This window comes from Protopterus annectens, chromosome 11.part0, assembly GCF_019279795.1.
Source record: "Protopterus annectens isolate FY-2018-M chromosome 11.part0, PAN1.0, whole genome shotgun sequence".
NCBI lineage: Eukaryota > Metazoa > Chordata > Ceratodontiformes > Protopteridae > Protopterus > Protopterus annectens.
The window spans coordinates 502,647,492-502,719,580 of record NC_056745.1 but is presented as its reverse complement, the minus strand read 5'-3'; positions in this window follow the sequence as shown (position 1 = coordinate 502,719,580).

Genomic DNA, 72,089 nt, shown 5'->3' with positions numbered 1-72,089 from the left:
TCAACTTGTGACTGGCCTCTTTGTAGAGGCAGAATCCCCAATTCTAACTTCCTGGGTCCTGTCTGTGAGCCAGTTGGCTGTCCATCAGGTGACATATGGGTTTGTACCTAACCTTTTGAGTTTGTCAACAGTGCCTGAGTGGGATATTGTGTCATATACCTTGGCCAAGTCAAGATAGGTAGTGTGAACCACTTTGCCCTCATCCATTGCTTTGGTGACCTTCTCAAAGAAGTCCACCAGGTTACGTAGGCATGGCCTGCCCTTGATGAAACCAAATTGGGTTTGCGTCCAGTATCTGAAGGTTTCCTATGTCATTACTGATCACCTCCATGATAATTCCTTCCATGGCTTTGCATATAAGACTAGTGAGACCTATGGGTCTGTAGTTTCCAGGGTCTGTAGATGGCTCTCCTTTGTGCAGAGGATGACTGTTTCCATTCTCCATTCATGAGGCATGAAGCCTGTTTTGGAGACTAGTCTTAACTAGCAATTCTAGAGGGTATGACAGGTCATGTTTCATGCCATTTAGAAAGTATCCTGGGATATTGTCTGGGGCCATTGATGTAGTGTTCTTGGTCTTAGAGAAAGCATTATGGACCTGTTCCCTAGTGATAGCAGAGGGAATTATATTTGATGGTATTTCCTGAGGGAGTTGAACTGGTTGGCCAGTAGGTTTGCTATATCTTCTGGCTCATTATAGGTGGCTCCATTTACAATGAGCTCTGCTCTCAATTGTGTATTGCCTTTGTAGTTGCGGACATAGCTAAAGAATGCCTTCTGGTTGTCCTTGGTCTGGGAGGCCAAATTTACCTCAAATTTGGCTTTGGTAAACTTTATATGTCCTCAAATTTGTCTGTTTAATTTGATGAGAGTGCTTTTATCCTGTTGGGTGCTGCATCTCCTAATTTTTGCCATGATTTTCTTCCTTCTGTTATACAGAATACTTATTTTGTGACTCCACCAGGGTGGTTTGTTGTTTGAGTTAGTTCTGTACTTCTTCCTGGCAGATACAACTGTATCTGTGCAGCTATTAACATCCTTATATAGGGTTACTGTGAACAGTTCTGCATAAGCAGCAATGTTCTCATGGTTTATGGGGACTTGAAATTTTGTCAGGTTATGATTTAATAGCAGGAAGTTAGCCTTAGAGTAGTTCCTGAATATTCCAGGGTTAATTGGGGTTCCAGCTTTATTTTTATTACAAAGAAGACCATTTTGTGGTCTGACATTAACAGGGAAGACATTACACTACAGGGGTGTGCAGCACTCTCCCATATTAGTGAGGACCAGGTTCAGTATGGTTGCACCCCCGGCTGATGTATTAACAATCTGGTCCAGGGAGTTTGTGTTTACAAAATCCAGGAATCTCTGTGCCTGTATGTTTGGTGTCACATAGGATTCCCAGTTAATAGTGGAATAACTAAAGTCACCCATGAAAATGGTATTGGGTTGGATGGTGAGTGTTTCCAATAAGTTTAAATCTATGGTATGGGTTTCCTGGGTCTCAGAGGGGGATCTATAGCTTGCAAGGAATTGGTATTGGATTTTGCCAATGATGATTTGAACATGGTATAGCTCAAGTGCATTGTCCTGTTTGACCAGCCTTGAGGTATATTTATTTTGAGGTGTGCCACGTAGAAGGATTTTCTGACCACTTTGGCGATGTGATTATCAAAGGAGAGACTACTGTCCACCTGTGTCCCAAGGTCTCTTATCACACTTTCGGTGTTAAGTAGACTATGGCCTACGTGGTAGTTCATGAGTACAGAATTTTTACCAAAGGGGATGATAATGCACTTTTTGGCATTGAGCTTGAGACCATGTCTTTGACACCAGACATCTGTCTCAGTGAGGCCCTTTTGTAGGATGTCCACATCGTTAGGAGTTTCAATTATGGCCCCTAGTTTGCAGTCATCTGTGAATTTAGTTAGCCAAAGACCTTCTGTGTTAGCCTGTACTTCAGAGAAGTAGATACCAAACAGGAGAGGACCAAGGACTGAAACCTGTGGTACTCCACTTGTCACTGGTCTGAAGTCTGATTTGGAGTCTGCTACTTTCACAGTGTGGGTTCTTTCAGTAAGCCAGTTGGCAACCCATCTTGTGACATACAGATTTATACCTAGTTTAGTGAGTTTATCTATAATTCCAGAGTGGGGAATGGTGTTGAACGCCTTGGCGAGATCTAAATAGGCTGTGTGAACCATCTTACCCTCATCTATGGCTTTGGTGACTACTTCAAAGAAGTCTATCAGGTTTAGGAGACATGATCTGCCTTTTACAAACCCAAACTGTGTGGGGTCCAGGGTTTGGAGAGCTCCAATGTCTTTGTTTATGAGTTCCATGATGATACGTTCCATGGCCTTGCAGACGAGGCTCATCAGACTAATGGGGCGGTAGTTCCCGGGGTCTGTTGTGGCCCCCCTTTGTGGAGTGGGATAACTGTCGCGGTGCACCATTCAATGGGCACAAAGCCTGAGGTGAGGCTATGATTGAACATGGTACTTAGGTGGGGTGCCAGTTCATTCTGTAGTTCATGTAGAAGGCAGCCTGGGATGTTGTCAGGTCCCATAGATGCTGTGTTCTTGGCTTTGGAGAGTGAAGTTTTTACCTGTGCAGCCGTGATTACAGGAACTTTGCATTCTTCCGGTATAAAGATGGGCCCTTTAGGGGGTGAGAGGGGGTAAAGTTAGCACTGAACCTATCTGCCAGGATGTTGGCAATATCAGTTGGTTCTGTATATTTAGTGTCATTGTGCTGTAACTCAGAGCAGATCTGAGTGTTGCCATTGAGATTTTTGACATAGCTATAGAATGATTTGTGGTTGTCTTTAGAATCAGTGGCAATTTTGTTTTCATAACTAGCTTTGGAGGATTTTATGAGGGGATCTCAGCTTCTTACTGAGGCTGACCATGGAGCTCCTCCTATCTTGGGATTTTACTCTTTTTCGCAACAGTTTCTTTCTTCTGTTGTAGAGTTTGTTTATGGCAGAAGACCACCAGATTGGCATCCTTTTTTTGGAGGATAGCATCTTGGTTCTGTTAGGGATAGCACGATCCATGCACTCATGTAAGTGCTTATAAAGTGCATTTGTGTAGGATTCAGCAGTCGTACCTCTATTGTCCATCTGCATGGGTGTCATAAAGTTTGCCACTTCTGTCTTAAGAAGCGTGAAGTTGGCTTTGGAGAAATTTTTTACGGTTGTTTTCCTATTGGGGGTGGGAGCGGGATGTGGATGTCTAGGGTGATTAGCTTGTGGTCAGATCTGACCAACAAGGAGCTGACCTCTGGTGTGGAACACCGGTCACCCATGTTGGTGATGACCAGGTCTAGGATATTGCTACCTCTGGTGGGGGTGTGGATAAGTTGATCCAAAGCATTGGAATTGATGATTTCCAGAAAACGTTGAGCAAAAGTGTTGGTACATGAGTAGTTTTCCCAGTTAATGGTAGGGTAGTTGAAATCACCCATTATTAGGGTGTTGGGTTGTACCTTAATATTTTCCAGTGTATCAAGAAAAGAGGAGTGGGAATCCTGGGGCATGGTGGGGGATCTGTAGCAAGCTACAATCTGGATTGTGGTTTTGCCCAGAGTTAGTTGAACTTGGATAATCTCGGATGCATTATGCTGAGCAACTAGCTTGGAGGTGTAGATATCCTTAATGAATATGGACACGCCTCCACCTTTAGTGTTTTGGTCCGGGTTTGGTGTCCAAAAGGTGTGGTATGAATTATAGCCTGGAGCTGTTGGACATGTTCCACTTAAAGAAATCCCAATCCCTCCGAGGTACACGCTCTAGAGACCTAAACCTTGTCACCACAATAAACAGAACATGCTGGAGGGATAGATTCCTATCCCAGAGACTTTCCATACTCTGGAACAGACTACCTATCTATGTCAAACAGAGCTCCTCATTAGCACTCTTCAAGAAAAATCTTGATGATTGGATGGGTAATAGGAAATTCACCCCTGGGATCACTTCTGTGGTTCTGCTTGACAGGGGCACAGGAAAATAATTTTCTTGGGTAGCGAAAGCCAGGGTACATTTTTGGCTAGGCTTGTATAGGCCCTAGGGCCAATTGCCTAGTACCTACCTATGAACCTATGAACCTATACCTCCACCTTTAGTCCCTGTCTGTAAAGTAGCTAATCTAAATGTGTTTAAGGCAATATAGCCTTGTACTGTGGTGTGCTCTCCATGGCTTTAAACCATGTCTCAGTGACCACACAGATGTCAGCATTCTCTAGGGTGAAGTGAACTTCTAAGGAGTGGAGTTTTTTGTTTAGACTCCTGCATTGAGCAGTAATATCTTTATATTTTCTTGGTTTTGATTTGCTGTGGCAGAAATACTTTTAGTTTGGCATTGCCTAAAAAAGGCACTGTGGGGGTAGGCAATGTTTTAGCTAATATTTGAAAGCTTAGAGTGAAGAGGTGCAGACCATCCCTGGCAAAGCAGTGTGGTCTGTTGACCATCTCCTTCCATGCTGACAAATATTGCACCCTTTTATAATGACACCAGAAACTAAGCCAATTGTTAAAGACATTCATCTTTTGTTCATACTTTGGCATCATCCTTGGAGAAAGTAAAATGCTGTTCAATGCTAGGCTCATACCAGCCTGGGACACATATTCCAAGAACTCCATGATGTCTAAATTCATATAGTCTAAGGAGGTACTGTATAAGTGTAGAGCCACTAATTTTAAAAGAGCAAGAGAGATTGAATGAGAGTGAGCACTTTGTATTCTGGTTCTATGGAATACAGTGGGATGGTCAATAAATTTAAATAGTTGAAGGGGACTGAATGATAATTTTGTGCTTACTCATAACAGCTAATGAAAGGGGAGAGGGAAGGAGATATGTGGTCAAATTAACATGAGGGGCAGGCAACTAGAAATTCAGCTGAGTTTAAGAAAACAACATCATCAGGGTGTGAGGGTGGGAAAAAAATTATGTGTGACTCATAAAAGACACAGCTGTGGTCTCTTTCCTTCTTTTAATATGCAATTAAAAACAGAATACAATTAAAACAACTAACAACTGACTCCCCATAACTCAGCATTAGCTTACATGGTTTCCACCAACTAGTCACATCACCTACACGCATTCATAAAACTTAAACCTACCTACCCAATCCACAATTGGATTCTCACTAACACCCCCACTCTCTACCACAACTCCCATACCTTACCTGATACCTTGAGTGACCATCTTCCTACCCACATCCAAAGGTACACTCTACAAGCACCTAAATCACACTGTTACAGAGACTGTTGTAAACTGTCCAATTTTAACCCTGAAATATTTATCTCCTTACTACCACACACCAACTGGTCAGACCTCTGACAGTTCCCTCTCAATGAAGCCGTGATAAAGTGTAATCAGATATTTCTAGTCATTCTCAACTCCCTTGCCCCTCCTAAGAGATTCAGAATTAAAGCAAACTATCACCCTCTGGTTATCTAAAGAAACCCGATCCCTTATGCATAAAAGAGATAGTGCTTGGAAAGCTTGGGTTAAAACCAAAACACCATCTCTGCTCTAAAACTCTAGACAACTTAGGAATCTCTCCAAAAAACTAATCAACAACGATAAGAAAATTTTCTACACCTCACCCCAGTTCAACAGAAAATCTAATCCACAAAAATTTTGGTCTACTGTAAAAAAAATTCTTCATCGTGGAAACCAATCCATACTATGCCCCTTCCCAAATAATACCCACTAGAAACTGCCACCCTTCTTAACAACTATTTCATAGATACTATTAAAAAATTAACAAATACCAATCGCAACCCTGACCCCTGTCTTACCTCTTCTAACCCACACAGCAAGAACCTTTTCTCCCTCAAACCAGTCTACACTGCCTATTTCAAATCACTACTTCTCAAACTTAAACCTCGTTCCCCCTCTGTGGAGAACCTTCCTCCCACCTTCCTCAAACTTGCCACCAAATCCATAGCCTATCCTATTACTCTGCTAATCAACAGATCAGTTCAAGAGGCCACAGTCCCAGACATTTGGAAATCCTTTTACACTGTCCCATTACACAAAGGTGGAAATTCTACTGACCCATCTAACTATAGGCCCATAGCTATACTTCCCCCTTTATCAAAAATACTTGAAAATGCATCCACACTCAGCTCATGAATTTTCTTCTCCAGGAAAACCTGATAACTCCCACACAGCATGGTTTCAGGCCATACCATAACACTGCCACTGCACTGTTATCTTTTACCCACACAGTAGCTGAGGCCAGAGACAACAACCAGCTAGTATCCTGCTTTTTCCTTGACCTCTCCAAGGCCTTTGATACTGTTTCTTGCCCTTTACTTCTGTTTAAATTATCCAGTCTCAATCTTTCTAGACCCTCTCTTGACTGGTTTGCAAGTTACCTCTCCTATCAGTCAGATGGCTCACTTCCTGCTCCTCCTTCCTACCCATCAAAACTGGTGTCCCCCAAGGCTCCATTCTTGGACCTCTACTTTTCAATATCTTCACCAATGACCTCCATACTGTCTGCAAACAATCCTCCCTTATTCAATATGCAGATGATTCGACACTCCTTACCATCTCAAACACTATCTCTGACCTCCACACACATACCCAAAATTCTTTCCTTTCTATTGAAAAATAGCTCTCTGACAATCAGCTTATCTTAAATCCAAAAAAACTAAACTTCTACTATTCCTGCTTCGACTTCTAGCTCATCATAAATCTGCCTTTGTTATTACACCCCTTGACTTGACCACCATTAAAGTAGAGCCCCACACTAAACCTTTACGAATCATTATTTTACAACAAACTGAAAATTATTTTTGAGAACCAGCAAAATAGTGTTACCAAGCCAGCTACCCAGAAAAGGGGAATGTACCCTTGTAACCATTGTAATTTTTGTCGTTTTATTTTTACTGGACCCTATATTTCTGTCAGTACCCTTAATAGAACCCTGGAGGTCCCAGATTTTGTAAATTGTGGAACCAGAGGAGTTGTTTACATCGCCCTGTGTTCAACCTGTGACGCCTTTTACATTGGGATGACCACCAGGGAATTTAGAATTCGTATAAGGGAGCACATTTATAGTATTAAGTCCAGGGATGAAAGGAATGCCCTGTTCAAGCATTCACAGAATTGTTCTTTTTTAAAAAATTTCTATTTTCTATATTAGAAGTGGGGAGGAAGGATATGAGAGAAGGGGATTTTAAGAATTTTCTCTTACAAAGAGAATCCTACTGGCAAATAAAATTAAAGTCAGATATCCCCCCTGGACTCAATGAGACTATTAATATTAAATGTTATTTGAACCAGCGTAGGTTAAATGTAAACAAAACAGGACATTCTATATTTTCTCATTTCTATTAGGTTCCTATGAATTGTTAAGATTATACAGGAGTTTTTAAAGTTTTATGTTTAATTTAGATTTGTACTAATTTTGGTCTTAATTGATTTATTAGTCACATGATTATTTTATGGTATTTAAGAGGTCAGTTGTTTTAATGTTATCATTCTGAAGAAGTTTTTGTACGAAAGCGGCTAATAAAATAGTATACGCTATTTTTTCTCAGTGGTATTGTTTTGTAGCAGTTTCTACCTGCCTTCCTGGACGTGCTTATTTTACTTGTTGGATTACTAATTTTTGTTTACTGGTTGTGTTTAACGTCTATGGCGGAGGCTAGTGAAGATCCCTTGCTTAATGTGAGCATTCACGCAACTCCTTCCATGGAAACTGGGAACTTTAATATGCTCCTGTTTGCGACCCTTGTTGAGATAAAAAACTCACTAAAGGTTTTATCTTCGCGAACTCACGACCCGGAAGCCACCATTAGGGCTTCTAGTCCAGTAGGACTTCATTTTGAACCAGAGGCAGCAGTTCATTCGGAACGAGCATTGTGTGACTCTAATTCAGCAGCTCCAGTTCGTCAACGCATTATTGGTCGGGTAACGTTTCAGGAGTTCATCGACCGTGCTGACAATCCATTCAAGGAGCTGGGTACAGCGGAAGAGACGCCAAATGTGTTTTTCAACAAGGACTTTAACTCTAAACGGGAGCAGTTACTAAGACTCCTCAAAAGGTATGATGCTATTCACATCGAAAACTGTTACTTTGCCCGTTGCTTGGAGCTCCAAATAGTTCCAAAGGGCTTAAGGTTCTTTAAGTGCCCCAATGGGGTTCAAACTGGTGACGCATTTTTTGGTGAACTTGTTTGTTTTTTTAACGAAGCGGGACTACGGTTCCTAAAGTTACTTTATGACAATAACTTGACGAAAAAAGAAGCACTTAGGAAGGAAATTATGGAGCTAGAGGCCTTCTTTATACAATTTCTAGGAAACGCTAAGTTTTGTGACTTCTTTGAAACCGTTTTTAAAGAAACGGAACAGTTTTCAATTGATAACACTAACAGAAAGCACTTAAAACTGTTGCGTGATGTGGAATCCTATAAAAACAACTCCGCTTATACTAACTTTGGGATTCCCAATAAATCAACTAGACTTGTTAACAACAAAGGACAAGGTCACAATAAAACTGACAACGGACTTTATTTTAAAGGTGTGGGACAAGGAAGTAGTGCCCGTGGGTCAAATAATAATTTTTCAAAAAGGCTTGAATCCTCTGACCGCTTTAAAACCAATTCAAGCGACCGGGTGGTTCTCAAGACACCTTTCAGTAACAATATTCCCCTGGATAAAGGGCAGGGTGAACATATCCTGTTGGCAGATGATGAGAATTTTCCACCGTTGCCTTCAATGGACATTTCTAATAAGAATAATGTCGCTAGTTCTACTGTAGCGACAGGGTCAGCACTTTCTGCCCCTTTGCCAACTTCTGGAACAGTATCCAATCGAAAAAATCAAGTAGCGACCAAAACTGTTTCAACAAGAAGCCGAACTTTTCTGAGTTCCCAGTCTTCAGGGGACGAGACATAGTAACTACCAATGAACATTTTAGTATTATAAACCTAACGGACCATATTTTTTGTAATGAGGAACTCGAAGTATTAAAATTAGGTTTAAATTTTATTCCAGACAATAGGGCTAACTATGTGAGAACTCTTGTGGATATTAAAAAATATTCTAGGAAGTTAAATTTACATTTTTTGTTACATGAGCTTCCCTCCACTCGAAACACTTTTGTTAAACCCTCCCTTTATTGTCCCAAGTTACATCATACCTTAAAGGTTTTTGAAGAAACATGCATTAAGGAAGTAGACAGTCTATTGTGTCATTATTCTAATTTTAATGATAATTTGTCAAGGGAGGAAAGGTTGGCTTTGAACAATTTAGAACATTTGACCGGTGAATTTCGTTTTATGAAAAGTGACAAGGGTAACAATATAGTTATTATGAAAAAAGAGATGTATGAAAAGGGCATGTTGGACCTTTTGGGCAACCAGGATGAATATGAAATTATTCCTCTTTTTGAAATCAAACGACGATACCGTTTAATTCAGACCTTCCTGTATGATGCCCTTATGAACGGGGAAATTTCCCTAGAACTATATGAATTTTGTGACATTGATTACCCTAGGATAGGTGTACTTTTTGGGATTCCCAAGGTACACAAGTCCGCTACTAAGCCACCTTTCAGACCAATTGTTTCGGCTCCCCATTCAGCCACTGAGGGAATTTCCTTGGTCCTTGATGCCATTCTTGGACCTGTGGTTTCAGAACAATCATCTTTTATTCTGGACTCTTGGCATTTCCTTAGGAGAATAAATCATTTTATTTGTACCCAAGGGTTTAATCCTGAATTACAGATTATGTTTACCCTGGATGTAGTTTCACTATTTACCTGTATCCCCCATTATGAGGGTGTTGAAGCCATTCGGGGTTTTTTGTCTACCAGTTGTTCCAATTTTAGTAACGACCTAATCTCTATTTTATGTCGGTTACTGGAGGTTACTTTAGAAAATAATTTTTTTCTTTTTGGAAATACCTACTATCGACAGAAAAGAGGGGTGGCCATGGGTTCTTCAGCAGCCCCAGCATTTGCTAACCTGGTAATGGCCTGGTGGGAAAAACAATTTTTATCCACCTTGACGGATAAATTCAACATTCGCCTTTTCTGTCGTTTTATGGATGATTTGTTTTTCATTATTGACGGGGATAGTACCACCATTGACCAATTTTTTATGGAAGTTAATACTATGTCTGATTATCTGAAATTTACCAAAGGATGTCAGGGGCTTGTGGTGAATTTTTTGGATGTGACTCTAAAATGGGATTTTTTAGAAAATAGAATGCATAGTTCTATTTTTCGTAAAAAAACTTTTAATAATGGTTACTTGCATTACAAAAGTGGTCATCCTAAATTTATTACCAATAACATCCCAAGGGGGCAATTCATACGGGCGAGCCGTATGACCTCCAAAGACTCCGATTTGGATGTCGAATTTACATTCATTTCATCCTTATTTATCAACAGAGGTTATGAAGTTAATTTTTTGGATCGAACTAAGAAGGAAGTCTGGTCCAAAAGGGAAAGTAAATATTTCCCATTGTTAAATCTTACAAATAACGATGTGGACATTGTTTGTAGTAAGGGGACAGCAAATAAATTGGATTCAAATTTGATTTGTTCATTGGAAATGAGTTCCGACTGCAGGGAGATTCAAAACATTATAAGGAGAAATTGGGGTATTATTAAAGGCAACAAAGACATTTTTCAGGTTTTGGGTGAGAAACCAGTCTTTGTTCAACAAAGAGTGGTTTAAATTTAAAAAGAATTTTTGAGAACCAGCAAAATAGTGTTACCAAGCCAGCTACCCAGAAAAGGGGAATGTACCCTTGTAACCATTGTAATTTTTGTCGTTTTATTTTTACTGGACCCTATATTTCTGTCAGTACCCTTAATAGAACCCTGGAGGTCCCAGATTTTGTAAATTGTGGAACCAGAGGAGTTGTTTACATCGCCCTGTGTTCAACCTGTGACGCCTTTTACATTGGGATGACCACCAGGGAATTTAGAATTCGTATAAGGGAGCACATTTATAGTATTAAGTCCAGGGATGAAAGGAATGCCCTGTTCAAGCATTCACAGAATTGTTCTTTTTTAAAAAATTTCTATTTTCTATATTAGAAGTGGGGAGGAAGGATATGAGAGAAGGGGATTTTAAGAATTTTCTCTTACAAAGAGAATCCTACTGGCAAATAAAATTAAAGTCAGACATCCCCCCTGGACTCAACGAGACCATTAATATCAAATGTTATTTGAATCAGCGTAGGTTAAATGTAAACAAATCAGGACATTCTATATTTTCTCATTTTTACTAGGTTTCCCATGAATTGTTAAGATTATGTAGGAGTTTTTAAAGTTTTATGTTAAATTTAGATTTGTATTAATTTTGGTCTCAATTGATTTATTAGTCACATGATTATTATATGGTATTTAAGAGGTCAGTTGTTTCAATGTTATCATTCTGAAGAAGTTTTTGTACGAAAGCGGCTAATAAAATAGTATACGCTATTTTTTCTCAGTGCTATTGTTTTGTAGCAGTTTCAACTTGCCTTCCTGGACGTGTTTATTTTATTCTCTGACAATCAGCTTATCTTAAATCCAAAAAAACTAAACTTCTACTATTCCTGCTTCGACTTCTAGCTCATCATAAATCTGCCTTTGTTATTACACCCCTTGACTTGACCACCATTAAAGTAGAGCCCCACACTAAACCTTTACGAATCATTATTTTACAACAAACTGAAAATTAACCTGTACATCCAACAAAGTATTAAAAAAACATCAACAACTAGGACTGTTATATAGAAATAGGAAATTCCTTACCTTTGACACCAAACTGTCCCTGACTCAAGCACTCCTACTCCCCTCCCTTCTCTATGCAGCTCCAATCTTTACTAATATCCAATCTACACTTTTATCTAAGTTAGAACAAACATACCACAAAATAGCTCAGTTTGCTACTAACGTACCACATAACTCACACCACTGCCTTGCTCTCAACACACTCCAATGGCTAGCATTTCCCCAACAACTCCAATTGACTCCTTTTCAAATTCTACACTCCATTCTATACAAACCCACATCATGCCCCTCCCTCTCCTCCCTCATCACTTATTACTCTCCCAGTCATTCTCTCTGTACATCCAGTCAACAACTCCTTGCAATCCATAAACCTAACAAAAACATAGCAAAAGTTCTCTACAAACACTCTGTAGTGCAGGCCTGGAATAAACTACCCTCATGCATAAGAACCACACCACCCCCTACACTTCAAAAAAGAGCTAAAACAATTCATACTTGAATCTAGGTCCTGACACTGTCATGACCCTACCTAATCTCTTCCACATCCTTTTTGCCAACAGTGCCCTGCACAGTACTCTTTGACTCCTATACTTTGTTTACTGCTATCTCTCTGTCTATTTTCTCTACTCCACATATCAGGTTACTACAACCCACGTAAATATGTATATACTATGCCTCACTTAACTATCTTCTCTTTACTATACTAAACCTCACTTTACTATCTTCTTGTTCTCATATGTCTCTACTAATGCTACTTTCATCTCTTTATTACCTCCCCTGTTTGAAGTAAAAAAAAAAACATAGCTAGGTTATACTTTTCTATTTATATCTTTAACAGTGTATTTGCCCCCATATATCATGTATGTTTTCTTACTGTATTTCTGAGTATATCAGTCTTATACATTTTTTATTTCTGCTTTATTTATTGTTATTTCAGAGTTTTATTTTCTGTTATTATAACTATGTCTATGTACTGGAGCTTTTCTCCTTGGGTCTCCACTGAAAAAGGGCTATTTTGTTTCAGCTGGAACAACCCAGTTCACAAATGTTAAATAAATAAATAAATAAAAACACAGAGTAAAGAAAACAAATCATAATATACAAAACAGAAGAAGGCAATAAAGTAATACAAAATACAAGAAAGCAAAAGCAAACTAACCTTTCAGTCAAAGCAAGTTGTGACAGAGTCTGGTTGAGCTTTTCCAGACTTTGTGCTGGCATCTGTTATGTCTTCAAAGAAGTTAACCTGATTAAAAAGACAGAGTCTATCATTCAAGCAGCCAGACTGTTTGTAGCTGGGGGTCTGTAGATCACAAATGTAATTGTTTATGAAGTTGACCAAGTTATGTTCCATGGGTATATCGAAGATTCTGCTGAGACTGATAGCTCCACCAGAGACCCGGACAACTATAGTCCTGTCTGTGTGGAATGACACCATAATGGACAATTTTCAGAGGTCAGGTACAGACTGTGGAGAGACTAAGGTTGAAAAGGTTTAGGAGGGTACAAAAATGTTGCACTTTGTACTTACTATGATACAGCCTCTTATATTGTTTGGTTCATGGAGCTATTGTGTTTGGTTTTCGGATAGAACTTTGAGGATTTAGCTCATAGTGATTTTGTGATTTAAAGGAGGGAACATGGAGGAAAGTGGGAAGGGTTGAAACTAGAACTGAATTTGTCAGATAGAACATTGGCTATGGTAGTATAGCTTGATATGAGCTAGGAGTAGTAATGGATCTTACTTCTAATATTCAGTATAGTTAAAAATGGTTTTATAGTTATCCTTAGGAGAGATGGCTGCTTACAGTTCATATCCTTGGTCCCCTACTCTTTTGCATCTAATTCTCAGAAGTCTGTACCTTGGTCTACCTAATGTTGTGCTTGAGTTTTTTGCCAATCTGCTTAAGTACCATTTTCTGCTGGAAGATAGATAATCTTTTATAAGAAGCAAGATGTTTTTCCTCTTTTTCTTCATTTGTATCAACCCGCCCTTTTCATATTTTGTGCACGGAGTTGGGGTGTCACATCAACAGCAATCTTCATTCAGAACCAATGTTCATACTGCAGTTTTTTTAACTCTTGTTACAGTTTGTTTATTTGCAAACTCTTTAAAAAACACCAAAGGAAAGGAGAAATCCACAAGTCACAAAATACCAAATCCACGAACGTTTATTGTGTTAGCGCTTTCATGCACGACAGATACGTGCACTTCTTCAGACACTTGAACCGACAAACACTGAAACTTTAAATACTAATGAATAATGACATCACAAAGGCATTAGGACCATTAAACAATTAATTAATTAATTAATTAATTAGACCTACTCCAATCAAATAAAAAATATATATAATGCCAAAAAATTCAACACCTTCAAATGCATGTGCCATAGTTGCCTAAAAAATTGACACTTTTAACATCTAAGTTAAAAATACACTCTCCAATCCATCAAATAAAACACATAATCAATGTGTGATATATAATGTAAAAACATATATATCATAAACAATATAACCACAATTTGTAATGCACATATATGAAAAATATAAATGCATATAAAATGTAACGATTAACGTTCCAAAGCTCTTAATCTGAGCAAACATTTGATGGAACAAATATCGTTAATTCCTGGATATACATGCGCATTAGTGCATAATTGCCATAACAATTCCTGTTCTTCTAATCTAAGATGCCAAGGACCACCCCTAGGATTCTTAGGGACACTTTGCACCACTACAAATAAAAAACTGTGTGTGTTGAACTCAGTAATATGCCTAGCCAATGCATTCGTCTGAACCCCCCTGGATATAGCATATAAATGTTCATATATGCGTTGTTTGAGCTGATGCTCAGTTTTACCCAAATAAAATACAGGGCACAGTTCACACTTAGCCAAGTAAACAATACCTTGACTTTCACAATTATATTTGTCGTCAATGGAATATTGAAAACCATTGATGTCAAAGGAAGGTCCTATTAATATATATTTACAATATTTACATCTGCCGCATTTAAACATTCCTTTTATGTTTTTATGTTTTTTATACGGGGCCTCGAATAATTTTTTCAAATTGGGTCCTTTTTTAAAAGTTATCAAAGGTTTGGGTCCAAGAACTTTATTAAAAGCCCTTTCCTGCTTAATAAGGCCCCAATTAGAATATAAAATATGTCGTACCTTGTGTGAAATGTCATTAAACTGTGTCAAAAAACTAGTGTATACCTACTATTGTCTGCTGGAACTGACAAACTACGTTGAGAGGTTGAAATAACATCTTCATCAACGTCATTGACCAAATCATATCCAGCAGTCAAAATAGGACCTAAAAGTCTCCGTATTCTCTTAGACATAACTTCATTGATTAAAGAATTAACCAAGAATACAGGATATCCACGATTAATAAACATATTGTATAAAAAATTACATTCTGTATTAAAATCATCATCGTGCGAGCAAATCCTCGAGGCTCTGACTAGCTGGCCTTTAACCACGCCCCTTTTCTGGAAAAATGGATGATTGCTTGCAAAATGTAAAAAGGAATTGCTATAGAATGGTTTTCGATATATGGCAGTTCTAAATCTATGGTTTAACACATCTTTAGTCAAAAGTATATCCAGAAAATTAATTGTATCCTTGTTAAAACAAAATGTAAATTCTAAAAAAGACGTAAAAGTGGACATAATTGTCACTAACTTTTGAGCCTCATCATAATTACCTTTAATAATAAAGAACATGTCGTCTTGGTAACGCGTGTACCAGACGACAATGTCCTTAAAAAATTGGTGTGGAAATAAGTAAGTACGTTCCCAAAACGCCATGACTGAATTGGCAAAACTGCCACCACATGGGGAGCCCATGGCAATACTTGATTTCTGTAAAAAAAGCTCTCCTTTGAACATAAAATAATTATTAGTAAGAACTATGTCCAATAGAGAAAGAATCAAATCAATGTCTTGTCCTGAGATTTGTTTTAAAAGTAATAGTTCTCTAACCCATTCCATACCTACACTTTGCGGAATGACAGTATATAAATCTTTTATGTCCACGGTGAGAAACGCATAAGATGCATCGAAAGGAATTTTATTTAAATATTCTAGCACATACCATGAAAAACGGCAGATCTGACTTTCAGTTTTTAATACCTCTTTCAACCTAGAGTCAACCCATTTTGCACAAGCATATGTAATAGACTTGCGGCCATCTATAATTGGTCGCAAGGGAGGATCCTGCATATGCTTGTGAAGTTTGGGAACTCCAAAAATAACAGGTGTTAGAGGAGCCTGCATTGTTAAATAATGATAAGTATCTATAGAGATGCTAGCATCAATGAATAAATCATTTAACTGTGATTTAATACCTTGATATGCTTGGTTAAACTCATTCAATGATACTTTAACATAGTTGGATGTTAATAACATCTTATACATCCTGTTTGTATAATCTGCCTCATCCATAAATACGGCCCCTCCTCCTTTATTGGGTTGCATAACTCTAATTTTATGAGTTTTAACATATTCAATAAACTCCCTCTGTTCTAAAGAGATATTATTCTGATCAATGCCTGATTTGCAATGGTAATTAGCTACCAAGGATCTAAAATTAATTTCTGTCATTTTTTCATATAAAACTAAATTGCTGTCTAACGGAGGATTGAAAGTACTTGTCACATATTTACTTGTGGAGGAATAATTACAATTACTAAACATGATGCTTAAATTCAACCTACGGACAAAATTTTCAAATCACACAACAAACGGCCCAAATTGGGCTTCATATTAGGAACAAAATTAAACCCTTTTGTCAGGAATTCAACCATATCTGGAGGAATACTCATGGAAGAAAAATTATAAACATTAAAATCACCATTAGAACTGTGAAGTATGGTTAAATTGTCCAACATGTCCATCTCGGTTACCTCCTGTGCCGGCTGTTCTTCTTGCGTTGTTGGCGCTGGGTTTTGTTCGAATAACCTGCATTGGATGTCGTTTTGGTATTCCCCTTGTGAAAACCCTGATTATTGTTGGTATTATTAACATTTGATTGATTGCAATTCCTATTCTTAATTCTGTCACTACACCGCACCTCATTGTTCATTGGAATATTACGCGCTTGTGGCGAAGATATGATGTCATCAGAAGGAGACAAGACTGTTGGACTAGTTTCCAAGGTAACTGAAGTTCCCATAGGGTCCTGATTATATGTTTGTGGTGGATCAGGATAAGCTCGATGTTGTTGATATGCGAGCTTATCCCTATTTAATTTACGAAGTTTTGTGTCCGTAATTTTAGATAGCAAGGACTCAATACTGGAAAAAATTCTCTTGTAATCGTATCGATAACGATCAAAATCAGGATCTACTATAATTGCGTTATCCAATAACTCCAGTTGCTGTTGTAATTCAAGCATCTGTTTATCATATTGTTGGACAAGTAATTCTAAAAAATCAGTCCCCTGCTTATCAAACAATTGTATAAGTTGGTGGTGGAACTCAGAATTTTTGACCACCCCTGATGGATATTTCCACTGTAGCAAACCTTTGGGAATTATACGGAGCCTAATACATTCCCTAAGGTACAAAATTTCAGTTTGTAACTTTTTATATTTTAATAATTTAAAATCAAATTCTTTCAAACGCAGGACAATGTCATTATTTGATACCTGTTGTATTCCATTTTGAGGACGATTCCCCATGTCCAAACCGTCAAAAATATTAGGCAATTTGATAAAATCCTGCAATACAGGCAAACCAATAGAACAACTTACAGGCTAACGCACTTTTTACAAATTTTGGAGGATACACAGCTAGAAGCAGACTGGTTAATGTGCACGTTGGATGTTAAATCTTTATACACAAGTATTCCACACTGGGCGGGATTACAATCCCTGCAATACTGGCTTGAGAGAACAAACTTATATCCTCCGGGCTTCAACACCTTACTTGTCTGCATGGCGGAACATGTATTAAACAAAAATGTCTTTTATTTCCATGGAGAATGCTTTTCGCAGCTACAAGGGACAGCAATGGGAGCTTCCTTTGCACCCATTTATGCTGACTTATTCATGGCCTATTTTGAAGAATGTATGATATATGACAAATCACACAATATTTACATGGTAGAAATCGATATCTGGCGACAATATTTGGATGATTGCTGGATGGTGTGGAAGACGGATGAAGCATATCTAAAGGAATTTACGGAGTACCTGAATGGTAACATTTGGGGTATTGAGTTTACGGTTACATGTAACAGGAGTACCATAGATTTTTTGGATGTTACTGTTTACCGTAACGCAGATGATACTTTAAGTACCAAAACATTTAGAAAATACCCTCAATACAATACCTTGTTACACGCCTCCAGTATGCACCCGAACCACACCATCCGCAACATCCCTAAGTCTCAATTTATGCGTATCAGACGCATTTGTTCATCTCATGATGAATTTGAACATGCCAGACTTGATTTATACCATAGATTTCAGGACAGAGGATATAGAGACATAGATATATATCAAGCTAGTTCATGGAGCAAAACCATAGACAGGAGAACATTGTTACAATACAAACAATCAGAGCATGCTCATCAGGATTCTATCTTGAGATTTGTCACCACATATGGCAGGAACCAACCTATTGTCAGGGATATACTTAATTGCAACTGGAAAATTCTTTTGGCTAATGACACTTTAAGGTCAATACTAGGCCCTCAATGTCAAATGTCATACAGAAGAGGCAGGAATTTGGGAGGGCTATTTTCACATTACAAAAACAGAGAAGGGGAGGTGCGATATATCATCAGACCACTATCAGTGGTGATAAACTAATTGGTACTTTTCCATGTGGTCACTGCTGCTCCTGTTTACAAGTTAGTACACTAAAAGAATTCACCAGTGCCAACACCAATCGGGTATTTAAAACCAGGGTGTTTGGTAATTGCAGCAGTACATGGATTATTTACTTAGCTACCTGCCAATGTAAAGCTTTTTATGTTGGTCAAACCTCTAAGTCTCTTAGAATAAGGATGACAGAACATCGTAGTGACATGAGGAACAAAAAAGAAACAAATGCTTTATACAGACACATGATACAACATCCCAATGCCCAGTTTATGTTCATGATCATTGACAAAATTCAGGGAGATAGGAACAACCAACAGGGTTGGCACACCATTTTAAACCACAAGGAACAATATTGGATAACCAACCTTGGATGTTTATTCCCCCCAGGTCTGAATGACCATCTGTGAGTTTCACTGAACACTGGAGGATTTCATAATCATGGTTACAACAACAAACATTCATATAGATCAAGAATTAGTACGAACCATTCAATGGTGGTTAGGCCTACCAACGCTCATATTATACTCTATAAAGCATGATAAAAAATTGTTCAGGATACGAATATGTATATGTATGGTTTGGTATTCGTATCTGGTATGTTGGCATTAAACATTGAGTATTGTACAATTACAATGTTGAACTTGTATTATCTACAAGCATATTATTTCAATTTATTATAATCTATAATATAGCTGAGAATGAGGCCACTATACTCTTTTGCCTTATTTTGTAATATATTATATGATCAGTACTTGGTTCATTATTATTCATTTCTTTTGAACTTGTGGTTATCACCCTTCAAAATATATATATACTAGTGGTATATATTTTCTGCTTTTTTACACTATGATATGCATTCACAAATAGTGACTATGGTATTGGTCTATTACCTTGTAATATGTATGTCATATAATGGCTTACTTCCAGAGCTTTGATTTTTATCTTTAAAAATATGACTTAATATCTACACCTCTGGCATTTTTATGTCACTGGTCATATGCTTTAATCAAGAATAGAACATGCACTTTGTTACTCCAGCCACTGGGTGGTGCTGTAATATTGCTTCCAGGTAATCAGGGACTAGTATAAATGCAGGCTGCTTCATTTCATTCAAAAAAACTTTATTGTATTCATTGATAAAGGCTGAATAGCCGAAACCGGTCTGGATTTGAAGGAATTATAAATAAATAATCATTATTTCTTCATTACTGCGTGTTCACTATCATTTTTTGCTGGTCGTTGGTGGTTTACATTGTTGGCTTGACCCTGCATGCCATCCTTGCGGAGCGTATGGTTGTTTGCTGATTCTGGTTGTTAGCAGGAGAGTTGCTAACTATACCAGGAGAGTTGCTAACTGTCCCAGGAGAATTTTGACTACTGTTATTATTAGTAGGTCCAACATTCTGCTGAGCCATTACCACACGTTGAGCTGGAGTAGGTAAAGAAGAACTAGTACTAGAAAAAGCTGGAACACCGATGTTGAAAACGACACCCGACCTGGGTCTAACAGCTGCCTGATTCACCTGTTCGGACATTCTCCTCGACAGGTCGTCAACCTTCTGGGTAAGCTGCTGAACCAAAACTGTAAGGGTACCAATGCTTCCCATTTCAACATGGGAAACCATAGTGCCATTGTCAGACCGTTGAGTAGGACTCAAAGTGAACAAGGATTGGGACTGTGGATTGCTGCTACCTTCTGCCATACCAATGAAAAACTACGACCAAAACAACTTAAAAAACACCAAAGGAAAGGAGAAATCCACAAGTCACAAAATACCAAATCCACGAACGTGCAAACTCTCTTATACGGGTTTATATTTTAATTTCCCATTATCTTTATACTGAATGGGGTTGGAGTTCTCCATGCATAAGTTTAGATGGCCATAGATGTTAGAGGTGTGTGTGCGTATATATATATATATATATATATATATATATATATATATATATAGATTCACTTTATAACCTAGAAATGCTGAAATATCGAATTTCAGTGTCTCGAGACTATAAAACCGAATCCACAAAACACCGACAAACAAAAACCGCGAAACCACATAACCGAAAACACCGCACACACTACACTAAACATACAACACAACACCCACATCACAACATAAACAAAAAAAAACACACATACACAACTCACACACACATAAGCAGGGGGGCAAGCCCCCCTGCACCCCATGTGGGGGGCTGCGCCCCCACACCCCCTACTTATATATACTAACTCCGAGATCGCACAAACACAACACAAAAGCTCACTCACACACGCACATTCTCCAATCCCTCACACGCACTCTAACTCCCACTCAAAACCCTTACAAAACACTCACTTACCTGACATAACACCTACATCCAAACACGGCACCACGCACCAACAAAACACAAAACCAGACATTATGTAGCGCAACTTCATAACCGCGAATTCGACATATTTTCGAGATATGTCAAATTTGCGATTATGAACGTTCGCTATTTGTAACATTCGACTTTATAGCTTCGAGATACTGAAATTCGACATTTCAGTATTTCGATGTTATAAAGTGAACCCATATATATACATATATATAGAGAGAGAGAGAGAGAGAGAGAGATAGTAGCCTTATTGACAGGGACAACAGGAGGAGTGCTTTTGAATTTCTTTACGTCCTCAGACAGGGGTACTAGGTCATCTCTGAAATAGTTTCTGAATATGGTAGACTAACTGGCAATATAATACTAGTTTTTAAGGAGAAGATGAAAGCTTTGCAGTCAGATTTGCTTAAAGAAAGAAAGATATTACATTGCATATTCAACATTTGTAAGAGCAAGGCCAAGAAGTTGACAGTTCTAGTGGAAGCTTGGACTATTTGATCTAAGGAGTTAGTACTGATATACCCAAAGAACATCTAAGCATTTGTTTTGTATACAATTTCCAGCTTCAGAAGAATGAAAAAGCAAAAATCGTGAAGAATACTAAATAACAAATGTTGATATTTAATGGAGATATGACATTTTTTATGTTGCAGAAAATACATGCTATTCAACCTTCGGTATATAGCACACAGATGAAGCCAAACTATTAATCAGGCAATGCCAATAACCAATGATCAAAATCTTTTAATAAAACTCATAGTAAGCACTATCACCTACAAAAATATCAAACTGTTAAGTCAATTCATCATCATCAGGTCATTTTATTTGTAATTAAAAATATTGTCCTTAGAGCTTATTGCTGTTGGTTTCCCTGTTTCCTGTATGGGCACACTTACATGGAAATTATTGGAATGAATGTATGGGAATGACTATGCCCATAGGGTAAATAATGATAATAATAATAATAATAATAATAATAATAATAACAATAATAACAATAATAATAATAATAATGCATTATTCAAGCACTCAGTTTGTGTGGATTTCTTATTTTTATGTTTTGAGATATGTTACTGTTTCTGTGCTTGGGCCACTGTTGTTTTTCGTCTTCATCAATGATGTAGTGTTTTACTATTGGTCAGTGGACTCATTTGAATATTTTACAATTTTCTGAGTTGTTATAAGCTGCCTGCATTTGCACAGGTCTGCTCAATGCATAGCTGGGTTCAATAGTGCACTGTATAGACACAGGCACTTAGAACTTTAACTTTCTATATATAATCTGATCCTCAGCTTTTTAGTGTATTTAATAGTCAGTAGGTGCCCAGACAGAACCTGATTTTTATGAAGAGGCATGTTGCTTTTCATGTGTTGACATAGATTGTTCATTTTAGACTACACCTAAATTGTTTTAGACAGATAGCACTTCAGCAAATCGACTCCTAACGTCTTAGGTGCTACACCCCCATCATCCCACATCAATAAACAACTGGAACCATAGATTTGCATTATCAAATTGCCTCTGTTACCAGTTTGATTGAAGTGGGCATCCTGAAAAAATGTAACAATTGTTTAGTTATATAATATTAATGGAAGCAAAGGTTTCACACATAGCCACTACAAAAAAAAAAACACACAAGTAGGTCGTCAGTACCACACAACACCACACTAAACCAATCACACAGAGCTCAGACCAATCATACAGACCTACATATGCCAAGGTTTTTAAAAGTAAACTAACTAAACCACAAAGTCCTCCCTAATGTAACCTAAAAATCAGGTACCCTCAGCAACTTCACAAACAAACAATGCAGACATTACCTGCCATGAAACATACATCCAAGATTCACATTGTCTCATGTCAAACACCCATAAAGCAATCCAGCAGACAATCCAACATCCTAGTTGTGGGTGATTCCATAGTGAGACATACTGATGTACCACTCACCAAGCTGTACAAGGATAGGGTCATAATCAGCTTACTGTCAGACACCAGGATTTACCACATCCTGCAAGCACTCATGTCCTTGCTCCAGAAGTACACATATGACACAGCCATTAGACAGGTGGGTGTAAATGATGTGAGACGTACCTCACTGGACTATATGAAGAGAGACATGATGGAACACTTAGAATGCGTCTGAAGCAGGTATGAACCTAGCCTTCAGCAGTATTCCATACCATCACCAAGAACTATGTCACAATACAATCAAAAGAGAACTGACTTCAACAATTGCCTTAGCTTCTGGTGTCATTAAATGGTGGCATAATATATATCAGCCTAGGAAGAGACAGTAAACAGTTCAAACTGCTTTTTCAGGGATGGCTTGCATCTCTTCACCCAGTGCTTCTATACATAAGCTAAAAGCTTGTCCACCCCATACTGCTGTTTAAAAACAATGTCAGGTTTCTAAAGGTTTCTGCATAACTAAACAGAATCCAGACATCATTAAGGTATTGCTCTTACCTCTTAATCTCTTAGCAGAAGAAATTTTGACAAGAATGATTTGGCACCTCTGTTTCTAACAGACACAGGCAGCCTGTAAATGGTTCATCTCCCTGGGCCCTGCTTCTAAATATTTCATGTCCCAAGTCCCTGCTTACATTTATCAAGGGTACCAGAATTTGTCAGAGATTTGGGATGCATAGCTAGGCTTAGAAAGACCCTTGTGGTCATTAGTGTAGTAAACACCTATGAACAAAGGCTAATACAAATGGGGGGGGGGGCCAAGGTCCAAAAATAAGGCATATTTTAAATACTGCTTTTATAAACTTAGAAAGTTGGTAAAATTACATTTTGTGATTCTGAAGGACTCCGTGACTTGCCACAAATGTTACAAGGAACAGACCAAAACTATGAGGCAAACATCGGGACATTCTGAATAAATCTGGACATATGAGGGGTATGGTATTGCGGCTCAGTGGTAGAAGCCTTAATAAAAACTCCAAACCCTAAATTTTCTACTTACCCTGCAAAATGCTGATGCATGCATCATCACAGAGACCTAGCTCAAGACCAGTGAAAGCACTCCATCAGTGCAGGGCTTTAATGCATGTTACTCATATCAGCCCACTGCATTAGATGATGGCAGTAAAGGTGAGTACTTTGCAGATAAGATAACTTGAAACTCCTCCACGTCATGAATTCCATTATCACATCATAGCTAGCTAACAGACCTCTCTATGTCCCCCTCAGTTCATACCTCCTACCTAATAAGTATGGGGTGCCTATGTATTAGGCCAAACACCATTCTCCAAGGACTTCAACCATCCCTCCATAAACTGGTAGATGTATATGTCCTCTAACATTTTTGCTCAGAGATTTCTGGATTTCATCAATGCAAACTCTATTGATTAGTTAGTCTGCACCCCAACCAAGGGCAATAAAATCCTCGACTTGGTCCTTTCCAATATGGGGCAGCTCATTTATCCACCGACTGTAGCCTCCTCTCTGGTCAAATCAGATAAAATGTCAGTCACATTCACCAAAAGACTGAAGCCTGGAAAATTCGCCAATACCTCAGTATTCAGAGGCTGTGCAAAGGCTAATCTACTAAAGTTTACTGATGATCTGACTAAAGTCAAAAGCCCCTTCCACCCTGATGATTCCACTGCTTAGCAGAATTCTTTACTGCCCAATTCTATATACCTGTAAATAGTTGAAGACATGCATATATTCCCTTCAGAAAGAAATATAATGCCAAATTCAAATATAAACCCATATGGTGAAATTTTAACATAAACAAGCTCTATAATAAAAGAAAAAAAAGTAATTGCATGTAAAAATAAATCTAACTCTCAAGAGGCCAAAAACAATCTTGCTAATTAGACCAGGAACTTCAGATCCTGATCAAATCAACCAAACTCAGATATTAGGTAAAAAAAATGGCCACCCAAATGAAAGATTATTACAAAGCCAGCTGTAACCAATAATAAATGATATCACACACTTGTTCACAGAGGACGTAGCAAATATTCTACTGGGCAAATTCACCTCTAACTTTAGCCTGTATCCCTATCACTTAATCAAATCCTCAATCCATCAAACCCCTATTCATCAAACTAAAAAAAATTGAACATCATCTCAACGAACACTTACATCATCGAAAAGTTTTCCCAGGGAAGGGAGTTACTTGCTTGCTGTTACAAATTTGCTATTTTCTCCAATGTAGTGTGATCTCAGAGATGGTATATACACCAGGGGGGTTGCAGCACCCACGTTGAGGGGTGTGGGGGGATGAAGCCCTCCACCCTGGTGAGTTTAGAATTATGCAGTTTGTCTTACGATAGCTCTGGTGGCCAAGTTGCTTTTCTCCCTAGGAAAACCTTTCAATGGTCCAAGTTTTCCCTGAAATGATCTTTGATTTTTTTTTAAGTTCGATGAATAGGGGTTAGATGGATTGAGGATTCAATGAAGTGATATAGACCCCTTTAGTCCCCTGTTTCTTCCAGTATTCTCAGAACATCTTACCACCCTCCCCAAACCTCCAAACAAGTTCTTAAGGCACTATCTTAGGCCAAGAAAACTAAATATATGGGGCTGAACAACACATGAGGCCACCTACCGGTTAACCTGAAACATGGCTTGTTGAATCCCCTACAAAAGCTATTTAATATTAGCTTCAAAACAGGCTTTGTGCTGGATGAATGGTGACAGTAACAGTCATTCCTTTGCACAAAGTTGGGGCTTCAATGGACTTGGGTAATTATAGTTCCATAGGGCTGACCACTCTTATCTGTAAGACTATGGAAAGGATCATTATGGAACTAATAAAGATGGATATAGGTAACCTACAGGATGTCAACCCAATCCAGTTCAGAATCATCAAGGGCAGATCCTGCCTGTTTAATCTGGTCAACTTCTTAAAAAAAAAAATTGCTGAGGCAACGGATGAGGGCAAATCAGTGCATATTGCATACCTGGACCTTACAAAGGCATTCAACACCACCACACTCAGGCATCATAGATAAACTTTTCCAACTAAATGTTTATCCCTATGTAACTCATTGGATAGCAAACTGGCTCTATAAAAGGAACCCAGGAAGTAAGGATGGGCAGTACCACCTCTTCTAAAGGACTTGATACTACAAGAGTGTCAAAACTATTGTTAAGGGATTGTGTCTGACAAAGTTTGTAGATGACTGCAAACTTTTTGCCATCATAAACACATCAGGGGACACCAGGATCCTACAAGAGACCCTGTGTAAAAGAAATAGTGTCAAATCCATGGACTAAAACTAAATGCCAAGAAACGTATTATTACATTCATTGGCAAACATGACTCCACTTCTAACTAACTATATATATATATATATATATATATATATATATATATATATATATATATACATGTATATATTATCCTTTGTTGACTGAATTATTATCACTAAGCTAGTATTTCTTTACAGGGGAGACATGAGGTGGTATTTATAGTGCTGGCAAATTTGGCCAGGGCATCAGGGAACTTTCCTACTCATCATTGTTGCAAGTGGGACCCATTTTGCAGAAGCACTTCCTTTTTCCATTCCAGGTACATAGGCAGCCTGGAGAAACAGGGAGGCAGATGAAGAGAGAAGGAGATGATAAAGTGGTGAGAGAAATGGAGGAGAAAGCAGATATCAAGACCATAGAATGTGTGCAGGATTCTATGAAGATGTTTCAAATAAATCAGTTTGATGGAGATGAGTCAGCAAATGATGGATGTGTAATTACAACCCACCAGTTGAGAGGGTAATGGGTTGATTTACTTAAAGAAATGGTGACGCAGAGTGTGCCAGAAAATGAAGGAGATGTTTCCTGGGGGGACAATATGGAGAAAATACAAAAGGAGGATGCAAAGACAATCCTCAAGAACAGTGGTGAAATGGAAAAGAAAACATATGCAGAGAACATTTGTAGAATGGATTCAAAGTAAAGAAGACAGAGAAATGGACAAGTATGAATTGTGGGACATTTTTAATAGCTCCTTTCGAGTGCAAAAGCACGTGATGTAAGAGCATTTATGCTTATTAACAAAGAGAAATTTTGTGCCATTGTATTTGAGACTGCTTTTTTTTACAGTGGAAAATCTTCTTGGAGAGTACAAAAAAAAGAAAGACTGTAACCCATGGAACCTTTATGTGATAAAAGCGTTTAACAGGGAAACAAAACAGAAAATTCATGTACAATTTATGACATTTGAAAACTTTATATAAAGAAGTACTGGACATTGCAAACATTTATGGCAAAAGGGGTATATGGACTGGTGGGCTGGGATTGTAATACTGTATTAGAAATAGAAAAAATCATATATATATATATATATATATATATATATATATATATATATACACACACACACACACACACACACACACACACACACACCAAGCATGATAAATGTGGAGGGGAGAAGGGTGTCTTAAAATAATAGGGACAACCCAAAATAATGTTTTTGTGGAAAAAAAGGACATTTGATAACTAACTGTGACAGAAAAAAAATATTATATTTGTGGGGGAAATGGGACAAAATGCAAAAAAATAGGAATTAAAATGTTATAAATGTAACAAAATTGGACATGTATAGATGGATTGCAAAAATGAAAATAAGGGTAGGGAAAAAGAAAGAGAAGACATTTTAGAAATTGAAGAAAATTTAGTTGAGGCAAAATAAAAAAGAGAACATAGAAAAATGCATTAATTGCAAGGTAGTAAAAGAAAAAAAAAGAATTCTACTGGTAAAAGGGAAAAGACAGAAAAAGATCATTTAAAGTGATAAATACTAAAGAAAAAAGAAAGGAAATGAATAAAAACAAATATATAGAACCAATGACTGGAGGTTGCTCTAATAGTCAAGGTGTTTGACTCCTCAACCTAAAGTACAATGTTTGATTCTCACCTTTGGGAGGGAAATTAGTTAGGCTTAAAATGGCCTATTAAGAAAACTAGCCTAGTAATTAACTATGAATTTATGAAACCATGAATCTATGGAAAAGGGAAAATTAAAATTTTAGAGGGCCTTTTGTAAATGTGAATAGAATTAATAATATAGTAAGAAGACTTGGGATTTTGGAGTGGTGTCATACATGTGATGTAGATGTAATTATATTAGAAGACAAAAGATTTTTAACATAGGTTTATGTGGGCTATTTTAAGCCAAGCCAGTTACCCTCTGTGAGAATCAAACCCTGCACTTTGTGTCTATAAGGTGAACACCTTAACTATTATGCCAACCCTCCTACAAATGTTACAGGCTGCTTGATTTGAACCCTGGCTCATTTGTGCTTTTTCTATAAGTTCATTGTACTTACACCTTGTGTCAAATAAATGCATTGAAGCTTTCCTGACTGGGAACTAACTCCAGGCCGCGGTAGTGAGAGCACCAAATCTTAACCACTAGACCACCAGGGACTCCCCTAACAAATGAAGAAAGATTACAAACAGAGAAATTGTGGAGAGGAAAGATAATCTGGAAATCTGGGGAAAAGAGAGATGGTCTGCAATAGCCATATTGTACAGAAATACAGTAAACATATTAGTTGTAACTTTAGCAAAAATGGGAAGATTAACAAATGTAGATTTAAAATGTAATTGTAAAGAAAGGAAAAGCTTATTTCACCAGATTTTAGACTGCATAGTAACAAATATGAATATTATAATAACAGGAGACTTCAATTGTGATTTAAGGGGCAAGAGTCAGGGGTGTAGCTAGGATTTTCAAATTTGTACTCACAGCTCTCAAACTGCTACCCCCCCTCCTCAACCAAGCTACGGCCATTCTCGTAATTCACGGTTCGCTCTTTTAGTGTCGATGAAGAGGCATTCGCTGTAATGCCTCTTCAGTAATATAATATAGATTCACTCAAATTCGGGTCCTTGAATTGAAAATGAACCTGAAAGTCAGTTCTTTCAAGAATAACAAGATTAGTGCTCAAATAGAAAGAATTTGCTAGAGTATGAGTTAGTTTGTGCTTCAAGTATGTTTGTTTCTAAGGACATCAATTCTGAAAACTCAAAATCTGAATCATTTAAAAGGATTCATATGTCTTTCATCTTCCAATACTTCAATATTTTTCTAGAAAATCACAAAACACAAGACAAAACTAGACAAAATACACACACACAAACACACACACACACACACACACACACACACACACACACACACACACACACACACACACACACACACACACACACACACACACACACACACACACACACACACACACACACACAAACATGAGACTCATAAATAAAACTGAGGCAAGTAAAAAAAATAAAGGACCAAAATATAAAATAATAATGATTTTTTTTAAATATTCATTGCTAATGTAAAGCATTAAAGCAAATAGAAGACAGAAAGTATGTAATCTGGAATTTCAAAATGTCTGCCATTATTTTTAAAACTCCATTTTAATGACACTAAAAAACTTGAAAAATGCAATTTAATGAAAATAAAACTGCCCCACAAAGAAAACTGACCATTTTAATTTGCCGAACAAAACTGGCTAGGGACAACAATAAAAAAGAGACACCTACAAAATAAGGGACCAAAAAAAAGGATGACAAAATTAGAGAATACAATAAAATTTCTGAAATAAAAATGATATATTTTCTATCTCTATACAGTTTTTTATAAAGAATAAAATTCCACGAAATCATTACAAAGAGCTATAAAATCAAGATTTTGTTAGGAGAATTGATTTTATTGAGAAATTGATATTATTGAGAGGTGTTATTATTGAGCATTCTATGGGCAGTCTGACTAATTCTATAAGCAATTTCTATAAACATTAAGTCTAAACAACACCATAGTATGTTGGGGAACATAAATATAGGTAGGGGAATTGAAATTACATGAAGAACAAAAATATTAATGAATTATCAGGTGTATAAAGATATCTGATTATGAGTTAGATTATGTTTCTGAAGGATTTAGCATGTGATTCATTTAAGTGATTGTTCCTAAAATTTTTTGCAGAAATTTTACATTTAATTTTTATATTTACAAAGCAATGCAGTCTCACAATGACAAAAATGTACCAGCATTAAAACTTCTCTTGAGACAGTACTGAAAATCACTCTCTCTGAGAACTTAACTCACATTCAAGAGATACAACATTGGAAGTGGGCTGTAAAAGAAATAATTTTTTTTGGTTGCGAATAAAAGATTAACTTTGGGCTGTTTTCAAATCATAGGCCCTTGCATAAAACATACACATAAAGTTAGACAGTACATTGTAAAGTACAAAAGTCCCAGTAAGTCTAAACATGCACAATCGGTGAATATGCACAATCTAGCTAACTTCCATAAAGCCATCCCACTTAATTTACATTAGAAATCTGCTGTGAAGAAATATTGTTAGCAAACATAAACAACTTTGTTTCATCTACTGGAAGTAATTGGAATGTTTGCGCCATAAAAATGCCTAGTAATATTTAAAAACAATAATACAACAGGCAAAGCGATAACAGAATGGATTAGGTGGATAGATATCTAGTGCAAAGTTGGCCCGCCGAATATCAGCACAACAGCACACAGCATGGCTGTATCGGTAACACATCAGCATGCATCCTGCACTGCTAACTACTGAAGAGACCCACAAAGCAAGTAAAAGCAAGCAATATACTACCCTGTGTGCTATAAACACACAAAGCGACCCGCAAGCATAAAACTAAACTTCTCCAGCTGCTCAGCTACTTGTAAATGCAAGTATGCGGCAGCCAGCTGTATCTCACTTTTGCGCTGAAAGAATCTGGGAAAAAGCCAACATTTATGGGGCTAAAGCCAAAAAAAAAACAATTTAAATATTGCTTTATTGTTTGTTTGGAGAGTTGCTAGAGATAAAAATGTGCATTATCACCATGCATGTCTTTGACCCCAGAACTATATGCATACAATCAGTGCAACATATACCACTGCTAAAAATCAGCAGTTTGAAAATAGCAAGACAAACTTAATAGTAATAATTTAGATAGCTCTCAACCTCTTAGCACAAACAACCTGGACAAACAAAGCCAATAATGAGGGAATACAAGTTTAGTTCTCACTTCACACCTTAGCACAAACAGCCTGGACAAACAACAAAAACAATAATGGGAGAAATACAACTTCAGTTCTCACTTCTCACCATAGCTCACAACCATTATAAAAGCAAATCTGAACAAAGTTCAGAAATGGTGGTGGTTAGGGACTTTAGGCTCTTCTTACCCTGGAGCAAAGGTACAGGGTTTGAGCCTGAACACCTATAACCAGCAGGTGTATTATGTGGGGGGCATTTACACACACCATTTTCACTTTAGAAGCTCAAAGTACTGAAATATCGAAATTCAGTATTTCGAGCCCATAAAGTAGAATCCTGAAAAGAACGAAAACTCAGAAGCGCAAAATTCTAAATCTCGCATACCGGAGATTTTGAATTAGTGCTTTTGCTGTACACAAACACACACCTTCCTCCCCACACACAAACACAAGCTCTGTCCTACATAAAAGAAGGGGGCAAGCCCACCTGCACCCCCCCATGTGGGGGGCTGCACCCCCACAACCGCCCACTTAAATATTATAACTCTGAGGTTGCACTACATATAAAAACACAACAAAACACCACCACACAAGCTACATTATCCTCACACACACATATCACAGCAACAAAATACACGAACACACACCACAGCCCCTACCTAAAACCCTTAAAACACTTACCTGAATCCATAACCACAGCGAAACACCAGAAACACTAATTCAAAATCTCTGGTATGCGAGGTTTTCAATTTTGTGCTTCTGAGTTTTCATTCTTTTCATGATTCCACTTTATGGGCACGAAATACTGAATTTCGATATTTCAGTATTTCGAGCTTCTAAAGTGAATCTATATATATATATATATATATATATATATATATATATATATATATATATATATAAAGCCCATAATGTTGACTGTTATTTTCTCAAATTTTCAAAACAAAAATAATGAAAATGAAAATCCAGAACCCCATAGTTTTTCCCAGGGCAAGTAAATACTTGCCCAACATGGAGAAATATGCCCTTTATGCCCTTTTGTCCATTGTAGTGTAATCAAAGAGTTGGTATATATATATATATATATACATATATAGATATATATATATATATATATATATATATATATATATATATATATATATATAGTTATGTGGGGGTGTAGCCCCCACCTAAATGGGTTTCAGATAGTACAGTATGTTTTGTGTACTTTTGGGCAAGTGTTTACTTGCCCTCGGAAAAATTATATGGTTCAGGATTTTCATTTTCATTGCACTCACTCTCTTTCTCTTTCACACACACACATACACAAATGTTAACTGTATAAAAATAAAGAAATATATACAATCCTGTGAACTCCTGTGAACTGATTGACAGTGGTACTAGCACTATTGACTTGTAATGTCCTCAGCAAAAGAGATCACGAACCTGTAAATGGTCCATCTCCCAGATCCCTGCTTGTAAATGTTTCATCTCCAAAGCCCCTTCTTACACTTATCAAGGGTATCAGAACTTGTCATAGATTTGGGATGCATGGCTAGGCTTAAAAAGGCCCTTGTGGTAAGCTTGAAAAGACCTAATAATCTGTATCTCAAAGCACTCTAAGTATTGTTTGATAAACATAAAATTGATTAAAACATGCATTCCTGTTCTTTTTACATCACAGTCCATCTACAGGAATTATTTCCTCATTGATTCTAAGATAGCTTGAGCCAATGGGAAACAGCCTCCTCTCACTTTGTTGAACAGATCAAACAGCCTACATTGAGGACACATCTCTGGCCACAGATATGGCAGTAATTACTGTACTAAGGAGTATTCACCTTATTCACTATTGTGGAATAGATACAGTACATGCGAAGACTGTTTAAAAAACAGCCCAGCTGAATAAATGGAGGAAGTCTTTCTTTTACAGAAACTACAACTCTTCTCTTCTGATTATATATGGAGTTGCAAGTCTCAAGAACAGAAAGTCAACTATTTTAAATCAGAATTCAACATAAAGCATTCTCAGAATAGATTTTCATTTGGCAGAGCTGTATCCCAATAGTCCTTTATCAAGAGACAACCTTGCAAAACATAGACAAAGGTAAGATTACCAGATATGCTGAAGGAAGAGAAGAACCAATGAACATCGTTTTTATAACATGTAGATTATTTTAGTTAAGAATGAGGAGCAAATCAAATGCGGTGCCTTGCTCACTGTAAGACCCTTACTATGTGAAAACAAAACTGACTACTGTAATCTTAATAAAGTATTCAGCATTCCTAAGGCCTTGGTCAGCCAGTGGCAGCCTGTGGAAAATTATTACAACCTTGACTTAAGATATGTCACTTTGCATCTTTCTGAAAATGCCACAGAGGGTTTACTTTCAGATGGATAAGTCTATCATATCTGAACTGTGTCTATCCATCATTCTTTGGAAACATTAAAATCGTTTCCTTGGAGACAGATTAATTTCCAATATGAGCCTGTAAGTTGTCCAGATAAGTCAGTGCTCTGCTCTAGTAAACTAATACAAATAAATAAATAAAAATGTGTATGGCTCAGGATCTGATGTCACATTTAGTAAAAAGTTAAAATCGTAAAGGAAAGTTAGCTGGCAACCCAAGAATTTGACTGGGACTTTTATATACTCCAGTTTGATGAGTAATACAGCACACATACTCTCTAGAAAGGTGCCCTGCAGTCTTGTTCTGTAAGCATGCTAACATTGTCATCAAAGGTGTCTTTTCAGAATTTTTGAATAGGTACGAATACTCATCATCTTCAGAAATTACCAGATGTTAAGAGGGCAAACATTATGATTACCAATATGTGTGTTTGTCAGATGACTAGGTTATAATTTTTACCAACTTAAAACTTGTAACAATACCATTCTATATTTAATTTCATTGTCCCGTTTACTGTGCATTTTGCAGACAGTGTTCTCTTGATTCTTTTCAGAATCGTGATTCCTTGATGCATATTCATTGTATAAATAAATGCATTTTACATACAAAGTGCATAGCAATATTACTCCTGTTAGTGTAGCTGTTTAAGCCTTTACTACAAACCTACACAAGTGCAGGTAAGAAAGAAAAATGCTGTTGTTATTCCCTTGTTTACCTTAGCAATGGGTCACAGATCTGTTTTATACATATATATATATATATATATATATATATATATATATATATATATATATATATATATACACACACACACACACACACACACACACACACACACACACACCTTGAATAAGTGATCGTTCCATACAAAAAACTTGAATAAGCGATCGTTCACATACAAAAAACTGGAATAAGCGATCGTTCACACACAAAAAACTGAAATAAGCGATCGTTCACACACAAAAAACTGGAATAAGTGATCGTTCACACACAAAACTTGAATAAGCGATCGTTCACACACAAAAAACTTGAATAAGCAATCATTCACACACAAAACTTGAATAAGCGATCGTTCACACACCCTTCACATAATAAACTTGAATAACACACAAATAGCCACTTGCGATCTTTCACTAAAGCCTTTGCATACACACTGTGCACTTACTTCGATTGCCTTCCAACTCCGATAATGCTGCTCTTGCCTTCCAACTCCATTTGCTTCCAACTCCGATAATCCTGCTCTTGCCTTCCAACTCCATTTGCTTGCTTTGGTTCCCGCTCACAGCCAGCCAGCCGGACATGATGTGAGCTCACTTCCGACTGGCTGGTATCCTCCTTAAAGAGCCAGCACCTCCTTAAAAAGGAAAGGGAGAAGAAATATGTACGTACGTTTTTTTTCAAAAATGCTACCCCCTTCTAAAAAAGTTGTACTGAAATCAGTACAGTGCGTACGCCTCCCGACGTCCCTGGCAAGAGTAAAAAGAAAGGAAATGGTATAAGAAAAATGTTAGAAGTTATAAGATGTGGTAAGTTAAAACTTTGGGACAAAAAATCATGGACCTATGAAAGGTGCATGTATAGAACTGAAATAGATTATTTTATAGTGTTAGAAGGCTGTGCGCCTTCTGTGCTGAGTCTGCATGTCCTCCCTGTGGTTGAGTGGGTTTTAAAGACATGCAGGTAGGTGCCTTCTGTGAAGGCTGGCTGCTGGGCTGGCAACTCAACACCATAAAAACACCACTGCCACTCAATCTGCAGACCACTGATCCACTGTGAAACCCATAACCGGGAAAAGCTGAAAGACATTGCTAGAAGGTATAGTTATAGGAGAAGGGGAGGTAGTTGAAACAGGATTTTCTGATCATCTTGCAATATGGATAGAGATACAAGAAAACAAGGAAAATATAAAAATAGGCAAAGGAATAAAAAGGATAAATGAGAAAGCATGGAATAGAGAAAGAAAGTGATTAGTAATATAGTTATGGAAAAATCATATTACTGTAAGAACATTTTTAAAAAAAAATGTTCTAAATGGTAGATGATATTTAAGGAAAAATATAAAAAAATAGTTTTACAGTGGTAACATGATGTCAGAAAAGTAGAGAAAGAAAAATATAAAAGAACATATAATGATGCTTTGGAAGCTTTAGACTATAATGATATTAAGAACTTTGACAAAGAAAAAGAATTATATGAAAGAAATCACGAAATATACAAGAATCGTTATATAAGCAAATATATTAGTATTGAGTTACTTAAGCAGATTAGTAAATGAAGATAGTAGTTTAATGAGAGAAATAAAAAATGTAAAATGAGAAATAGAAAGAACTCAGGAAAAGATTATGAATACTGTAGTACAATATGTACAAGACGTGTTTAAAGAAAAAATAGGGTAGTGAAAAATGGAAAGTAAAAAGTTAACAGAAAAAGAAAATAAAGAGTTGGAAAAGGAGATTTTTTAAGTTAGCTAGATAAACTATTAAAACAAGTAAATATAGATTCAGCTGCAGTATCAGATGGAATAGAATATAAAATGTATACAAGTTTAAGGGGTTGGCAAAAATATTTTTTTAAGATTTTGAATGATTGTTTAGATGAAGGTTATTATGTACAAAGAATTATGTAGTGGAATACTAAAATTCATATGGAAGAAGCAAGATAAAAGACAATTTTATAAAGTGGAGACCAATAGTATTGAATAATAATGATTATAAGATCTTTATGAAAATAATACAAAAGAGATTTGAAACTAAAATGGAAAATATTATGGAAGATAGTACAATTATCACTGATAGTTAGAGAAACTCCGGATAATATTATGAATAGAAAAGAAGAAGCAAAGATCATGATAGCAGACCTTAATAAGGCATTTGATACAACCGGACATGGAATATTAAGGGTAATAATGAAACAATATAATATAAGTGGAAAAGTTTATGTATGTCAGTTGTTACTAGCAGTATACAGTAAAAATACTTGTAAACGCTGGTTATGCCAAGAAGTACATATGAAGAGTTGTGTAAGGCAGGGATGTCCAATGAGTTGTATACTCTTTGCATTAACTATGAATGTGATAGTATGTGAAATAAATTACAAAAATGAAGGATGTGGGGCGTATAACACCTGAAGGGTTAAGAATTACAGTTGCGTTAACATATGCAGATGACATTATAATAATTGCAAAAAACAAAATTTGTATAAAAAAGTAAGAATTTGCACAAATAAGTGTCTAGAGTTGACATGGATGGCTTTAAATAAAGAGAAAAGTAAAGGTTTAGGCGATATAGTAAAAAATTGGGGGGTATATATTTTACAGTGAATAACATTACTTTGTTAGGTGTAAAATTTGGGAAAAAAGACGTAAGTAGAATTCAATGGGAAAAACAGTAGAAGAAATAAAACACATCTGCCTTTTCTGAAGAACATATACATTATCATTAAAAAAGGCTTACTTCTTCTTTCGGCTGCTCCTGTTAGGGGTCGCCACAGCGGATCATCTGTTTCCATTTCTTCCTGTCCTCTGCATCTTGCTCTGTCACACCAACCACCTGCTTGTCCTCTCTCACCACATCCATAAACCTTATCTTAGGCCTTCCTCTTTTCCTGTTACCTGGCAGCTTCATCCTTAGCATCTTATTCCCAATATACTCTGCATCCCTCCTCAGCACATGTCCAAACCAACGTAATCTTGCCTCTCTGGCTTTGTCTCCAAACCTTCCAGCCTGAGCTGACCCTCTAATATACTTATTCCTAATCCTGTCCATCCTCGTCACACCCAGTGCAAATCTTAACATCTTCAACTCTTCCACATCAAGCTCTGACTCCTGCCTTTTTGTCAATGCCACTGTCTCTAAACCATATAACATAGCTGGTCTCACTACCCTCTTGTAGACCTTCCCTTTCACTCTTACTGGTACTCGTCTGTCACAAATCACTCCTGATACTTTTCTCCACCCACTCCATCCTGCCTGTACTCTCTTCTTCACCTCTCTTCCACACTCCCCATTACTCTGAACTGTTGATCCCAAGTATTTAAACTTATCCACCTTCACCACCTCTACTCCCTGCATCCTCACCATTCCTCTATCCTCCCTCTCATTTACACACATATATTCTGTCTTAGTCCTGCTGACCTTCATTCCTCTTCTCTCTAGAGCATATCTCCACCTCTCCAGGGTCTCCTCCACCTGTTCCCTACTCTCACTACAGATCACAATGTCATCTGCAAACATCATAGTCCACGGGGACTCCTGCTGATCTCATCTGTCAACCTGTCCATCCCCATTGCAAATAAGAAAGGGCTCAGAGCTGATCCTTGATGTAATCCCACCTCCACCTTAAACGCATCCACTACTCCCACCGCAGACCTCACTGCTGTCACACTACCCTCGTACATATCCTGCACCACTCCTACATACTTCTCTGTCACTCCCGACTTCCTCATACAATACCACAACTCCTTTCTAAGCACCCTGTCATATGCTTTCTCTAAGTCCACAAAGACACAATGCAACTCCTTCTGACCTTCTCTGTACTTCTCCATCAACACTCTCAGAGCAATCATCACATCTGAAGTGCTCTTTCCTGGCATGAAACCATACTGCTGATCACTAATTATCGCCTCCCTTCTTAACCTAGCTTCCACTACTCTCCCATAACTTCATGCTGTGACTGATCAATTTAATCCCTCTGTAGTTACTGCAGCTCTGCACATCACCCTTATTCTTAAAAATCAGTACCAAAACACTTTTTCTCCATTCCTCAGGCATCCTCTGACTTTCCAAGATTTCATTAAACAATCTAGTTAAAAACTCCACTCTTCATCCTCTTCATAGCTATCCTTACTTCCTCCTTGCTAATCCACTGCACTTCATGATTCACTAGCCACACATCATCCAACCTTCTCTACCTCTCATTCTCTTCATTCATCAGCCCCTCAGAGTACTCTTTCCATCTGTTCAACACACTCACCTCGCTTGTAAGTACATTTCTCTCATTATCCTTTATCACCCTTACCAGCTGCACATCTTTACTAGCTCGGTCACTCTGTCTAGCCAATTGGTACAGGTCCTTTTCTCCCTCCTTAGTGTCCAACCTTTCATACAACTCTTCATACGCCTTATCCTTAGCCTTTGCCACCTCTCTCTTTGCCATGCACCTCATCTCCTTACACTCTTGTCTACTTTTTTCATCTCTCTGACAACCCCACTTCTTTTTCGCCAATCTCTTTCTCTGTATACTCTCCTGTACTTCTTCATTCCACCGCCAGGTCTCCTTGTCCTCCTTCCTCTTTCCAGATGTCACACCAAACACCTTTCTAGCAATCTCTCTTACTAGCTCTGCTGTAGTTACCCAGCTGTTCGGTCACTCTTCACTGCCACACAGTGCGTGTCTTAACTCTTCCCTGAACTCCACCTCACAATTACCCTTTTTCAATTTCCACCATTTGATCCTTGGTGCTGCCCTCACACTCATCCTCCTCTTCTTGATCACCAATGTCATCCTACAAACCACCATCCTATGCTGCCTAACTACACTTTCCCCTGCCACCACTTTAAGGTCTCCAATCTCCTTCAGACTGGCCCTTCTACATAAGATATAATCCACCTGTGTGCATCTTCCTCCACTCTTGTATGTCACCCTATGCTCCTCCCTCTTGTTAAAATATGTATTCACCACAGCCATGTCCATCCTTTTCGCAAAATCCACTACCATCTGACCTTCTGCATTCCTTTGCTTAACACCATACCTGCCCATCACTTCCTCATCCCCACTGTTCCCTTCACCAACATGCCCATTGAAATCTGCTCCAATCACCAGTCTATCACCTTTGGGTACAGTCATCACCACTTCATCCAACTCACTCCAAAATTTTTCTTTCTCATCCATCGCACACCCAACTTGTGGAGCATATGCACTAACAACATTCATCATTACACCATCAATTTCCAGCTTCATAAACATCACTCTATCTGACACTCTTTTCACCTCCAAAACACTCTTAACATACTGTTCCTTCAGGATAACCCCTATGCCATTTCTCCTCCCATCCACACCATGATAAAACAATTTGAACCTGCCTCCGATACACCTAGCCTTGCTCCCCTTCCATCTGGTCTCTTGCACATACAATATACCAACCTTCCTTCGGACCATCATATCAGCTAAAAAAGGCTTACTTGATGGGTCTATATTAATTCATTGAAGGTTCACTTCAGCAAACCTTTCTTCATCGAACTCTAATCATTGAACATTCATTTCAGCGAGCATTCATATCCACAAAAAAATTATGTAGGTACAGAAAGCAGTTGTCCAGCAGCACAAGTTTGCCCTTTTCCCCACTGTAGTGCAATCTCAGAGTTAGTATATATAGTTGGTGGGGCGTGGGGGGTGAAATCCCCCACATTGAGGGGGGTGTGGGGTGAAGCCCTCCACTTTAGTGGGTTTCCATACTGTGGGGTCTGTTCTGGTGTTGCTTTGGCCAAGTGCTTAGGTTCCCTGTTTAAATTTTTGTTTGGTGAGATCATCCACTGAAATTAACTTTCAATGGTTAGGGGTTCAATGAAGAAAGGTTTGCTGAATTGAACCTTCGATGAATTAATATAGATCCTTATTTGATAAACTGAGTACTGATGGGAAAATACCATACTTAGCAAGTGCATTTATATTTCCAACAGTATTTGAAAAGGAATTATTACAGATATTTTTTCATTTATATGGGGTTGTAGATTATACCCAGTAAAAACAGAAGTTTTGTATGTAAATAAAGAGGAAGTGGGTTTAGGGTTAATTAACCCAGTAGTACATATTGCTTCACCCAGTGGTATATGCTGCTTCATTAAATTTCTACAGTGTTAAAGTGAATAAATGAAAAATATGAGAGATTAGTAGTAAATTGTATAAATATAAGTATGATACATTTTGGGGTATGGGGGGTGGGGTATGGTAAAAAAGAACAAAAGAGAAAAAGAGTGGAAAAAGAGAGAAAGATGGTGGTTATGGAAAAAGGAGTGTATGTCTAATAGGGATGAAAATTTATTATGATTGTACAGGAAATTATGAATATCTATAAACAAATTTGTATATCCATATATATTAGTTTATCTTTAAATATGTGTAAATATGTTACAAATAATAGTTTTTAGTATAGAAATAAAGGACCCCTACTCTTTTTGCTAGATGCCATGAGATGTTTTACATCCACCAGAGCTACCATCAACTCAGGCAGATGGGGCCTTGGTTTAATTTAACTTCTCATCTGAAGGATAACACAGTCAGAAGTGCAGCACTCCCCCCCTCCCTTTATGCTGCACTGCAGTTGCAGCAATCGATCTCCCTTGTGTGGGAATAGAACTCTCAGCCTTCTGTACCAAAGGTGAGTGTGATACACCTGCCGCTGACACTGCTCAATTATATTTGCAACACTCCCCTGAAAAATTACAATTCTGAAAATGTATGTCGACAACGATGAACTGTCCTTTCATCCCCATATAGCCACTACTGTAAAGAAGTTCTTTATTCATTGCACAGCTTATATCTAAATGTATGACTTCCAGATTCAGGTACATTATAGTTCCATTGTACTTGACAATCATTAGGCTGGTCATTGAGTATATTGTCCCTTTCAGTATGCTCCTGTCCGGGTCTATATCACGAAGTCGAACGTTAAAAACAGCGAACGCTCTTACGTCAAACTCTAAAAATCGAAATCACAATGTCGATCAGCCAGAACAGCGATTTTTTCCCAGGGAAATCTCCATCAAATGATTGTTAATTGTGTGTATTTAATAAGTAATATTGAATTGGTCTCACACTCTGAATAGACAAACTACTCTTGAGTTTTATTGAAGTAAAGTTTTCGATCTTTGCTCATTGTCATTACTAGTTTATTTTTTTACATTTTTTTCTTTACAGTTTTTTTCTAATAACATAACGTTTAATTAAACAGCACCTTGTAGTCAGTGAGTGTCTTGTCAGTTTCATGTCAACAGTTTCTCCTATACTTTTCTGAAATGTCATCACACATGGTAACTTTTAATAGTGTTGATAGAAATATTGCAGGTTGTCAAAAACACAGTCATAGAGTTGATTACTGACCACAGATTAAATAGGAAAATGGACTTATAAATCCCTATCAATTCCATTGCAGCTACAATGAAACATACCAATAAATTAGTCAAATATAATAAACTAGGGCAAATGAAAACAAAACCACAGTATGTATGAACTAACAGGAAACATTCTGAACCACTAAAGTGAAAGACTTTTTCATCTACTAAGCTGTTTCCAGGAGCTTAAGACTTCTCCAGACCAATGTTAATGCCAGAGTAACTGGCATTAACATTGGTCTAAAGAGGTCTACAGCTTTCAGAAATAGTTTAGAAGATGAATGTGCATATCTTTCAGTTTAGTGGCTCAATAAAGTTTCCTGTTTATTTATTTGAACTGAATTTTTATTATTTGCTCAGTAAACTAACAGCACAAGGTTTACTGTGACTTAAAAGTTATTGGCATAGCTGCTGTAATAAACTAGGAGACAAAGTATCCAGGCAACCTTCACTAGTTAGGTTAACTGTTTTTCATGTTAATACCCTGTGCAAACTATAGTATTTATACAGCTGAGTTATTTTGTAATTTCTGTACTAAGATACATATTACATTTAAGCTCACATTCTAAAACTACTCTGATGACAATTTACTTGTTTTACTTTGACAATAGCACAACACTACATACTATTTGATAAAAAGTATGTAGTGTATGGAGTACAGTGATTACGTTCTGATATTTGGAAAAAAGAGAAATCAGTTAAGCTCTACTATAGAGGGAAACCCAATCTTAGCAAATGTTAAGCACCTGCTAGGTTGGGGTCTCATGCTAGGCACTCAAATCTGCCAGCACTGACCAGGAAAGACCAGAGTCGGAATAAAAACAGATGTGTTTCTGCTTGCCAGGAAGCTTGGGAATATATATAACAGTCAAAAACATCATCTTATTTAGCACTCATGATGCCTACATGGACCTAAGAGTGGGACATTTATCTACACAGCCCTGCAATACATTACTTCACTGCTACAAAAAAAAAATCAAGATTAAACAATGTTATAAATGCTGTACAGATGGTATAATTTGTGTATTCCTGTGGATAAATCATGATTAATTTTCTTGTAGTTCATGGAGGGCCATGATTATGCTCCAAAATTGGAAAAAAGATAAACCCTAATGAGCTTCTGTATTGCAAGACCTGACGGTAACAATTGTTACACACCTCTTAGGCAGGAATCAGGAAAGGGACATTCCTTCACTCTCAATTGTCCATGAATATTCTCATGGAAGTTTACATATGTCAGCTTTTAAGTAACTTACTGGGAAAAGCCAAAAGACACAACAATTTAAATTAAGGCAGTATTTAAAAACTGTCTCTTACTTTTTCCTGTAATTATATTTACTTTCTGTCTATGCAACAGCATTTGCTAAGTGGTTTACTGGCTTGCAAATGTTTTTTTTGGGGTTTTTTTTGTTTTTTTTTTGTAACTGGTAGTACACAGAGTAGATAAAAGACTATGTACTAGAAAGAGTTGTTATTGGGTCTCACCAGTCATATCCAATTATATGTGTTCGATATGGATGCCAGGATTCACCTCTTGAGCTTTGCCCTCAAGCTGAATTTCTTTGTATCCATGTCTGGAACACGTAATAACATGATTACAATTGAAGACTCAGTCGCAGTCGTCTATATTCATGATTGCAGGCATAGTTATTATTTTCAGACCATAATTTTGTTCACCTTTTTTAAATTTTATTTTTATTTATTTATTTATCCTTTGTTGACTAGGTTAGTCACATTAGTCAGGCTAGTACACACTTTTCAGGGAATACCCATGGTGATATTTGCACTACTAGTGGAAATCTGGCTAGGGCATGAGGGAGCATACCACGTTGTCTTCGATAGGTGCCTTGGGTTCATTTACATCCAAATGAGCTACCACCAATTCAGGCAGATGAAACCTGAGTTTAAAGTCTCGTGCAAACTAAGTCATTATAGCAATACACTTTAGACATGACCATGAAACAAGGAAAACATAAGTGAAGACATTTCATTAGAGGCAACGCCTCTTATTCCTGCATGGGGAGCTTTTCTTTCACACCTCCAAACTATTCCCCTTAGCTGTTATATTCCTTACAGTTCTCCAGAGGAGATCTGATCATTTACTTATTTGGTTTCTAATTAATGTTCAAGCACCACAAACCTATGTTTCATTATTTAAATTTACAGTTTACATAAACATTTATATAGTACAATTCAGTCTGTTTTTTTAAGAGTCTGTTGAAAATGCAAAGCCATACATTTCTCAAATCATTGATTTGTTCATGAAACATAACAATGTTAGCTTCTCCTAGGCTTATATTAGAAAACTTCATTTTAAGAATCTCTAAAGCTGAAGGACTGTCAGAGGTGATTAATCTCCAATTTTAACTGCTTAGACAAAGACAAACTGTACATTTCCTCACTGGAGTTACCTAACCTGACAGTGAAGGGTATTGCTTGACTTGTAAACTCCCATTTTTATGGACAGTAGCTACATATGACTCTAAACTAAATGTTTCTTCACAGAAGTACAAAAACATTTAGTTTAGTGATATATCTAGCCACATTTTGTTATGATACCAATGTTTATCTGAGTGAGCAGTGCTTTGCACAGTGAAATGCGTATCTGAATACCCCCAAATGTGTATTGCTGCTCTGTAACCATGTTTTTAGTAAATTTTAAATGATGTTAACTAATGTGGCTGCATTCTAAATAATGTAAAAGATAAGGAACATATTATCCCTAACAGAGTCTTTCCTTGTAACACTAAGATCCATAAATGTCACTGAATTATAAATGTATCATACTGTTTTCATGCAGTAAACAGTCTTTCCTTAGAGCATTTCTTTTTCTGTAAAGGTATTCTGAGAACTTTGTGACAGGGCCTTTAGTTCAAAATACTAGAATTGTTAACTGTCAGACATAATAGTGCTACACCTATAGGACCTGTTTTATCTGAAGTGCTCATTGTGTGTTGTGTGAACTGTTTTGTGACAGCCAGAATATAAATTAACTGAAAATAGATTTTATTACTTATTATAATTACAGTTATGTCAACATATTGGTATTTTCAATATTAATTTAAAGCAGTTATGAAGGTCTTGCCGATGTTATTAACACTACCCCCCCCATGTATATACATGTGTGTGTGTGTGTGTGTGTGTGTGTGTGTGTGTGTGTGTGTGTGTGTGTGTGTGTGTGTGTGTGTGTGTATGGCTCTACCTGACATTACTGAAATAATCAAGACAAAAAGAGCGAAGTTTCATATCAGTGAAACTTCACTATGCCGAAGTTGAGATGACTGAACGTTTGAAATGCCGAATCTCAAGCTGAGAGGATCAGGAAATCTGCTCTTGTCCGCACTGTAGTGCAGTCTTGGAGTTGGTATATTTAAGTTGCGTGGGGTGCAGGAAGTTCAGCCCCCCTGCAAAAATGTAAAATTTAAAATTAACATGATTGTTAATGTTGGTTTAACAAAGTCCCACTGAATATTTTTGCATGGCACCTGCATGAATATTCAGTGAGATTTGTCATTTGTACGTGGTTATTGGTTAGTGGGCAGGGCTTGGGGGAGACTTAGGCAGCTGTTTAGTACTTTGACAGGGGAGTGCTTAGCTGGGATGAGTTGTTGCTTTTGTTTGTGTAGAACATGGGCGATGTGCATTTTCATCCTTGTGTGTTTGCAGCATTTTCATTTCGGTTGTTTTGAAATTCGGTCTTGTGAATTTTGGTAATGTCAAGTAGACCCATATATATATATATATATATATATATATATATATATATATATATATATATATATATATTTTTTTTTTTTTTTTTGCTGCCAAGCCATGCTATCACCATAATATTCTGAGAGCGGCAAAGTCCAGTGTTCTGTTTTTTCTGAAATAATCAAGACAAAAAGAGCGAAGTTTCATATCACTTAGCGATAGTAAACACATCAACATCATAGGATGCTACATCCCTCCAGGCAACAATATCCCCATTACAGAAAAACTCCTAGAATGGATATCTAAATACCTCCCCCAGGAAAGCATAGTGTTAGGAGACCTTAATACTGACCGGCAAAACTGTTCCAGTCATAACCCACTCTCCCATATTAACCTACATGGCCTAACCCAACTCATCACTTCCCCCACAAAAACAGACAAGAGAACCAAACACCAATCCACTCTAGATTGGATATTCGTATCCCACCCATCACTGATTTCCCTAGCAGGGTGTCTACCAGACACCCTGAGTGACCACCAAGCCACATTCTTACTCAGATCAAAATCACCACAACTGACCCAAATAGCTATGCGCCTAATTAGAAACAAAAAAACTCTTTAACCGCTCCAACTTTATAAACAACCTAAAAATGTGCAACTGGACCCCCCTAAAAAACCTGCCTCTTGATGAAGCTGTACTATATTTTAGTACTACCTTCTTAAACACCCTTAACCATCATTCCCCCCTCCAGAACAACAAGAATTAAAACTAAATATGCCCCCTGGTTAACCCCAGACACAAAATCCCTCCTCAAAAAAAGAAACAAGGCCAGGACCAACTACCTCAAAAGTAAATCCCAATTGAACAAACAAATATACGTTGAACTACGTAACAAAGCCAAAAAACTCACCAAAACACACAAAACATCTTACTACCAAAAGTTACAGGATAAGCACAGGAACAACCCACAAATGTTTTGGGCAGCAATTAACTCTATTCTACAACCAGATAAAACAACTACCCCAACCTTAAAAATAGATAACAACCAAGAAGACATCCCCACTCAATTTAATAAATACTTTACAGAAACCATCCAGACCCTTGCAAACAACCAACCCTATGACAGCATCCCCACCCCTGCAAATCCACCCCCCACCCCCAACTAACAATTGTCCCAAGTTCAGCTTTCACCCAGAACCAACCAAATCCATGGAAAAACTACTCCGCAAGCTCAAACCAACATCTCTAGCCACATATAAATTACCCGCCGAATACCTTCACCTGGCTGCAGAAGCCATATCATATCCTGTCTCCATCCTAATTAACAGATCCATCTGTGAGTGTATATTACCCAAGCTATGGAAAATATCACATATCATCCCTCTACATAAAGGGGGAGCCTCCCTGGAACTCAATAACTACTGCCCTATAGCCATACTACCCCATTTATCTAAAATTTTAGAGAGGGTAATACACAAGCAACTAATGAAATATCTCCTAGAAAATAATCTAATAGCAACACAACAACATGGCTTTAGACCCTGAATCACCAAAGTCCACAGCCACAGTACCCAAATCTCCAAAAAATATGGTTAGAAGCAGTAGGTTGAGAACAGCACATTTATTGGTACGTAATCTGAATCACACCAAACAGTAACAAACAATAAACCAAGCGCTTTCGCTCGGTTATTACCGAGCTTCTTCAAGGTTAAAAAATCTGTTGTGTAGTCAGCCATGTTAAATACTAAATGCAACATCACATGACATACCCCTCCCCCCCACATGTGAGTCATCCCTAATCAGTTTCTTAAAAATACGGTGTGTATAAACTTTCGTTAAATGTTAAATATATGTTCCAATCCAAAATTCAAACTCTACTTTGAATTCAATAATGCCAAAAATGAAAATATATAATATATTACAACACATATAAAAACACATAAAAAATAAATTAAATAGTAATGAAATTAATAAACATGACAATAATAAATATTAAACTAGACCATAAAGTAAATAAATGTAACTTCTTCATTACCAATACAGCACATGGTAACCAAACTAGGGCATTAGGCTAAACTGCAAGTACATCCAATAACAATATGTTTAATGGGGAAATTTAAGCAGTCTACAAGAACCCCTATTATAATCGTGCCCTTCTTAATTTGAGCACACTGTTTATATTCAAGGCGTCATTCATGCCGGTGGTCTAATTGCATCCAGTCTAAGCTGCCAAAACAGTTCCCGATACTCCAACCTAGCTTCCCAGTTCCCTCCCCGTGGGTCTGGTGTCACTTGTTCTAGAATTGTGAACTTAATTTGCATATTTTCACATAGTTGTGAATGCTTAAAAAAGGCATTGGTCACTTTACCCTTACTAATATCATATTGGTGTTCATAGACCCTTTTCCTAAAAATCCTCTCTGTCTTGCCTACATAAAAACTGTGACAATGTAGGCAGATTCCAAGGTATACCACTCCTTTGGTGGCGCAATTAAAGTATTGTTTAAACTTGTATCTAAAATTTCTGGAAGGGATAGAAATAATCTCTTTATTCAACATGAAGGCACATTGGTTACATGAACCACATCTATGGGTACCCTTCTTCATTCTGGTGGACTCATTCTTAACAGCCTTGTTTTTCTCAAAAAATTCTTTCAAATTTGTTCCTCTTTTTCTAACGAAACCTGGCACTGAAGGGATGAGATGTTTTATATCTTCATTCACTGAAATAATGGGCCAGTACTTTAAGATGACCTGTTCTATTACCTGAGAGTCTGAAGAATATGTATTTGCAAAACTATTCTTAAATTTGGAGGTGCTGTTGTCTATCACCAACTCAGTACCGGCTGTACCTGGCTTTAGACCCTTCCATAGCACTACCACCACACTAACAGAATTCACCAACATTGTCAATACTCGCAGAAACAATGGACTCCTTGTATATGCCACCTTTCTTGACTTGTCCAAAGCATTTGATATGGTTAACCACAATAAACTCCTTCTTTCACTAGCAACTCTAAACCTTACCACCCCTGCCATCTCCTGGTTCAAAAACTACCTAGAGGGAAGGAAACAAGCTGTTATGTGGCAAAATCAACTCTCCACCTCCCTAACAGTCTCCCTAGGAGTACTCCAAGGCTCCATCCTAGGGCCACTTCTTTTTACCCTCTTCACCAATCAGCTCCCAAACAGTATTCCTAAAGCCTCAATAGTGCAATATACAGATGATACCACCATAATATGCGCAGCCAAATCAATTGACATCCTTTGCCCCCTAACACAAGAATGCTTTTTGCTAGCAGAAACTTGGATTGTAAACCAAAGGCTCATTCTGAACCCAAGTAAAACAAAGCTAGTACTCTTTAGCTCCCACAGAGCCACACCTCCCACTGATTCTTTCTTCATCTCCTCCATTAACAAGACCACAATCACCCCCACAAATCATACCAAACTCTTAGGGGTTGAAATAAATAATCACCTTAGATTTGACCTACATATTTCTATAACCATAAAAAAGTACATAAAAAACTTGGCCTACTGTATCGCAATAAAAAATTCCTCATTGACAACTCCAAAACTACAATAGCGAGGACTCACCTGCTATCCACCCTACTTTATGCCTCCCCCGTGCTTACAAATCCACAAATCCAACCTAAACAAACTTGATAGTTGTTATAATAAGATAGACAAATTCGCTACAACCTCTCCCATCAGAACACATCATTGTGAATGCCTAAAAAATCTGTTGGCTAGAACTACCACTACTACTTCAACTCAATCAACTATCACTAGCCCACAAAAGAATACTTAACTCTGAAAACACCTCAGCCCTACAAAATCTTTTGTAACCCTATACAACCACCAGGCCCTTGAGGTCTACCACACAAAACTTCCTCAAAGTAACCAAATATAACAATGAAGCTGGTAAGTCTGTCTACAGCCACTGTATAGCAAAAACCTGGAACTCCCTTCCTGCCCACATAACTGACAACAAATCCCCATCACAGTTCAAGAACTTGTTAAAACTCACTTTTTGAATAAACGACTATGCTCCTGTATCCCCCCTGGCTAATGTCTCATTACAACACTTCACCTAACTTAAGTAACTCTGCTAAGCCAACCAATCATAGTACTGTACCCACTTAGGACTGTTAATCTACTGCTCATCCCATCTCTCCAGGAGTTAGGGAAAACTACCCCAACAATGTTGTGCTCTCCATAAGCAACCAGAACCAGGAGAAGACATATTATTAATCAATTTATTATCCTTCTCAACTAAAACCAGGCGAAGACATATAGTAAATCAATTTGTTATCTCTCTCAACTATAGCGAGCATCGTCTGCTCCCTCGGAGCCTTATTCTACAGCTCTCTGCTTTTACTCTGATAGTAAATCTATCACAGGAATCCTAAACTTAGGAAAATCTTCTAAAATTTAATATTATATTGTAGAGAACGAATGTATCCTATCTGTTAGTTAATATGTATGTCAAAGTCTCTTCTATGGAAATTGTATGTCAAAAGTCTGTCCTTAAAACTATGTTTTGTAAAATATTTTTCTCTTGGAACTTTTCTCCCCGGGCCTCCACTGAAAATGGACTTGTAATCCAGTTGGACTCTCCTGGTCAACAAATGTAAAATAAAAAATAAAAAATAAAATAAATAAATAAATTCACACAAACCTCCGGGCATACATACTTAACTAGTTATTAAAATGATTATCTAGATAAAAGTTGCATTCAAGCATGCTAAACTTTAGCAACATCCTGTATTGCCAGTCTCCTTTACAACATTTATTATCTTTGCAAAAAAAAAAAAAAAGGCTACAAGACCAAAAAACTATTTGTTTATAGTTTTAGTAAATATTTCTTACAATAACACTGCATCTCAATTGGTAGCTATGTATGTTAGCTAACTTTTATTAAATATACAAGAAATACAATGAAAAATAAAAGAAGAGGGTAACTAAGACACACAAGCCATACAACAAAATAAGTTCAATGAAACATAAACCTATGATGTTCAGTTGTTTATGGAAATGGTCATTAAAATCTACATACTGTAGTAATGTATATAAGATCTCTAAGCAATGAGTTTGTTTGTTTGTTACATTGGCTCACCCTAGTATATAGTTTACTTTCATTTTAGATAATAGCATCTGTGCCATGGAATGACATCTGCATGCAGTCTATTGGGGAGATCTGCTATTTGATGGAATGTCTCCTACTGAATAGTTCTCAAATGGAGCAGTCCTCAAATGTTTTTACATTTATTTGCTGAATTACAAGATGGCAATGTGTTTGAGTACTTTTTCACCCTTGCAGGTGGTACTGTTTTCTTGGTACTTTTCCGTTAACAGGGCAACAGCAGTTAGTCTTACCTCCAGAGTCAGGGACAGGACCGGAAGTAATCCGAAGCATTCAGGGACAGTAAGTGGAGAAGTTAGCTGACTAACAGAATGCGGCCTAATGGCCATTTCCTGAAGTAAAAGCCGTCTCTAACCTTACTTAATGTCATTCTTTATTACCAGCAAAAATCAGGGACATTGCAGAGATACCACATGCAAGCACACGAACAGGTACAGAGAGAGAGAGATAGACACACACACACACATAACATATTTTTAGTTAGGTCAAACTTCGGGACTGATCATAGGACCTTTATCAGCCCTGATCATGGGTGTAAAAACACAGAGTTAGAATGCAATTGCTTCATGCAGTCCTAAAGAGCAATCACGTTTCAGTGCAAAAGCATTTGCACAGCAAACCACACTTCATTCTTTTCTATTACTGTTTTGGATATCAGTAACGTACATGCCGAGAGCATTCTCTTATAACTGAAATCATGTGTACACATTCTTAGTTGTTGCAGGACTGCAGAGGAATACTTGTAACGACTTACGCCTTAGGAGGTACCTTACCTATTCTGGACCCAAAGTAGAATGGCAATTGGCATCGGTGCCCCAAAAAGTTAGAACCAAGATTTCGCAAGTATTGTATTCTCTTTAACTTGCACTTCTGTTGATATGACAACTTTCCTTATGAGAAAACCATTAACGAGCAAAAACAGCTGTTGCCCCGTTAACGGAAAAGTACCATTTTCTTTATAGTGGAATGACCATGCAGTTAGTATGCTAAAATAAGACGCGGTGTGGGGAGTGGCCTTCAGCCTCCTTGCAAGAAATGTTTTGTGCTGTTTTTCCTGCAAGCTTGTCGGTATGTTTTTTGACAAGTACAGATCGAGTTTACAAACTGTAGGTCATGTGTCAACCTCTTATATGGGGATGTAGTCTGATGAGATGCTTTGATATGCATTCATATTTAGTTGCTCTATTGTTACAGACACAAGTGGAAAACATATTTGGTCATGCCTTTGTTTCAGTGTACATTTTTTCATTCATACATAATTAACGCTCAGTATTTAATGTTATCGATTCAGTAATTTGATGCAAATTTAAAACACATTTCCTACTTTTTTAACTGTCTTTGAAATGGATTCCTTTACTTATCCTTCCATTCAGTAGAAATGAAGCAAGACAAGAAGCAAAGTCGGGTTCAAACGTTGTATATTTTCCACACAGTTTGATTTAATTGTTGCTTTACATCTTCCTTTAAACACATTTAAAAGCTGGAAATTATGTCACACAACATTTAATTTTAATTTGCTATTCGACGTTTTACAGTATGCATGCAGTGAAAGCATGAATACATGTTTTCAAAGAGGTTTAGAATTAATGCTTATACCATGACTTATGCAGTATATGCTGTCGCATAGATCTCTCTCTCTCTCTCTCTCTCTAGGTACCTCTCTTTTCCCTACACTGCTGTTGCAGTTATATAGGCAAAATTCAAGACTGTCAAATGTTTGTTTTATTTATGATAAGAATATCCAGGAAATGTATCAATGGTTTGAGCTATAGTTGTATAAAGGATACGCAAAAGTCCAAATGGCATAAAATCAATAAAAAAGGAAATTTATCTTCTTCAGTAGTTTGTACATTGTTTTTGAAGACTAAGTTCCTGATCAACTTTGTATTTCACCTTAAATTAGGTTTACTAGCTCAAGAAATAAAAGAAATTCTCCCTACAGCAGTGAAGGATGTCGGAGATGTTGTCTGTGATAATGGAGACACAATAGAAAACTTCCTAATGATTGACAAGGTACTGTTGTTGTATTTTGTGGTATAATACACATTACTTCATTCGTTAATATTATCTGAAGATTTTATGAAGGAAAAAAAGAAGAAATATTTATATCCAAGAGCCAGAAATTAACAGTCAGCAATGAAACAAGCAGTCTTTGTGTGTGACAATATTAATACTATGTCTTGTGGTCCATTCCAAGGAATCCTGCAGAAACAAAGGGATCCCTGAATGCAGAAGGGAGACTGGTCTTTAGTTCTGCTCCTGAAAAATAAAAAAAATGAGTGCCATCAGTTAGACACCCAAGGGATTAAGGCGTAAAGGTTGGAGGAAGTTCGAGCTTAAGAAGAACTGTCTGCAAAGGATTCAGAGTTCCAGCTACAAAGGCAAACCTGGATAGGACGATAGAAATCAGAGAAAGACCAGAAATTTACAGAATACAGTGTAGCAGTGCAGCCATTTTGATTAGAATAAGCCAGCTAAGCAACTGACACACTGTTTAACTAACAAAGACACAAATCCCTAAATTCAAGCAGCAGATATGTGTGTACAAAGTGAATAAGATTATTAGAAAATATCATAGCATAACTGATACAGATTTCATAGATTTTATGTAACACTACAGATGCTAGCAAAAAAAAAAAATAGTTTGATTGAAAGGATATCATCCTTAGGACTGCATCCTCAACAGGGAAAACACAAGCGCTAGTCAAATGATCTATAATAAGATATAGGGCTGCTGAAATTAAAATACTGTAGCAACTAAAAACAGTTATTTTTTGACAAAATTGTACCACTAATCAAGAGACAAGGTTAATATTATTTAATTACTCCTTATCTAAGCTATGGTATTGTAGTGTGCCACTCGGGAGCCTGCAACACTGGCAAATAGCAGACTAGACTCCCCCAAAAACCCTATAGCTTAAATTGAAATTCAAAGGGGATGAATAAATAATAAAAATAAGGGAACCATAACTTTGATCTTACTCTTTAAGTTTGCAGTCTGTTCTAGCCAGAACAGTGCAAACGAATTGTCTCTGCAGTCTCCCGGTCTGGCTGGGACCTGGCTAGGACCCGTTCCGTTCACCTCGCTACGCTCGGCTCACTCTGCTCCCCTACCGTACCCCCAATTCCCACACACCCCCACTACTACTATATTTATTTCTAACCCCTAATCACCTGACCAACCACTCAGGTACTAACAGAACCACCCCAACAACCCCCCTAGCAACTCCCTACCAAACAGACATACCCAATGTCTAATAGCCTTACCACTACTCCTACCCCTATACTTACACTACAAGTCATCTACTACCCAAGCACCACCACAACACACTATGAAAGTCTTACTAACATGTCTCTTACTAGCCCTTACAACCCTAGCTTACATTACATCTATACACACCTATGCACAACTAAACAACACTACTTACCATATAACACATAGTACCTCACATAATAAAACCCATGCAAATTTCCCCATTTGCTCCACATTATTTAATGACAGCTTAATACTTCACATATCTAAGATATGCCTGTCACAACCTTACAATGGAAAAACATCTTACAGAATCAACACAGAAACAGCTTATTTAATTAAAAATATACTACTCACTAGAAAATGGTTACTCATCTCAGGTGATATACACCCAAACCCAGAACCATACACTACCATACTCTCTACAAAATTGAAATCTGACCTACTTATTATTAATCTTAACTCTAGGAGTATATCAAACAAACTCCCTGACCTACATGCATTCATAGCCCACTATGCTCCTGACATACTAACCATCACAGAGACTTGGCTAAAATCTAGCACCCAAAATGAAGAAATCCTCCCCCCAACCTACAATATCCTAAGATTAGATAGATCACACAAGAAGGGAGGCAGAGTTGCAATTCTCTTCAAAAACATGCTCAACCTCCAGCCTCTACAAATCCCTCTACCTAAGTTTCATAACGCCAAAACCTTAGGCTCTGTCCTATTTCTAAACAACAAAAAGAAAATAAACATTCTTTGTACCTACATCCCTCCAGGAATCAACTCTCCCATAATTGAATAAATCCTAGAATGGACTAGAGATAACCTTCCTCAAAAAACCATCGTTCTGGGTGACCTAAATACAGACTGGTTAGCCTGTAACTCCAGTAATCCCACTAACCATATTAATATATACGGGTACTCTCAACTCATTCAAGAACCCACTAGAGTGGATAAAAAATCTCATAAACAATCCATTCTTGATTGGACACTAGTGAACTGCCCAAAACAAAATTGCCAAACAGGCTGTTTACTAGATAGCCTGAGTGACCACCTCCCTACATTCCTCCTATGAATACGTACTAACATACCCAAGCCCATAGTTTATAGACAAATCAGAGATGACCATAATCTAAACCCACATGATCTCAACTTACTTTTAAAACAATGCAACTGGGAACCACTAAAAACCCTGGGAATAGACCAGTCAACTACTTTAACAATACTTTTACCAGTGTCCTCAACATAGTTGCTCCCATAAGAAAAATTAGAACTAAAGCAAATCATGCCCCATGGCCAAGCAGGAATATAAGAGCCTTAATAAAGTCCGGAGACAAGGCCTGGAAAACCTGGAAAAAGGACGCTACCAGCCTAGCCAAACAAAACTACCAACAACTTAGGAATGAGGCAAAAAAGCAAACAAAACTTGACAAACAGAACTACTTCCTAGGTATGCAAAGCAAACACTCGAAAGATCCCCAAACAGTTTTGCAAGCTATCAACTCCCTTCTAAAACCTGGAAAAACTACCACTCCAGCTCCCACCCTAACAAATGATAATACTGACATAGCCTCACAATTTAATCATCACTTCACAGAATCCATTCAGATATTATATGTCCAAGTATCCAAAAATAATTACACATCTATCACAACCTCTAGCCCAACCAACACACCTTCCCTTATACTGTCTCCAGTTCCCACTTCTACTATCAAAAAGCTCTTCTCAAAATTAAAACCCACCACTCTTACAGCTGATGGCCTACCTGCTAACTTCCTAAAAATACCCGCTGAATCCTTATCTTACCCTGTCTCAATCCTTATCAACTGTTCTATACTTGAATCCCACATCCCTCAACTATGGAAAGTGTCATATATCATTCCCCTTCATAAAGATGGCAACTTCTATGATTTCTCTAACTATCGCCCCATTGCCATTTTATCTCCCTTATCTAAGCTACTTGAGAGATGTATTCACTCCCAAGTTATGCATTTTCTGAATACACATAATTTTCTCTCCACCACACAACACGGGTTCCGCCCACACCATAGTACAACTACTGCCCTTCTCTCTTTTACCAGTCTAGTTAACCTTCACAGAAATAATAACAATTTTGTATCTGCAATATTCTTAGATCTCTCCAAAGCATTTGACATGGTCTCACATCCTGTCCTACTAGACACTCTCACCTCCCTATCTTTTGCTCCTTCCACTATTGCCTGGTTCAAAAACTATCTATCTGACAGGCAACAATCTGTTCAATAGCGAGGTGTTCTATCACCACTTCTTCCAACTACCATAGGTGTACCACAAGGCTCAGTACTGGGCCCACTTCTCTTCTCTGTCTTCACCAATAATCTACACACCTCCTCCCAACATGCCTCACTTATACAGCATATAGATGATTCCACTCTAATCTGCTCAGCCCCAACACTATCCACCCTACAGCGACTCACCCAGGAATCCTTCAGCTCCACTGAAAAATGGATCACTGATATCCAGCTCATCCTTAACCCTAAATTATTCCTTTTCACCCCCAACAAATCTAAAACCTCTCCTCCCTCCTTTTCTATCACTTCTACAAATGGCACTGTCATATCTCCCTCTGCCCACACTAAACTCCTCGGTGTAGAAATGGACAAAAATCTTCACTTTGATGTCCACATTTCACAAATCATCAAAAAGGTACATAAAAAATGGGAACTCTATAGAGACATAAAAACTTCCTAACTGATCAAGCAAGGATCACCCTAGCCCAAACTCACCTATTGTCCACACTTATGTATGCAGCACCAGCCTTGACCCAGGTCAGAAAACATGACCTAGACAAACTGCAGTCTTGTTACAATAAAGCTGCAAAGTTTGCAAACTACTCCAGTTCCAGATCTAATCATTGTCTGGTCTAAAGGAGCTACAATGGTTAGAACAACCACAATTACTTAACTACCACCAGCTAATCATCGCTTACAACACTCTAAAATATCCTAACAAAACTCCAGCATTAAAACAACTTCTAACCTACAACATACCAAATCGACCTCTCCACTCTACTGACAAATCCATCCTCTGTATCTGTAAGGCTAATAACTGCTGGGAAAGGGCTATTCTCTCATATCATAGCTAATAAATGGAATAACCTCCGCCAATCTGTGACTTCTTCACCCACTATCTTACAATTCAAAAATTCTCTTAAGTCACATCTTATGAACTCCTGGCTATGCGCATGTATCACAGATTCTATCTACCCCTTTCTACCTCCAGAACCATTCTTACTGCCATTATAAGACTGTAAATATATTACACTTGACTGCATTTTTTAGCAGCATTTTCTTATGTTAAAATATGCTTGCTTGCAGCATACCCATTGTTGAACTGCATTTCTATGTTATATTGTTTCTGCCTTACATAAGATTGCCTGCCTTTGATTTTATTCCTATATAATAAATTGTTTTTAAACTGCACATGTCAAACTATTATTGTAAACTAATGTGGAGCTTTTCTCCCCGGGCCTCTACTGTAAATGGACCTCATCCAGTCAGACTTTCCCAGTTAACTAATGTAAAATAAAAATAAATAAAAAATAAAATACAAATTCCAGCTACAGCCATGAGACTTTGGTGGCTTGTTATACTATTGTGCAGTAACTTTATCAAGGCTGAAAGGCTAATATGAAGTAGGTAATCTAAATAAGGAATTTTCCTGGAGAAACTGCATGTAGGAAACCATAACATGATGCTGTTGATATATTTCTTTGCTAAACAAATTAATCTGTTGATAATGACTAATAATAACAATAATAATAATAATAATAATAATAATAATAATAATAATAATAATAATAATAATACTAAAAATGCACTTTTTTGAAAAATGAATGTTAGTCATGTAGGATAACTGGTGAAAACGGATTTACTTTATTTACGTGAAAGCGTAAAACCGTGAATACATATGGATCGAACCATATGCATCTAAAGTGCAAGCCATCAAAAACTGTAAACAGAAATCTCCGTAGGTGGAGATTTCCGTTTACTTCAATGTAGTGCGATCTTGGAGTTGGTATATTTAAGTAGCGGGGTTGTGGGGGGAGCAGGGGGGCTTGCCCCCCTGTCTACATCTTTTTTTTTTTTTCCTGTGTATTTTTTTCTTTATTAACTTTTGAGTGTTTAAGAGTTCGATGGATATGTGTCGAACTTTATGCATTCAAACTTTTGAACATTCGAGTTAATAAAGTAGACCCGGTGAAAACTACTATTACAGCAACCTTGAGATTCTTTCAGTATTACTGGTTATTTTCTCCTTAAGGAATACATACTGCATTAAAAACTGACATGTTATAGTATATGGCAATGGCAGGGTATATGTGCAATTCATAATTCACTCCTAACAAGGGACACTGTTTGTTCATGAGGGCCTAAGCACAGACTGTCTAGACAATGATGGGGATCCAGGTTTTACAAACTAGACAATACGTGGTCAAAAGGCATTGAACAGGTTTGGACTATCAAACTGCTGAAGGGCATAGTTTCTCTAGCTCCTTCAAAAATCAGGTTTATAAGCAATGCTAGCTATAGCCATATTTGGATAATATTAAAATTATCAAATTATTCTGCACACAAATAGTTAATGAGTGATGTTTCAGTCCTGAATCCAACACATTGGTTCGTTTGCTAATTTTCTCCAGTAAATTCCAGCCCCTCTTGCCTATTTTCTATAATGTTACTTATAGTCTTTGCTATCAGTAAAGTCTTCTTTCTCCATTCACATGTTGACTTAGTTCTTAGAATACTTTCTGATACTTTACAATTATAATATCCTGAATGAAATCCATTCAGAATGCAAACTAATTTAAAACAAAACTAAAACGTTATTATCAATCAGTGGATCTGCTCCTGTATATCTCCAGGATAATTGCCACCATTATCTTCAGTTTGTCATATCATCAAATCATTTCTCTTCATTTAGAATCTGATGCCCCACAAGCAGTCTTCGCCAATACCTGAATAGATTTACTAGCCTCTCCCGGCCATATGCATAGGTTTATGACACTGCTCACCCCCACCCCATACTTATGTTATCGCTCTTAATATAGCTATATATATATAACATCTTTGAACCTGGATTTATATCCCATCTCTTAACTACAATATTAATATTTTCTGTTCTACCTAGTTTCTTCCCTCACCTCTATTTCTTTGAATGTCAAAGCCCTAAGTAAATGATATCTATGTCTGACAATCCCATTAATATACCTCTTCAAATGCTCAATGTTCAACACCTACTAATGCATAGGTTCATAGGTGTGTACTAGGCTAATGGCCCTGGAGCCTTTACAAGCCTAGCCTATAGGATTACCCTGGCATCGTCCCACCCGACCTTAGTTCCAAGTGCCGCTGTTGAGCAGAGCCACTGGAGTGATCCCCAGGGTGAATTTTCTATTTCCCATCCACTCATCAAGATTTCTCTTGAAGAGGGCCTGTGAGGTGCTCTGTTTGACATGTATGGGAAGTCTATTCCATAGCATGGGCAGTCTCTGGGTTATGAACCTGTCCCTCCAGCATGTTCTGTTGATTGTGGTAATTAGGTTGAGGTCTCTGGAGCATGTGGTGCGGAGGGATTGGGATTTCTTTAGATGTAGCATTTCTAACAGAGCTGGGTCAGACATGACTTTGTAAGTCAAGCAGAGATCGCCTCTAAGTAGGCGATATGAGACAGAGAATAGTTGGGTTTTTTTGTGTCTGTCCATATAGGACAAGTGTTTAAGGCCTAGGATTCTCTTTGTGAGGTACTTTTGCAGTCTCTCCAGTTGTTGCAGGTGTCTAGTGAGGTACATACCAAATGAGGCATTGTACTCGATGATTGGCCTAATGAGGGAAGAGTAGAGGGAGACAATGACCTCTTTCTTCCTAGATGCAAAACCCTTAGTAATGAGATGTGCCACATAGAAGGACTTTCTGACCACAGTGGCAATGTGGTAGTCAAAAGAGAGGTGGCTGTCAACCTGTGTTCCCAGATCTCTTATAATGCCTTTTGTGTTCAGTGGACTACCATTGATGTGGTAATTCATGGGAACTGGGTTTTTCCCAAAGGGGATGATGACACATTTTTTGGCATTGAGCTTAAGGCCATGGTTCTGACACCAGTCGTTGGTCTCAGTGATGCCTTTCTGTAGGATGTCAACATCACTTGGGGAGTTAATAATGGCTCCCAACTTGCAATTGTCTGTGAACTTTGTCAGCCAGAGTCCCTTCATGTTGGCCTGGACTTCTGAGAAGTAGATACCAAACAGGAGAGGAAATAGGACCGATCCCTGTGGGACTCCACTCGTGACTGGTTGGCAGTCTGACTTGGAGTCAGCTACTTTCACATTGTGGGTTCTATCTGTGCGCCAGTTTGCAACCCACCTAGTGATATAGGGGTTAATGCCTAGCTTAATGAGTTTTTCTATGATTCCTGAGTGGGGGATGGTATCAAAGGCCTTGGCCAGATCAAGGTAAGCTGTATGAACCACCTTGCCTTCATCTACAGCTCTGGTGACTGATTCAAAGAAGTCAACCAAGTTGAGCAGGCATGATCTACCCTTCATAAAACCAAACTGTGTGGGATCCAGAGTTTGGAGATTCCCTGTATCCTTGTTTATTAGGTCCATGATGATGCATTCCATAGCTTTGCATATCAGACTTGTCAGGCTAATGGGGAGATAGTTCCCAGGGTCTGTAGTCGCTCCTCCTTTATGGAGAGGGATGACTATAGCAATGCGCCATTCTGTAGGGACAAAACCTGTGGTGAGGCTGTGATTAAACAGGCCACACAGGTGAGGTGCCAGTTCACTCTGTAGTTTATGTAGAACACAGCTAGGGATATTGTCAGGTCCCATAGAAGCTGTATTCTTGGCCTTGGACAGTGCTGTTTTAACCTGTGCACCAATATATAGCCTTCATACTGTAACAGTTGCCTTTATTTCATATGAATGTAATCTAATTAGCAGATGTATCTGTAATTGTAAGTGTATATTACTTAATGCCTGTTCATGTATATTGCTGAATGCCTGTATGAAAATATGTGCAGTATGGTGGAGCTTTTCTCCCACAGCCTCTGCTGAAAAGTTTTTGTTTTGTTTTTTTTTTGTTTTTTTTTTTTTTTTGCTAAGCCTAATCAGACAAACCCTGTAAAACAAAATCAAAATAAAATTTAGAAAAAAATAAGTTTATAGCTCTTAACTATTGGAAACAAAAAAGTGGCACAAAAGCAGAACCAAGTACCAAAAAACAGGAAACATTGCCTTCGGAACACCAGTTAGCAGAAAGAAGTAGTCTGTAGGTGTAATCCCAAATTAAATTCTTTAATAAATCACAGCAAATGAAACACAACTGTTTGCACTTTTAACAAATCACTAATAATGCTACAATCAACCAAGAGAACAGAGAACTTTAATAAAAGTTCATTATAAAAAGACGCTGTGTGTGACGGATGAACTGCGGGTGGCTGATTTAGCATGGGTTTTTAAGCAGGATTACTTATGGATGTCATCAAACAGGTAAGTGTACCAGTGTAGGATATACCAGTTAACAGCTGTGGTGCTGGATAGAGACAAGTCCTGATTCCTGCAATACCAATTTCAGAGGTGTAGTGATACAATTAGCTGGCTGAATCTTTAAAAATATTCAAAGGCAGGTTACATGCATTATAAAACATAGTCATCCAGTTGTGTGTGTGTGTGTGTGTGTGTGTGTGTGTGTGTGTGTGTGTGTGTGTGTGTGTGTGTGTGTGGGGCACTTTTTTTTCTTTTACTTTTGGCAGCCTCAATTCTTTGTTTAGAGTACTGTTACACTGTGCCAGTTACAGATAAATATTCAACATAGCATGACAATTTGTATGATATATGTGTCCCTGTGCATACGTATGTATGTATGTGTTTTTTTATATATATATATATATATATATATATATATATATATATATATATATATATATAGATGCATATATATATATATATATATATATATATATATATATATATGTATATGTGTATATGAGTCTACTTCATTTGACTGAAATTCAGTTACCTGCACACAAGTCACTGTAAGCTCATTTCACTGAAAACTAATTTGACTGAAACTGATTTCTTTGAAAGTTATATATGGCCTATTCTCCACTGTAGTGCGATCCTGGAGTTAGTATATAAAGTAAGGAGATTTGGGGGTGTGGGGGTGTAGCCCCCCACCTATTTTAGATGTTTTAAACCATTGATATGGATAGTTACAATTCCAATGAAAAACTCTTTCCAGAAGACAATATATAACCAAAGTGTATGGGGGGCTACACCCCACACACACCCCAATGTAGGGGGCTCTGCCCCCACCCCCCTTACTTTATATACTAACTCCAGGATCGCACTACAGTGGGGAAAAGGCCATATATAACTTTCAACAAAATGAGTTTTAGTCAAATGAGTTTTCCGTGAAATGAGCTTTCAGTGAATTGTGCGCAGGCAACTGAGTTTCAGTGAAATGAGCTTTCAGTGAAATGAAGTAGACCCATATATATATATATATATATATATATATATATATATATATATACATATACATATATACATATATATATATATATATATATATATTAGATGTGCCACTAGGATGGGGTGAAGGGAGCAGCCCCCTAGGTGTAAAGTATTAGGGGATGAGCTCTGTTGTTCCCAATCAATCATTAGTGCATTCAGAAATGCTGGTAATGCATTTATGGTCAGAACTGAAGTGGTATCTGCAGTGAATTGGTAGGCATTCAGAAATGCCACTATTCCATTTGCAGTCTGAACTGAAGCTCTGTACTGCTCTGTGTTACTTGTTAAATTTGTAGCAAGATATTGTTGAAATGGATAGAAGATAATCTTTTTTTTTTTTTTGCTCTTCATGTCCATGGAGAGGAGATGAGGAGCTCTTTTTTGGGGGATTGTGCAAGAATAAATATATATATATATATATATATATATATATATATATATATATATATATATATATATATATATATATATATATATATATATATATATATATATATATATATATACATAAATATATATATATATATATATATATATATATATATATATATATATATATATGCATGTATATATATATATATATATATATATATATATGTATGTATGTATATATATATATATATATGATTTACCATCAGTTTGTCAGCTAACACAAATGTTAACATCCTAAAGATAAACCACTCTGTCGAAAACGGAAATGTCAACTTCCTAGTACACATGCTCTGAGGTGCTTTTCGGCATGTGCACGTTACTACAAAAAAAAAAAAAAAACATAAACAACATTCTCCCACACCCCTTGCTAATTATAAATCTATAAACTACCTGGGGATTGTCAGTCTCACGCAACTGTTGACTGCTTGTATAGTTGACCAAATGCAGTCGATTAAACAAATGTTTACCAAGCTTCCTGTCGACCAAACCAATGCAACCCACACATATATATATATATATATATATATATATATATATATATATATATAAATATATATATATATGTGTGTGTGTGTGTGTATATATAAATATATTTTACATATATATATATATATATATATATATATATATAAAAACCAAACCCTTGATGGAAGAGCCTTACTCCCTGGTGCACAGAATTATAAATATAAAACACCAAAACACCAATATTGTTACAGCATATAATGTACATGTAAAGAGTCTCTCTACTTGGAACAGAGTATCAATGGAATTCATAGCACTAACCGGTTCACCCATAAGGCATCTTCAGTATGAATCTAACTAAACATAGTCACCTGACCAGTTTAATATCAAGTGAAGCATCCACATGACAGGAATTTGGGAAAACGTTTTACAACTTTCATTTGAATATACATGTATATACTACAGTGGTATCTAATGGTTTGCATGACTACTATAGGTTCATAGGTTGGTACTAGGCTATCAGCCTAGCCATAACAATTCTCTGGCTATTTCTTCCCAGAATATTTACTTCCCTGGTCCACTGTCTAGCAGGGTGACTGACGTGATCCCTGGGGTGAATTTCCTATCTCCCATCCAATCCCATCCAATTCATCTCTTCCCACAGGAATTTGTAGCATCTAGTGGTATACATAACTCATAGCACTTTATTTTAAGCTATTTATATCCATATCAAGCAGTCACAGAACAGGAATTTGAACAAACTTAATGTTAAATAACTTTCATCATATCTATACACGTAGCTATGTTCAAATTCAAAAAAAAAATCAGCAGTGGATATATATAACTGTTTCAGTTACAATAAATAAATATAAAAAAGTCCAAGTACTTTGGCATTAATATCTGAACATTTCTATTTCTTAAAGATCATAACATTATGTAAACAAAACTTCTAATCAAAGCAATGCTGGCATCTAGTGGTACATGTAACTAACAGCATGCCAAAACAAACAATCATATTTCCCTATACTACTGGCATCTAGTGGTAGGTGTAAGTAATAGCAATGCCAAAATAAAGTCATTTCCACAGTAATAGCGGCATTTAATGGTTTATACATCTCATAGTACTTTATTAAAACCTAGTTTGTATAAAGCACCTAGAATTAAAATCCATATTTTTTCATCTATGCAATGGTCCCACTGAGATTTATGCTGACCATAGGGTCATAGGTAAGTGCTAGCTGCCCTTTTGGGCCATTTTAAGCATAGTCCACAAAAAAAAAAAAAAAGCTGAAACCAGGAGCCAGCAGGAATAAATAAGTATACAATTGCTGCAAAACAAATGGAATCCTTGGTGCCAGAGTCCACACTTCTTTATTACACACAGTAGATACAAGCGCTTTCGTCTCTGTCAGTTCAGAGACTTTATCAAGATACAAAACAAAACAGGAAACATCCCATATATAACCCTGACCCAATTAACACATTAGCAAGCCATCACACAGTTAATTTCCTTTTCCTTAAACCTACAGGACTTTTTAAAAAAACTTTCCCAGAAGAATATATATTTTTATCAATAAAACTAAGTCGCAATGCAGGTCCAAGATGAATAGGTTGTAAAAACCACATATAAATATATATATATGTATATATATATATATATATATATATATATATATATATATATATATATATATACACACACACACACACACATATAAAAGGCCATATATAATGTGTTTAATTATTCATCACTATGGATTGAGGTCGCAGATTGAGATTTATTAGCTAGGGGCACGACCTTTGTACCAGTCAATAACCATGATATGGTTAGAACTTTGGTAGATTTGAAGCAATATGTTAGGAAATTGAATTTAAACTTGTATTTTCATTCAGTTGATATGTCGGTGACCCCTTACATATATCAAGTACTTTTAATCCCCCTTTGCACCCCTCTTTACTCCTCTTTGAAAGGGTGCGTGAAATAGATATGAGGAGTATTCCTAGGCATAAACCTCTTTTGAATTTGAGTGTAGCCGAGGAGAAAAACCTTGGAAAACTTAGAAACAATCCTGATGTGAAGTTTATTAAGCCCGATAAAGGTGGGGGCATGGTCATTATGGATCTGGATGATTATAACACAAGAATGAGGGGAATGTTAGGGAGCGTACACTATAAGAAAATTTCACTAAATGAACTGAATGGCTCTTATCGTAATGTGAGGGAGCAGCTGAATGATTTATTTATTGAAGGGTCACTTACTACAGAAGAGCTAAATTATATGGTTGTGATGCACCCAAGAATCCCCACCATTTTTGGCTTTCCTAAACTCCACAAGAGCCTCAGTAATCCCCCTATGCAGCCAGTTGTGGATGGGCGAGGGTCCATCATATACCCGATAGCCATATGTTTGGACATCAAGCTGAAATCTTTGTTAACAAATGAGAACTGCATTTGTAGGGACTCTTGGGATTTTCTGGATAGAATTAACAACCTTGATTTTTGTGAATCAGGTGTGTTTATTACTGTGGATGTGAAGGACCTCTACGCGGGGATACCCCATGATATCAGTTTAGTTAGGGCCTCTAATTTTATGCTATCTAAGGGTGTGCCCCAGTACAGGATTAATGTGTATGAACAGCTTTTTGAGCTTGTATTGAAGAACAACTCTATCTTATTTGAGAATGAGTTTTACTTTCAAACCGATGGTGTGGCCATGGGTTCACCGTATGGGGGGTTATTTGCTAACATTGTCAAGATCAAATGGGAGAAGAAATTCATATATGAGTTCACATTTTTTTCTTATTGTAAGCTGTATGTCCGATACCCGAATGATATTTTTATCTTCTAGGATGGCCGCTTTGACCTAATACCTGATTTTTTATCTTACATCAATGGATCCACCCCCTTTTTGAAGTTCACACATACAGTGGAAAAGAATGACATTTCCTACTTGGATATGAAATTATTCAAAGACATGGGTTCCTGGTCCTTTATTGCTGAAATATTTAGGAAAGAGACCTATTCAAATAGTTTGTTACACTTTAGAAGTGCACATCCATTCAAGCAGAAAAAAGTGGTCATTAAGGGGCAGTTTGCGAGGGCAGCCCACATGGTGTCCCTTTTTGAATCATTCCAGAATGAATGTGATGTTTTGAGGGACATGTTTTTGAGGAGAGGTTATCCCCCTTTATTGGTGCATGAGGTAACGATTGAGGTTATTAACAAAAGGGAAAAGGGGTCATTTCAAGGCTATCTTATCCCAAGTTGGAGATGGGGTAATTAATGATACGTCTGAAATGACTATTAGAAGTATTGGGGCCCCTGTTGTGGCATCGTGTGCTAACATTGAGGGAGAGCTTGACTTAAGGGCTGACAGAAATTTAAGTCGCTATTTATTACAACCTTTAGTAATGATAGTAGATCAATTTCTGACATTTTGCATAAGAACTGGGTGATTTTGTCCTCTTGTGATGAGATTAGGAAATGTATCAGTAATGTCCCAGTGGTGGTTTACAGGAAGGGTAGATGTTTGAAAAGCTTAATCGAGAACCCCAGAAGTGATCCAAGTGAAGGCCTTACGAAAAAATGTAGGATATGTAACCAGTGTGGTTTTGTTATGGAGGGCTCATCAGTAACCATCATTGGACAGGGCTTTAGCTTTAGGGACAAGTTCACTTGTCAATCGGAGAAGGTTGTGTATTGTGCTTTATGTGTACAACGTCCCTGCTTCTATGTAGGTAAAACTGAGAGGAAACTCAGAAATCGAATCTATGAGCATGTCAGGGACATTAGATTGAAGAATAAACTAAATGCCTTAGCCAGGCATTATATTGAATATGAGGGACATTCCTTTAAGTTTGTTGTTATTGATGTGCTGAAAAGGGATCCGAGGGGGGGTCCATGGCCTCTGCAGTTAGAGAGGTTGGAAGCATTCTGGCAGCTTAGAATGAATGCAACTGTTTGGCCAATATTGAATGATATGCTTTCCCTGGCTTGCTTACTGAAATTAAAGGCACTTGAAAGGTGAGTGCTTTTCATGTGTATTAACTTTCTTTTATATGAATGTTCCTTTTATGAATTTGTTTTAACATTTTTTATTAGTATGTATGTATTTATTCTTAGGAAAGTTTTGGCATTTTATATGTGTGTATGTGGTTTTTATAACCTATTTATCTTGGACCTGCATTGAGACTTGGTTTTATTGATAAAAATATATATTCTTCTGGGAAAGTTTTTTTTAAAAAGTCCTGTAGGTTTAAGGAAAAGGAAATTAACTGTGTGATGGCTTGTTAATGTGTAAATTGGGTCAGGGATATATATGGGGTGTTTCCTGTTTTGTATCTTGATAAAGTCTCTGAACTGACAGAGGTGAAAAGTGCTTGTATCTACTGTGTGTAATAAAGAAGTGTGGACTCTGGCACCAAGGATTCCCTTTGTTTTGCAGTAATTGTATACTTATTTATTCCTGCTGGCTCCTGGTTTCAGTTTTTTCTTGTGGACTTGGTTTATATTATCTGTGCTGCCATTTTAAGCATAGCCAATTTTTCTTTTCAGATGTGTGCATCAAACCCTGTACCTTGTGTCTGTGAGGTAAACGCCTGTTAACCATTATAGAAACTCCCATCCTTTAACAATTTGTCTATGCCAATAAATGTAAACCTTGCCTGTTACTGAGTTTGAATATGCTTGAAAAAAGGATGTTTGTCTCACACCTTATATCACTCAGGTGTAAGGATATATTTTCCTTAAAAGCTCTTGATGTCTGCCCTATATAAAAAGATATGCATGAACATGTTGCCATGTACACCATCCATTCTGCGTGGCAAGTAATAGTGTGTCTAATGTCAAATGTTTTTATTGGCATTTATAGCAATGAAGTGCCTAATTTTACAAACATTCTGTTATTGGCCACAGTTCCCGCAAGCATTACAACCATATGTATTACCCAGTAAATATTGTTTTTGCTTTTAAACCAAGGGCTTCTTGTATCAGGACAAATATTCACCAAGAGCTCTTCCGCACTGAAAACTAAACTTACAGTTATCAGGTAAAAATATACCAAAAAAAGATAATTCTTTAGTATGTATCAATGTGCATCTAGCAGTTGTCTGATTTAAAAAAAAATATTGCCATAGAAGTAGCCAATTTCAAAGGTACAAAACCACTTACTTTAGTATGTGTAGGTCTATATTCTAATAGGTTTTGTCTTTCATTGTTTTTAATCATATCCAAACAAATGGCAGTATTTCTTTTATTATACCTTCTAAGTTATTTAAGTTTTAGGTGATCTTATTTCAAAGTCCTGAAAATTACTAAAAATTATTTTTAGTCTCAAATACTGAGACTTGGGTATATTTTTCATGATGAGTTTGTGGTGACAGGTGGTATTAAGTAACCACTAATTTACTGTTAACATAGGTTCATAGGTTCATAGATAGGTACTAGGCTATAGACCCCAAGGCCTATATAAGCCTAGCCATAAAGATTCCCTGGCTTTAGCCCCCCAGAAATTTATTTACTTGTGCCCCTGTTGAGCAGAGCCACAGAAGTGATACCCGGGGTAAATTTGCTATTCCCCATCCAGTTGTCCAGGGTCAATGAGGTGCTCTGTTTGACATGAATGGGCAGCTTGTTCCAGAGTATGGGAAGTCTCTGGGATAGAAACCTATCTCTCCAGCAAGTTCTGTTTATTGTGATGACAAGGTTAAGGTCTCTGGACATGTGGCCCTCAGGGATTGGGATTTTTCTAAGTGTAGCATGTCCAACAGCTCTGGGTTTGACATGGCTTTGTATGTTAGGCAGAGGTCACCTCTGAGTAGGCAATATGTGATGGAGTAGAGCTGGAGCTTCTTAAGGCAGTCTGCATAGGGCATCTGTTTAAGGCTGGTGATCCTCTTTGTGAGGTATTTCTGCGGTCTTTCCAGTTGCTGCAAATGTCTTGTGAGGTGCATCCCAAATGGGGCGTTGTACTCTATAAATAGGTCTAATGAGGGCTGAGTAGAGGGGGACAATGACCTCTTTTTTCTGGATGAGAAACCTTTTGTGATGAGGTGTGCCACATAGAAGGACTTCCTGACCACTGTGGCTATGTGGTTGTCAAAGGAGAGACTGCTGTCTACCTGTGTCCCTAGGTCTCATATCACACTTTTGGTGTTGAGTGGACTACCTCCTATGTGGTAGTTCAATGGCACAGGGTTTTTCCCAAAGGGGATAACTATGCATTTTTTGGCATTGAGCTTAAGGACATGGTTTTGACCCCAGGCATCTGTCTCATCAAGGCCCTTTTGTAGAATGTCCATATCCTTAGGGGATACACTAATGGCCCCCAGTTTGCAGTCGTTTGTGAACTTTGTTAGCCATAAGCCCTCTGTGTTGGTTTGGACTTCTGAGAAGTAGATGCCGAACAGAAGGGGACCCAGGACTGAACCCTATGGTACTCCACTTGTCACCGGGCTGGAGACGGATTTAGAATTGGCTGCTTTCATGGTGTGGGTTCTGTCAGTGAGTCAGATGGCCACCCACCCACATGACATATGGGTTTATGCACAGTTTCTTGAGTTTATCAATAATACCAGAGTGGGGGATGGTGTCGAAGGCCTTGGCGAGATCTAGGTAGGCTGTGTGAACTGCCTTACCCTCATCCACACAGCTTTGGTGACTGCATCAAAGAAGTCAATCAGATTTCGGAGATATGATCTACCTTTCACAAACCCAAACTGGGTGGGGTCCAGAGTTTGTAGGTTACCTATATCTTTGTTTATAAGTTCCATGATGATACGTTCCATGGCATTGCAGATCAGACTCATCAGGCTGATGGGTCGGTAGTTCCCGGGGTCTGTGGTGGATCCCCCTTTGTGGAGTGGGATCACCGTAGCTGTGCACCATTCAGCAGGCACAAAACCTGTAGTGAGGCTATGATTGAACATGGTACTTAGGTGGGGTGCCAGTTCATTTTGTAGTCTGTGCAGAACACAGCCTGGAATGTTGTTAGGTCCCATGAATGCTGTATTTTTGTCTTTGGCAAGTGCATTTTTCACCTGTGTGGCCGTGATTACAGGGACTTGGTCTTCATCCAGTGTAGAGATGGGCCCTTTCAAGGGTGAGAGGGGGTAGAAATTTGCACTGAAGCTATCTGCCAGGATGTTGGCAATATCAGCTGGTTCTGTATGTTTAGTGCCATTGTGCTGTAGCTCTGAGCAGATCTGAGTGTTGCCATTGCGAATCTTGACATAGCTATAGAATACCTTGTGGTTGTCTTTAGAATCTATGGTGATTTTGCTTTCGTAACTAGCTTTGGAGGATTTTATGAGGGATCTCAGCTTCTTACTGAGGCTGACAAGGGAGTTTTTTCAATCTTGGGATTTTACTCTTTTTTGCAACAGTTTCTTCCTTTTGTTGCAGAGCTTGTTAATGGCAGAGGACCACCAGATTGACTTCTTTTTTTTGGAGGATAGAGTCTTGGTTCTATTTGGGATGGCATGGTCCATGCATTCGTGTATGTGTTCATATAGTGCATTGATGTAGGATTTGGCAGTCGTACTGCTACTGTCCGTCTACATGGCTGTGGTGAAATTAGCCACTTCTGTCTTAAGAAGCATGAAGCTGGCTTTTGAAAAGTTTTTTACGGTGGTTTCCTTAATAGGGGTGGGGGCGGGATGTGGATGTCTAGGGTGATTAGCTTATGGTCGGATCTGACCAAAGAGGATCTGACCTCAGGTGTGGAGCACCAATCATCCATGTTGGTAATGACCAAGTCTAGGATATTGCTGCCCCTGGTGAGGAGTCTGGATCAGTTGTTCCAAGGCATTGGAATTTATGAAGTCAAAAAAACGCTGTGCTAATGTGTTGGTACAAGAGTAGTTTTCCCAGTTAATGGTGGGGTAGTTGAAGTCTCCCAGTATGATGGTGTTGGGTTGTACCTTGATATTTTCCAGTATGTTAAGAAAAGTGGAGTGGGACTCTTGGGGCATAGTGGGGGATTTATAGCAAGCTACAATTTGTATTGCAGTCTTTCCCAATGTTAGTTGCACCTAGAGAATTTCGGATGCATTATGTTGGGCAATTAGCCTGGAGGTGTGGATATCCTTGGTGAATACATACACACCTCCGTCTCTGGTGTTTCGGTCCATGTACAGTAGGTTTCTGGATTTGCACTGTATATCTGAAAAAGGGGTGTGGCTCTGTTAAATGAACTTGTACAACATTTGAATGAGAATGAATATAACATAAAACTGTTGCGCAATGTAACTTATTTAGCATCATTTAGCTATTATTGTTAACAAATTATTGAATGGTTCACTATACTCTATACTAGAAACCTTTTGCAAGGAATCACAGACACACAAACACACACACACACACACACACACACACACACACACACACACACACACACACACACACACACACATATATATGGCTCCCTGACATTTTCTCAAAACTTCAAAATGTCAAAAATGAAATTTGCGCTTTCCACATTATTGTGCAATCCGGGAGTCGGTATAGAGAATTATCTGGGGGCGGGGCTTGTCCCTCTGCATTAAATAGGATTTCAACATTTTGAAGTTATGACATTATGCTGTTTCAATATATATATGTTATTTTATAGATTTTCCTGAGTCTTGTTTCTGAACACTTTTATTTTTCCCATTTGGCAAGTACAAAGGTCATAAGTGAATCATATTTGTGACAGCTTGTTTTATACTTTGCTACCAAAGTTCCCACTGCAATTTACAACTGGATTCTATTCCTCTTAGAATATTTGGGACTGTTTTTATTAACTGTGTTAGGAGGTATTCAGTCTTTTTGTGTAATATATACTAATTCCCCAAATTGCTATAATTGGATGACAAAATAAAGAAGTAAAAGTGTCTCAATTTTTAAAAAATAAACATGAATAACTCCAAAACAAAAGGAGACACCAGGGAATTACAAGTGTAACTGTTATTTACCATATGACAGCTTAGAGCTCCCTATCAGAAGTGCAGGAACCATAAGAATGAGTCACATTACTAGAAAAAATAAAGTGACTGTGTATGCAGTATATGGAATTTCAAAACTCATCGTAATGCAATTAAAGCAGTTT